At 30.6% G+C, this 66,130-nt stretch overlaps 2 protein-coding genes and 1 long non-coding RNA gene across 7 annotated transcripts; 1 reads left to right on the top strand and 2 right to left on the bottom strand.

Annotated features, from left to right (window-relative positions):
* Nucleotides 1-31,367: 31,367 nt before the first annotated feature.
* On the bottom strand, nucleotides 31,368-33,503 carry LOC112294852 (vesicle-associated membrane protein 722). Its single transcript, XM_024545776.3, has one exon. It carries the CDS (start codon nucleotides 32,709-32,711, stop codon nucleotides 31,995-31,997), a length of 717 nt encoding a protein of 238 aa, XP_024401544.1. The 5' UTR covers nucleotides 32,712-33,503; the 3' UTR covers nucleotides 31,368-31,994.
* A 23,605-nt stretch (nucleotides 33,504-57,108) lies between these two features.
* On the top strand, nucleotides 57,109-60,396 carry LOC112294903 (uncharacterized). Of its 3 annotated transcripts, none has more exons than XM_073540374.2 (7): nucleotides 57,109-57,295; nucleotides 57,748-57,878; nucleotides 58,208-58,398; nucleotides 58,733-58,993; nucleotides 59,282-59,470; nucleotides 59,721-59,780; nucleotides 59,970-60,396. In XM_073540374.2, the coding sequence occupies exons 2-7, from the start codon at nucleotides 57,794-57,796 to the stop codon at nucleotides 60,183-60,185; spliced, it is 1,002 nt and encodes a 333-aa protein (XP_073396475.1). In that variant the 5' UTR covers nucleotides 57,109-57,295; nucleotides 57,748-57,793; the 3' UTR covers nucleotides 60,186-60,396. The 3 variants fall into 3 exon arrangements, with proteins under 3 accessions (XP_073396475.1, XP_024401660.1, XP_024401661.1); XM_024545892.3 differs by lacking the exon at nucleotides 57,109-57,295 and adding an exon at nucleotides 57,312-57,477; XM_024545893.3 differs by lacking the exon at nucleotides 57,109-57,295 and adding an exon at nucleotides 57,512-57,580.
* Nucleotides 59,965-65,604, bottom strand: LOC149987576 (uncharacterized). 3 transcript variants are annotated; one of them, XR_016498041.1, is made up of 3 exons: nucleotides 62,969-65,604; nucleotides 61,843-62,081; nucleotides 59,965-61,483 (listed from the first exon to the last, which is right to left on the bottom strand). It is a non-coding gene; the product is annotated as an uncharacterized LOC149987576 (long non-coding RNA). The 3 variants fall into 3 exon arrangements; XR_016498042.1 differs by having other exon boundaries at nucleotides 59,965-62,081; nucleotides 62,969-63,048; nucleotides 63,431-65,604; XR_016498040.1 differs by having other exon boundaries at nucleotides 59,965-62,081.
* Between the last annotated feature and the right edge of the window lie 526 nt (nucleotides 65,605-66,130).

Raw genomic sequence — 66,130 nt, 5'->3', positions numbered from 1 at the left:
CATCAAGACATAAAAAGAGATGAATTAAAAAAAAATATGTTGTTTTAAGTAATAAATGTACTATCAAAGTTATAGGATTGTTTAGTCTAATCTCTAGGATTCAAAAAATATTACAAGTTCATTAAAGATGAAATGCAATTTATATTCTTCAAAAAAGATATACAAAGAGGAAATAGAAACAATTCTATGACCTCCATTCTATCTAAAAATAAAATTGAGAGGCAACTCAAGAAGAAGTTGTACCTCAAACAAGTACTAATGTACACATTTAAGACAATAAGAATCAGATCTTGAATTTTGATAGCATTTTGTCTATCTTATTACAAGGTTATATTAGAGATATTAGCCAATCTTGGGCATTAAACAAAAGATATTTTAAAGTTCTAGACGTCTGTAAAAAAAATATTAGTATGGTTATAAAAAATGTGCATTGGATTTTAAAAGCATGTAACAACATCTTATCAACAACAACTTTATGTAAGAGGAGTTGCAAGTTCAATCTATATAGAATTGATGTTGACTAAATTCTCTCATTTGGAAACAATTTAATTTGCAAAAAACTCAATAACATACATATTTTGATACAAAAAGCTTTGGCACATGAAATGACTAGCTCTATTGATCAACAAGCATTCCAAGTATATCAGTTTGACTTTCTTGTAAATAAAACATCAATTCAATGTAACATACAGAAAAAAACTAAAAGAAAATAAAAGAAAATAAAATAAAATAAAAAAACAAACAAAGAAGGTTAATACCTTCTTCACAAATTATTGTACAAAATTCCTTAATTAGAATTTTTGCACATATTTTAAAACTAAAGGCATTTAATATATGGTGACAATAACCTACATATACAAGATTGTCATAATGGTTGAGTACATGATATATGCCATCTTTAAAGAAATACAAATGCTTCTTAACAATACAAAATTAAAATGCCAATATTGAGCATTTACAATAAGATTTTTAATATGGATCTACAATTGATTGTAACTTGCAAGGCTTAATGATACAACATCATAAGAAGTATTTTTTTAATATAAAACTATTTCTTTTATATACTTGCCATTTTCAATGACTTATTTGATACCATGTACCAAAAAAAAGTATAAAAAGCTTCACACTAAAGTAAAAAAAGAGATTTTTATTGAATATTCAAAATTAGTAGAGGAATATAAATTTTTTAATTCTAAAACTAAAAAAATCATTCTTAGTAAAGACCTGATTCTCCTTGATAATAACAAAAAAAAAAATTTTAGAACCTCACCACAAAATGGAAAAATAACGAGCAAAAAAGTCATGATGTGGAGTTGTAGCTTCATTATCTAAAAATAAAATATCAACAATAAAACTTAGAATTTTACATTCATATAAAATTAAAATAATTTTTTTTGGTATAAATAGAAAATTAGGTATATTTAAAGAAATTAAATATGAAAACTACGTTCAACACAAAAAGAAAATAAATCTATTCAAAAAAAATATTTATAATGTTATAATCCAAAGAACATTAATTTTGTAAATATTGTGCAAAGAGACTAAAGACATTGAGCTCTATGGAATAAAAATAAAGAATTCATAATATGAAATTTTGATCTTTTAATTGAAATAGTAAAATATCTTAATATTGATCAATATATAGATGCAAACTCAAAAATAATTCAGTAGGTCATGACTTCATCTTATCATGGACATATATATTTATCTATATAAGTAGTATTAGGTAGGAATTAAATGTAGGTAGATTTGAAATTATCTTGTGACAAAGCTTCTTAGAAGCTTTATATATGCATATTTGATTTTAAACATGTTTGTCATTAATTGATATATTAGAAACTTAGCCAACAAATTAGCCATATGTTGCTCATGCTAGTAGTTTGTAAGACAAGCTGATTATATAGCGCATATATAAAAAAAATTAACTTGTAAGTTAGAAATATGTCTTATAAGTTGAATATGTATTGGAGGTCCTATAGAACATTTTCACATGGCTTCTAGTTAGATAGTATATATAAAGATAAGAATAAAGCCTTCTTCTCTCTTATCAATACTATTCTAGTTCTTAGTCTTGTCTTAAGACTTTGTAGTATTTTTAATTTTGACAATTTCCATTTTAATTTAATGTTATACCACTATTGAGAGATATCATATTCTTTTTATGTAACACAAGAGTGTATTAATCTTTTAATTCTTTAAAATTCATATCTTTGACATTTTAGCAAGAGTATTAACTCATTGTTCTTATTTTGTTTTTGGAAGTGAGTAGTTTATCTCATTTTTATTGTTTTATTTCAAAGGTTGCAGACTATCTACTTTTGAATTAATATTTAGTTTTCTAACACTAATATTTTTTTTAAAGAAAGTTGATTATTTTTCTTTAAAGAATTTTTCATTTGATATTAGAAGTTATAGATTACCGTCCTTTAATTTAAATTTTAGGTTTGTTTGAGTTATTTATAGAAGAAAAAATTAAAAATTTGCTCTTCTAAATAGAAGTGAAAATAGATTTGTAATCATTGCAGATCTTCATAAACTTATCTATATTCTTAAGATAGAAATTTTACATATCTATAAAATCAATCATGGAAGTTATATTCCTATGCCTATGAAAGAATTCAACAATAAAATTGAAAGTCTATGCCAAGAAGTTGTACAATTAAAAGAAGCAAGTAGATGAAGTTCACAATTGAATTCCATGAATCTTGCTACTACAAATATAAAAGAAATAAAGATAAGTATCCAAAAAAATTTGATTGAACAATATCAAAATTTTGAGGATTTTTATAACAAAAGCTCTATTTGAGATTGCATTTCTTTCAATACTTTCATGGATTTATTCAAGTAGGATTCATAGGTATTTTTTTATCTCACAGTTTTTTTTTTTTTTTTTTTTTTTTTTTTGATTTTCACCTTTGATGGAAAAAGATTCTTAACTATTGTATCATTTGATTTCATTCCTAGAAGTCTTTAAGGCCACATTTAGAAAAAATAATTGAAAAAGAGTAGCAGAGATGAAACTCATATTTTTATAACAACGGTCTCATTTAGCTACCATATATATTGCTAAATTCCAAAACCTTACTTACAACATGGATTGAAATGACAAAGCCTTTATCAATCAATTTTGATATGGATCAAAAGATAATATCAAATATTTATTATTGACAATGTTAAAAACTGACTTATTATAATAATTTATTGCTCTTGCCATTGTATACAATAGTTAACTTTTTGAAAGACATTAAGAGTAAAAATTTGATTTGGGAAGAAGAAGTCAAGTCATGGCAACAATTTTTAAGTTCACAAAAGCTTATTCATCTAGATCAAAATAAAGTTTTGATCTTCATGTCTTTCAAAACTTTGGTTTGATGCAAATTGATACATTACAATTCAAACTTCATATTAAAAAAAAAGAAGTCTCAACATCATGAAGAAGGTTTATACTTATATTTTAGAGAATCTAAACATACTATTCAATATTGTTCAAAAAAGCAACGCAACTACAAAATGAACAGTATTGTTGCCAAAAAGAACAATGTATTAAAAAGCTAATTTTTTTTAGCTACAATAGAGATCATGTGGCTAGAATCTTCTACAACACCTGATAAAGATTTTATTTTTTCTTCAAATCCTTCACCTTACTTTGTAGTTGAAATTTATTTAAGATCAAAAAATCAAAAAGTCTTTGCCTTGTTAGATTCAAGAGCCTTAATTTGTTCATAGAAAAAAAAAATTCAAAAAATAAGAAATATCTTTAGTTAAGAAAATCAAACCCATGCAAGTAGAAGTAATAGATGGTTGTTTATTATCTTTTGGAAATATTATCTATGAAACTATTTTCTTAGATGTAACAACTAATGGTTATAAAAGCTTAGTAATATTTAATGTAATTAGATCTTCCATCTATCTTATCATTTTAGAATTATCAAGGCTAAAAAAATATAATCCTCAAATAGCTTGGATTTCTTGTAACCTTGATTTTTCTTGTAGTTTAATTCAAGATTTTATTGGTCAAGTAAAAATTCTTAAGTCTAATATAATTAAAATTTTAATAGTAGGTACAAAAGCTTTCATGCATGTTATAAAACAATGGTCATCTTATCTTATATATACCACACCTATATTTGATGGTAAAAAGACTATAATCAAAATTCCAAGTCAATATGAAGATTATGAAGATACTTTTAAAAAGAAGAATGCAAATATTTTTCCAAAGAATTATTTGTATGATTCTTCAATTGATCTTTAAAAAGCAGCTTACATACCATTTTGACCAATGTATAGCTTATCATAATATAAATTGACTACACTCAAGAAATACATTAATAAAAACTTGGATAAGAACTTCATATGCTATTCTAAATCTTGAACAAATGCTTCTATTTTATTTGTAAAGAAGAAAAATAGATCATTGTAGACATATGTAGACTATCAAGGACTCAACAAGATTACTATTAAGAATAGATATCTTTTGGATTTGATTTCAAAACTTTTTGATCAGCTCAATTAAGCAAAAATATTTACAAAAATAGATTTTTAAGAAACAAATAACATGATACAAATCAAAGAATGAGATGAATAAAAGACTATATTTTGAACTAGGTATAAACACTTTGAATATAATGACATGTCTTTTAAACTCACAAATATACCAATTACCTTATAACATCTAATAAATGATGTTTTTTGAGAATTTTTGATGATTTTATCATCTATTATTTAGATGAAATTTTAATCTATTCTAAGAATATAAAAGAGCATGAACTTTATATTTGTCATGTATTACAAAAACATAAAGATGCGAGACTATATGCCAAGATAAAAAAGTGCGTATCTTATACTACTCAAGTTAATTTCTTAGGATATATCATTTCGAATAATGGCCTTATAATAAATCCTAAGAAAGTCTAAGCTATTAAGGATTAAAAGGCCTTATAAATAATAAAAGATGTCTAATATTATTTAAGTTTTGTCAACTATTAGTAGATCTTCATTTAGAATTTTTTTCAAGTGATAGCTCTCCTTACATATCTTACATATAAAGATAAACTTAAGTAGAATAAAAAAATTGAGAAATATTTTGAAGCTTTAGAGAAAACTTTTATTTCTATAATATTTTTGTATTATGTTGAATTTTTTAAGGCATTCTTTATAGAAACAAATGCATCAAATTTTTCTTTAAGAGTCGTATTGTCACAAATGGAAATAGATGATAAATTCCATCTTATAGCTTTTTATTCTAAAAACATTTCAGCAATCAAAATCAACTACAAGATCCACAATAAGAACTTCTTGCAATTGTGGATTTATTTTAGAAATGACATAATTATCTAAAAGGTACTTCAAGTCTAATAACTATAAATATAGATCACAAGAATCTTGAGTATTTTATGTCAATACATGTTTGATATCTTAACCTTAAAAGAGATGCTTAATACTTGGTGCTATTATTGGAGGTAGAAACCATCCGCAATAATATTTAAAATATTTTATTTAAAAGGAGTTACAAAGGCCCAGTAATGAATAAATAATAGAGTGATCTTTTTGCTCTAATTATCACAGACATACTCATGTAAGCTGATAATTGCATATATAAATAGGTAGAAGTAAGTAAAAGTAAGTAAAAGTAAGTTAATTCTATAGTATTTAATATAGAAGCTTCTTAGAAGCTTCATAGATGCTGCTTTAACTTTATAGGTGTCTTTAATTGACTTTTCGGATTATAAACGTGGTCAACAAGTTGGCCATGTGCCACACATGTTGTTAGCTTGAAGATCAAGCTAACAATATGGCCTACACATAGAAAAACTTGCCTTATAAGTCAAGGCATATGTCCTACAAAGTCAACACATATTGGAGGTCCTATAAAACGTCGCCACGTAGCCCCTAGCTAGATAGTATATATAGAGACAAGAGTAAAGCCTTCTTCACTCTTGTCAACTCCTTTCTTGCTTCTAGTCTAGTTTCAAGGGTCTCTAGTTTTCTTGTCTTTTGGCAATAGCCATTCTAGTTTCTCTTTCAATATACATACTTATTTATTTATATTTTGTTATCTTTCTTTGAGTGAAGGCTCACTTGTCTGGATTGTTTTTTCATCGAGTTCTTGTCCTTATCACTAACTTATAGAACTTCAAATATCACAGAAATCCTACAGAATCCCAAATTCTCAATTTCTGAAATCTTCTTGTGCTAAAAACGAGATATCTCTGAACTACACTGTTAGATTATTAAAAAAAATTGTATACACTTAACACACCTAATAATCCAAATAGTATCAAATTTTGAAGTGTAGATGTTATACCAATTGCACGAACTGGCCAAAATTGCTAGTCCCAATTATATCATATAAAATCCAAATCACCAATACAAACTTTGACTTTGAATAACAATTACCAAGTCTTTAAATTCCCTATTTAAACAATTCTTATTGCCTTATAAAAAGAGCTTCAAAATAACTCTCAAACCCTAATCTCTGATCTTTAAATAAATCCTTAATTTACCCTAAGTAGTCATTTTAGTGACGAGAGGTATGATTTCGACCCTGTCTCATAAACGGTTGACCTCTGAGTATTAATCTAATCTATCTTAAGGATTTTTTAACCCAATCCTATCTTCAACTTCATCCTAGTATCAACCATATCAACTATTTATGTCTTTTACCTTGATTTTAATAATTTATGGCCTTTTAAGGCAGTAAAAAAGTTTCTATATCCTAAAAGATAAAAATACTAACTAACTTTTATCTATTTACTATTAAGCCAAGAAAATAGGCTAAGAGGCTTTCATAAAAGCCTTATTAAAATATTTTGAGTTCTTTTTGAATTAATGTAATAGAGCATTAATTAAAAAATCATTTTTAGTCATATTTTTATCATATAATAGTATCATAATACAACAACGTAATTGTGCGTCACCTTTTAGAATGTATAATTGTCCCTCAAAATAGGATAGGTTGTTCTTGATTTTGAATTTAAAAATAATATGAGATTTGAAAGAATTATTCTTAATATTATAGATAAGAAGATCAAAGGATATACTTGATTGAATTTACTTAATAAAGATTGATTCAACAAGCAATGTTGATGTTATTGCTTAAAGGTGAAAATACTTTGCCTTCAAGAGAGTTGTTCTTTGTTGATCAAAACATGCATTTTCTTCATTTGGTGCAAAATAAGAACATTTTGAAAGAGCGTTTTATAAACCTTGTTATTTTTTGGATCAATAAGTGATCTTGATAAAAACATCCTTCAACAAATTTGGCAAAAATTCAAAATATATGTTGATATCAAGTACTTGAGATTCTTGTGATTTGTATATACAAAACTAGATTCAAGGCACTTTCTAAATAATGTCTCCATTCTTAAAATGAATATACAATTACAAGGAGTTCTTTATTGTGGATTTTATAATTAATCTTGGCTTCTAAAAACTTTATGGAGTAGAAAGATACTAAATAGAATTTGTCATTTGCTTCCATTTGTGACAATATTACATCTAAGGCAAAATATGATGCAAAAATTTCTATGAAAAATTCCTTAGAGAAGTCAACACAATATAATATTGGTGTAAAAGTAATTTTTTTTAAAGTATCAAATAATACTTTGGCTTCTTTATTATAATCAAATTTGTCTTTACAAATCAAATGTACAAATAAAGCTACAACTTGAAAAAAATTCTTGATGAAGATCCGATAGTAATTAGCAAAGTCCAAAAAATATTATACATTTCTTAATATTCTTAGAATCTTCTAATCTATAATAGTTTGGAACTTCATTAGATCCATCATTAGCCCTTTATTGAAAATAATATATCATGGAAAGTCAACTTGAGTAATATAGGAAACACAATTTTTTAACTTGGCATATAATCTCGCATCTCTAAATTTTTGTAATACATGACAATCATGAATTTTATGCTCTTTTATATTCATAGAGTAGATTAAGATGTCATCTAAATAACAGATAATAAAATCATCAAGAAACTCACAAAAGTCATCATTCATTAGGTGTTAAAAAGTAGCTAGTGCATTTTTGAGTCTAAAAGACATGATATTATATTCAAAATGTCCATAAGTAGTTCAAAATGTAGTTTTCTATTCATCTCCTTCATTAATGCATACTTACTTATTTGAGTGTAGCCAACTCATTTTGTAGTAGGCTATAGATTGATCTAAATGATGGTTAAGTTCTTTTAAAAATATTGATGGAATAATTATAAGGATGATGCTTTGGAAAAATATTTGCATTTCGTTTTTCAAAAATATCTTTAAAATCTTAATATTGGCTAAGAATACTACTTGACATCTTCCCACCATCAAAAATAGGCATGGCATATATAGCAAAAAATGACCTTTCTTTTGTAGCATGCATGAAAGCTCTCGCAACTACCTGTAAGGGTTTGGATGTACCAGACTTATATATTTCTACTTGAAAAATAGAATTCTAGATTAAACTACTAAAAAAAATTAAAATTACAAAAAATCCAATCTATTTGATGATTATACTTTTTTAACCAAGATAATTCAAAAAAATTGAATTAGATGGAGATCTTATTACATTAAATATTGCTATACTATTATGATCTTTAATTGATGTATCTAAAGGAATAATTTCATGCATAATATCTCTCAAAGATAGAAAATGACCATCTATGACTTCTATATGTATGGATTTAGTTTTCTTGACTAACAATATCTCTTATTTTTTGATAAAATCTTTGTTTATAAAATAAGTTGAAGCTCCTAAATCTAACAAAGCTAAGACTTTGTGATTTTTTGATCCTAAATGAATTTCTATTATAAAATAAAATGAGAGATTTGAGAAGAAAATATGACCTTTATTAGAAATTATGCAAGATTTCAGTCACATGGTTTGTATTATAATTAAAAAAACTCGTTTTTTGATACATTATCTTCTTTAGCAATCATACTTCTCATTTTATAGTTGTATTGTTTCTTTGGATAATATTGAGCAATATATTTAGCTTCTCTATAATATAAGCATAAGCCTTCTTAACGTTATTAAGTCTTTTCCTGTTTTGTGAAAGATTTAAAAAGTACCATATTAATTTGCAATGGTTTTGACTTTGATGAATAAGTTTTTTAAAAATTGGAAGCTATTGTCATTATTTGACTTGTTCCTCTCCAATCAAGTCTTTGTTCTTGATGTCTTTTAAATAATCAATTATTACATGCAATGGCTTGAGAAATAAATTGTTCCAAAGACTTTGTCTCGGACATTGTCAATAACCAATCTTTAACATTATCCTTCAACTCATATTAAAATTGATTGATAAAGGCTTTATCATTCCAATCCACATCACAAGTAAGGTTTTGGAATTAAATAGCATATATGGTGGCTCACCATGATCTTTGCCATAAAGATAAGAGCTTGGTTTATTCTACTCTTTTTTTATTACTTTCTTTGAATGTGGCCATAAACACTTCTAAGAATGAATTCAAATCATAAAAGAATTGCAAATCCTTTTCCATTGAAGGTATAAAGCAAGAAAAAAATTTACAACTGTAAGTATGTAATTATAGTTGCAAATCTATCTTCACTTTTGTTGTGAATAGCATCAAAAATATTTCTTTCCATAAATAATTCAAACAAATTCAAAAAATTAAATTAGAAGACGATAATTTACAACCTCTAATATCTAATGAAAATTTTCATAAAGAAAGATAATCTACTCTCTTTAAAAATAAAAATAAAAATTAGTATTAAAAAATAAGTTTATTTCTTTAAAAGTGGATGGTATGTAACGTTCAAAATATAACAATAGAAGTAGAATAATCTACTTACTTCTAAAACAAGACAAAAATAATAAGTTAATACTCTTGTCAAACTATCAAGGACATGTATCTTAAAGAAAGAAATCCTCAACACACTTTTGTACTATTGTAAAGAATTAAAAAGTCACCCAAAGATGATATAGTATTCAATTAAAATAGTTATTACTAAAGATAAGAAGACAAAAAGACAAGAAAGTCTTAAAATAAGACTAAAGATTAGTAAGCTTCGACAAGAATAAAAAAGGCTTTAGTATTACTTCCATATATACTCTTAAGTAAAAGCTATGTAGAGATGTCTTATAGGATCTCCAAAATGTGTAGACTTTGTAAGTATCACGGAAACAGAAATACAGACTCGAGATCTAACAAGAAGTTCAAGAAGAACTGGGAAGAACTAGATTAATTAGATGAATACAAGAACAATACCAGAGAGGTGAGCTATAGCTCCAAGAGATGTGTTCTCAAGACTAAAGAAGTCTTCAGCCTCGATTCCAATATATATTCTTATTTAGGAAGCTTCTCAAGCAACTTCTACCAACTAGGAAGCTTCTAGAAGGTTCCAGAGACTTGCTTCTAGAAGGTTCTAGAAACTTATCTCTAGAAGGTTCTAAGGACTATGTCCCTAACATCTTCTATCAACTAAGAAGCTTTTAGAAGGTTCTAGAGACTTGCTTCTAGAAGATTCTAGAAACTTGTCTCTAGAAAGTTCTAGAAACTTATTTCTAGAAGGTTCTAAAGATTATGTCCCTAACATCACCCCCTCCTTTAGCTTCGAGGTCTTTGAGAAGCAATGTTGTTCTTAATCAGTACCAACGCAAGAAAATGAAGATCTGTCGCATAATGTCTGCTATGAACTCCAACTGTTGTTCACAAGGCAAGTGGTTCATCAGTCCTTGAAGCCAACAGTAGTGGCCTACTCCTTCAACTTCTGACCAAGCATGAACTTCCATGTCCTCATTGTGAAATTGTCCTACAAACACGCCTTTTGGCTGACCATCGTAAGTAGGCTCGGACTCAAATACAATTACTAGTGATCGATGTCATATTACGTGCTTTCTTGCTCGAGAACACGTAGGGCATCTCGTTGTAGAAGGTAATATAGAAATTTGCTAATATTCAAGCAGTTTATCAGTTTTTGATTGTTAGAATATAAACAACTACAAGAATATATCGTAAATCTATAAGGATGTCCTTCGACTACTCGCCGAAGTTCTTTTTTGTCCCAGCCAGTAGGTCTCTAGACGTTACAGAGAACCCCGAACAATCCAAACTGCTACTCTTCGATACCGCTTTATACTCACGATCTTGTATCCACTGACTGTCTTGTTAGATTAACCCAAAAATTTTCATTCACTCCGCATACTCAATCCTATAGACACCCTTTTAATCCTTCAATTACAAACGTAACTTTGATTTCACAAAACAGTCAAGAGTAATCACACCCACTTCATTAAAATCCCGATTCACCAGTACAACACTGACTTCAGCAACGATTGCCTCAGTCTTCTCAAAAACCTATGAAGAAAAAATCCAATTCTTTGTCTTTTTTCCCCTTCCCGAAGCATGAAGCTAGCTCTCCGATCCTTCTTCCAAAACCTATTCTCTCCCCTCATTTCTTAACCTATCCTCCTCTTTAACCCTAATTCTCCCCTCTCTCAAATCCTACTCTCTAAATTTCCTCAATCTTCCATCTTGGATTCGAAATTGGCTCTGCTGTCGTGTTGTAACACGAGTATACCGTAAAAATATAAAGAAAGGGGACTTTTATTAATATTCAGTAACCTCGAATATTGGGAGCAATGACCAATTCCAGTACAAATACTGAGAGGCCAGGTTCAGTCACCCCGTTACAGTCAGTCGGGGTATACTAAAATGCTCCGTTCGATTCCAATAACGAGAGTCAGTATGGAGGGGAAGGACCAACTCAATGATGGCTGAGCTTAGTTCGAAGAGCCAATTGGATCCAATTTCAAGACATCCAATCCAGGTCTTATCCAATATGAGACCTGAATTGGTCGGGCAACCCAATGCGGTCCAATTACGGGAACATCCAGGTTACTACGGGCATCTTACCCAATATAAGACCTAAATTGGTCGGGCAATCCAATGCGGTCAAATTATGGGAACATCCAGGTCTTACTACGGGCCTCTTACCCAATATGAGACGTGAATTGGTCGGACGACTCAATGTGGTCCCGATTACGGGGGTTCCGATTTCATTTCAGGCTGTTCCGTCCTTTGTGCTGTTTCGAGAACGTCCTTTCGATAAAAAGATCTCTTAAAGGTAAAAATGGAGGAGAAAGCTCTGACGGCGGGAGCCAATTCCGGATCCAAGACGGAAGATTGAAGAAATTCAGAGGCTAGGGTTTGAAAAAGGGGAGAGAAGAAGGTTTTGAGAAGGGTCAGAGAGCGAGCTTTATGCTTCAGGGAAGAAAAGACAGAGAATTGGAGGTTTTTTTTCTTCATAGGATTTGGAAAGACTGAGGTAATCGTTGCTGAATAGTCAAAGTATTGTACTGGTGAATCGGGATTTTAATCAAGTGGGTGTGATTACTCTTGACTGTTTTGTAAAATCGAGTTACGTCTGTGATGAAGAATTAAAAGGGTATCTATGGGATTGAGTATGCGGAGTGAATGTAATTTATTGGATTAATCTAACGAGACAGTCAGTGGGTATAAGATCGTGAGTATAAAGCGGTATCGAAGATTAGCAGTTTGGGTTGTTCGGGGTTCTCTGTAACATCTGGAGACCTACCGGCTAGGGCAAAAAGGATTTCGGTGAGCAATCGAAGGACATCCATAAAGATTTACAGTATATTTTTGTGGTTGTTTATATTCCAACAGTCGAAAACCGATAGACTGCTTGAATTTTAGCAAATCTCCATACTACCTTCTACAACTAGACGCCCGACACGTTCTCGAGCAGGAAAGCACGTAATACGACACTGCCGTTAGAGCTTTTTCCTTCGTTTTTACTTTTAAGAGATCCTTTTACCGAAAGGATGATCTCAAAACAGCACAAAGAACAGGACAGCCTGAAACAGAATCGAAACCTCGTAATCAGGACCACATTGAGTCGCCCGACCAATTCAGGTCTCATATTGGCTAAGAGGCCCGTAGTAAGACCTGGATGTTCCCGTAATTGGTCCGCATTGGATTGCTCAACCAAGTCAGGTCTCATATTGGGTAAGAGGATCCGAATTGGATGTCTTGAAATTGGATCCAATTGGCTCTTCGAACCAGGCTCACCTGTCGTTGAATTGGTCCTTTCCCTTCCTGCTGACTCTCGTTATTGGAATCGAATGGAGCATTTCAGTATGCCCCTGCTGACTGTAACGGGGTGACTGAACCTGGCCTCTCAGTATTTGCACTGGAATTGGTCGTTGCTCCTAATATTCGAGGTAACTGAATATTAATAAAGGTCCCCTTTCTTTATATTTTCACGGTATACTCGTGTTACAACACGACATCGATTACTCGGTATCCTCCATCGTCGTTGTGGTGTAGGCGGTTCTTCATCTCAGGGTTGCTTTCGTGAGCTAGTTGGTTGAGATAATCTGACTGGCATAGTATCTATCTCTTGGCTATCCATATCAGAAGACCAAACTATGGCTACTGAAAAAATTCTATTTTATCTTGGAGAAAATAACTACATCAACTACGAATTTTGGTAGTGCTCTCTCTTTTTCTTATATTCTTGGGTGAGCAAGCTTCAGAAAGAAGCTATCGTCAAACCGGCTTAGGTTTATGAGGATGTTGTTGATGAAACTCCTGTACCTTTTACGGTGCATTGGCGAGATTTTCAACTAGCATCCACGTTCGCTTATTAATGTCGTAGCCGAACCAATGAACAAGATACTCCAACTTATCCCACCTTCGCCGTGAATCCAGTACCTTTTCAACCTCGTATTTCTGATGGTTCTCGATCTCAATACTAGGTGGTGGACATTGCACTCTTCTAGGAAAAGACGACTCTCAATAAGGCTCCAACAAAGAAACATGAAAGACTGGATGTACCTTCATTGAAGCCGGTAATTCCAAACGGTACGCCACTGGATTGATTTGCTTCTGGATGATAAATGGTCCCAATCTTCGTTAGTCCAACTTATCACATGGTTGCTTGGTCTTGATATTCCATCGAAGAAGCCATGCTTTATCTCCAATTTTGAAAGTAGGTGCTTAATTCCGAAATCTATTTGTAGATGCCTTGTAGGATTCTTGAGCGGATTGTAATTGGAGCTTCAATGTATTTTGAAGCTCTGATAGTTGTTTCACAAATCCTTCAGCTGCTGGATTGTTATTTGTTGATGGACTCAATAAATCAAGCTTCGGATGATACCCATAGTTGAAAAAGAATAGTGTGTATTGAGTCGACCCATAGAGGATGTTGTTATATGCAAACTCGGCTAGCGACAGATATGTGGTCCAATCATCTTGCTGATAGTTGATGCTGCATCATAAGTATTGTTCCAAGACTTAGTTCACCCATTCCGTTTGGCCATTAGTTTGAGGATGAAAAGCGTAAGAAAGCTTGATATTCACCTTCAGTATCTCAAAAAGAGATCTCCAAAACTTTGATACAAATTGGATTCCTCGATTAGATATGATATCATCTGGTAGTCTATGATATCGATACACATAATCGAGAAAGAGCCTTGCTGTGACTTCACTAGACGATGTCTTCTTGCAAAGGACAAAGTGCGCCATCTCTATAAGCCGATCTACCACGACAAAGATGCTGTCAAATGAGTTCAATGATGGCAGGTCCGTGATGAAGTCCATGGAAATTGAAGACCATGGTCGACGTGAAATCGGCAATGGCTGTAAGAGTCCACAAGGGCGATGCCGAGGATTCTTGGATCTTGAACAGATGTTGCAGGAGAGGACAAAATCTTTCACATCCTTCCACATTTGGGACCACCAAAAATCTCGAGAAATAAGCTCCAAGGTCTTGTTGAATCCAAAATATCCTGCAGCTGGAAAATCGTGGCGAGATTGAAGAACTTGAAGTCGTGCTAATCCTTTTGGGATATATAACCGCTCCTCAAAGTATAAAAGATCTTCCTCCACCTTGAACTTGTCGTCATTGGCATGCTTCTTAATATCAATGGCTACTGAATCTTCAATGGTCATGGCATGTACCTGATTCAGGAAGTCAACATCAATTGGCACAATAGTAGCGTAAAGTTGAAATTGCTCTGGCTTCAACAATGTCGTATATTGTTGATCAAACGCTGTCTCTCCAGCCTTTGGTATAAGATACGATCTCCTCAATAAGGCATTAGATAGTCCTTATTGCTTTCCAAGTCGATAAGTGATAACAAAATCGAACCTAGATAGCAACATATTCCATCAAGCTTGACGTCGATTTAGAACTCGAGCCGACATGAAATACCCCAAATTCTTGTGATCTGTGTATACGGTCACTGGATGTACAGCTCCTTAAAGAAAGTGACGCCATTCTTGGAAAGAATCCACTATAGCAAGAAGTGTCAAGGACAAAGACTCGATGAGAGAAAATATACACAAAAAGGCTATCTCGATATAATAAGTCAAAATATAAATAAGTAGGTATATTAAAAGGAAACTGGAATGGCTATTGCCACAAGACAAGAAACTAAAGACTCTTGAACCTGGACTAGAAGCAAGAAAGGAGTTGACAAGAGTGAAGAAGCCTTCACTCTTGTCTCTATATATACTATCTAACTAGGGGCTACGTGGCGACGTTCTATAGGACCTCCAATATGTGTTGACTTTGTAGGACACATGCCTTGACTTACAAGGCAAGTTTTTCTACGTGTGGGCCACATAGTTAGCTTGATCTTCAAGCTAACAACATGTGTGGCACATGGCCAACTTGTTGACCACGTTTCTAATCCAAAAAGTCAATTAAAGACACCTATGAAGTCAAATCAGCGTCTAGGAAGTTTCTAGGAAGCTTCTATATTAAATATTATAGAATTAACTTACTTTTATCTACTTTTACTTACTTCTACCTATTTCTATATGTAATTATTAGCTTACATGATTATGGCCGTGACATTACCCCCCCTTCTAGAGATGAGTTCCACGAGGAGCGGTCATCATATGTTGAGGAAATCTATGATGGGACCAATTGTATTCGCCACATACTCTGAACTCTGTTCTCTTCGAAGATGATTGATAGGGCCTCTCAACCATCGGTAGTGTCCCATACCAGGGCGGGAAGACCACCCAATTATTTGATCATTGTTGAGGCCTTCGTAACTTCCTTCGAATAGAATATTCGGAACACCATCAGGAGTTGTTCCTACCTCTAGCAAAATCACCAAACATCGAGAGTCCCTTCCCAAATCGTGATACCAAACGCGTTGTATCTCACCATCTATTCGAGGAAGAACATGTCGTTCTTGAAGTTCTTCATCTCGATTACGTCGTCTTGAAGGTTGAGACAATCGTAATGTCTTGTCCGACAGGTCAGCAAACAAAGGTTCTTGAGTTAAATCCGCTGGTTGTTGGCTCTCCATCTAATTAGCATCACAAATGCAAAGAAGTTACAAACAAGGATAGAAAATTGAATGTTATCTTGCCTCAATCTTGTCTCTTTTATAAGAGAGATTTTCATCTTGGTTTTGATGGATGTCGTTGATGAAAAACTTTGACTTTAGCTGATGCATTTCCTAGATTCCTGGATGGCTCCCATGTGCATTCACTAATATCATATCCGTGCCAATAAACAAGATATTCCAGCTTATTTCGACGCCGCCTTGAGTCTAATATCTCTTCCACCTCAAATTCTTCATTATTATCTACTTCTATAGGAGGCGGTGGCATTTGTCTTCTTCCTTGTATATCCATTGTCTTATATGGTTCAAGAAGAGACACGTGGAATACAGGATGGATCTTCATTGACTCCGATAAATGTAACCGATATGCAACTGAATTGATCTGTTCAGAAACAGAAAAGGGGCCAAGCCTACGATAGTCCAACTTGTCACAAGGTCGAGTAGTCTTGATATTGCGACGAAGTAGCCATACCTTATCACCCACGTTGATTTGTGGTTGCTCTTTACGATATAGATCTACGTTTATCTTTTGTCGTTCATGAGCTTCCTTCAATTGCATCTTCATTATTGCATATAACTTTGACAACCGATTTGCCATATCTTCTGCTGCAGGATTATCAACTTTTGAAAAATCAAAAGTATCAAGTCGTAGATGATAGCCATAATTGCCAAAGAAAGGTGTTTGTTGCGTGGAAGAATGTACCGTATTATTATAAGCAAACTCTGCCAATGGCAGAAGGGTTGTCCAATCATCTTGTTGGTAGTTGATAGTACACCTTAAATATTGCTCCAAGACTTGGTTTACGCGCTCTGTTTGTCCATCAGTTTGAGGATGGAAAGCCAAAGATAGCTTTATGTCCACTTTTAAAATCTTGAAAAGGGTCCTCCAAAATCTTGATACAAATTGAGTTCCCCTATCTGATATGATATCTTTAGGTAATCCATGATAGCGATAGATATTATCAATGAAAAGCTTAGCTGTTTCTTCACCTGTGATAGATTTTGTACATGGCACAAAATGTGCCATCTTGGTGAAACGATCTACTATCACAAATATAGAATCATAAGATCTTGAGCTTGGAAGATCTGTGATGAAATCCATAGAAACAGAAGACCATGGTTGTTCTGATATAGGTAATGGCTGAAAAAGTCCGTAAGGTCGATGACGAGGAATTTTTGATCTTGAACAAATATCACATGATTGTACAAAGTCTTTGACTGACTTCCACATTTGTGGCCACCAAAAATCTCTTGATATGAGTTCCAAAGTCTTATTATATCCAAAGTGCCCTGCTACTGGAAAGTCATGACGTGCTTGAAGAACACGTAAACGTGCTTCTCCTTCTAGAACATATAGGTGTCCTTCAAAATATAATAGATTATTCTTGAATTCGAACTTAGAAGGATCATAAGACTTGGAAGAATTATTCTCGATATCATAAACAAGAGGGTCTAAGGACATACTAGACTGGATTTGCTTGAGAAAAAATGAATCAACAGTCAATGTTGATTTCATTGCTCGGAGATGAAATTGCTCCGGTTTCAAGAGGACCGTTCTTTGTTGCTCAAAAGCTGCATCTCCTTCTTTTGGTGCAAAATAAGAACGTCTACATAATGCATCAGACAAACCTTGTTGTTTTCCTAGCCGATAAGTGATAATGAACTCGAATCTTGACAAAGACATACTCCAACGAGCTTGACAACGATTCAATACGCGTGCTGACATGAAATATTCGAGGTTCTTGTGATCTGTATACACAGTGACTGGACTAGAAGCGCCTTGTAGATAATGACGCCATCCTTGAAAGGAATCCACGATCGCAAGAAGTTCTTTATCGTGGATCTCATAATTGATCTCAGCTGCTGAGAATTTTCTTGAATGAAAAGCTATCGGATGAAGTTTGTCATCTGTTCCCATTTGTGATAAAACTGCACCCAAGGCAAAATCTGATGCATCTGTTTCCATAAAAATGCCTTGGAAAAGTCAACACGATATAAGACTGGTGCAGAGACAAACGATGTCTTCAAGGCTTCAAATGCTGCTTCCGCTTCATGATTCCATTGGAATTTATCTTTACTAGTCAAGCGTGTAAGTGGAGCTGCAACTCGTGAAAAATCTTTGATGAAGATCCGATAGTAATTGGCAAATCCCAAGAAACATTGGACATCTCTTACTGTCCTTGGAATCTTCCAATCCATGATTGTTTGGACTTTCTTAGAATCCATCATGAGACCATCATTTGAAATGATGTATCCTAAAAAGTCAACTTGAGTAGTGTAAAATACACACTTTTCCATCTTGGCGTACAATCCTGCATCTCTAAGTTTTTGTAATACTTGACGAACATATATTTCATGTTCTTCGACGTTCTTAGAATAGATCAGGATATCGTCTAGATAGCAGACGACAAAATTGTCTAAGAATTCACGAAATACATCATTCATGAGATGTTGAAAAGCAGCTGGTGCATTCGTGAGTCCAAAGGACATGACATTATATTCGAAATGTCCATACCTGGTTCGAAACGCAGTCTTCCATTCATCTCCTTCTTTGATCTGTACTAGATTATATGCTCCTCTTAGATCTATTTTTGTATAGATCTTAGCTTGATTCAACTGGTCAAGGAGTCCTGATATCAAAGGTAATGGATACCTGTTCTTGATTGTGATCTTGTTGAGTCCTCGATAATCAACACACATTCGTAAAGATCCATCTTTTTTCTTTACGAATAGAATTGGAGCTCCTGCTGGAGATTTTGAATGGCGTATGAAATTCTTTGCTAAATTCTCGTCAATATATGTCTTGAGTTCAGCCGTCTCATCTTGCGATAAACTATAAATTGGTCCAAATGGTGGCTGAGTTCCTTCCTTGAGGTCGATTGAACAATCATATGGGCGATGCTCAGGAAGAATATCTGCATTCTTTTTCTCAAAAACGTCTTGATACTCGTGATATTGACTTGGAATGCCAATTGAAGTCTTTACGTTTTCAGAAATAGGTGCAGCATAAATAGCAAAAGTTGATCCTTCTTTTGCTGAGTGTATAAATGCTTTTACACCTATCAGTACGGGTTTTATTATACTAGACTTATAATTTTTTACTTGGTTGGTAGAACTATTAATAACGCTTTGGGAAAAGTCAAGTTTATGCGAATTCCAATCTATTCGAGGGTTATATTTTTCTAGCCAGGATAAACCTAAAATAATTGGATTGGACGGGGATTTAATTATGTTAAAAGCTATGTAGCTATCCTGACCGTCTATCGTTACTTTTATAGGATGAGTTTCATGAGTGACATCTCCAGAAGACAAGGGACGACCATCTATGACTTCTACATGTACTGGTTTAGGTTTCTGTACAAAAGGTATTTTACGACTTTTAACAAATTGTTCATCTAAAAAACATGCTGAGGCTCCCGAATCTAATAAAGCAGAGGCTTTGTAATTCTTAGGTCCTAAATATAAGTCTATTATAAAACAAGGAGAGGGTTCTGAGGAGAGGATAAGACCTTCATTAGGAATTGTACAAGGTTCCAGCTGCACGGTCCCAATTTAGCTGGACGAATCCGTTTTTCGACATGTTGTCTTCTTTGATCGTCGTACCCCTCATTTTATAGTTGCGTCGTTTCTTTGAACATTGTTGAGCAGTGTCCTTAGATTCTCCGCAATATAAACATAATCCTTCTTGACGACGACGAATCTTTTCTTGCTCAGTTACGGGTTTAAAATGTACCGCGTCAATTTGCATGTCTTCTACTTCTAAATATACGTTTGGCAAAGATGTTGATGTTGTCATTGAGTAATAACGTTGAGGTTCCCATGAATGATTTTTGGATCGAAATTCGAAAAGTCGATTATCACATTTTACCACAAAATCGATTGCTTGACTCAAAGTTTGAGGATCAGGTAAGATGAGCATCAATTTCTTTACTTCGTATTGCAATCCATAAAGAAATTGACTGATGAGTGCAGCATCATCCCACTTGATGTTAATTGCAAGTTGTCGAAATTGTGAAGCATATACTGTTACTGAGCGATTTTCTTGTCACAGAATTCGGATCTTATTTGTTGCAACACAAGTTGCATCGTGTTCACCATACATAGATCGAAACTCCACCAAAAAAGCTTCCAAATTGTCCAATATTGGATTTCGTTGTTCAAGAAAAGACGAAAACCACGATAATGCAAAACCAGAAAGTAGAGTGCCAATAAACCTGACTTGTGATCCTGGAGTTGGATAGCTTTGCGGTTGAAGTTCAATTGCCAATTGTACTTGATTGATGAACCCTCAAAACTTTGATCTCGTACCATCAAATTTCTCAGGTAAGGCAATTCTTGGTTCTCTAGTGCTTATAGGGTGTTGTACAATTGGAGAAGGAACGTGATTTGTTGTAGATATTGAAGCAACTCCGATCATCTCAATATCTCCACTTTCTACTATTCTTGTTCTTTCCTGTGTTTGTGAATTGAGTTGATGCATCGCAAGCATTAACTCCCTCATTTGCTCTTGCATTTGTGCCATTGCACTCTTCATTTCAACAAGCTCTGCCATAATGACACTAAGAAGAAAAATTTGTTTGATATTGCTCAAGACAAAAGAAAAGAAAGACTTGATAACAAAGAAGATACTAAGAACAATATCAGTTTAGAAGTGGGTAATCCGCAAACTTCTAATACGCTTATGTCTTGTCAAGAGAAAGAGGTAATCCACTCTTACTCAAGAAAAAATAAAGCTCTGATATTGTGAGTGTACTCTTGTCAATCTGTCAAAGACAAAGACTTGATGAGGGAAAATATACACAAAAATGCTATCTCGATATAATAAGTCAAAATATAAACAAGTAGGTATATTAAAAGGAAACTGGAATGGCTATTGCTACAAGACAAGAAACTAAAGACTCTTGAACCTGGACTAGAAGCAAGAAAGGAGTTGACAAGAGTGAAGAAGCCTTCACTCTTGTCTCTATATATACTATCTAATTAGGGGCTAGGTGGCGACGTTCTATAGGACCTCCAATATGTGTTGACTTTATAGGACACATGCCTTGACTTACAAGGCAAGTTTTTCTACGTGTGGGCCACATAGTTAGCTTGATCTTCAAGCTAACAACATGTGTGGCACATGGCCAACTTGTTGACCACGTTTCTAATCCAAAAAGCCAATTTAAGACACCTATGAAGTCAAAGCAGCGTCTAGGAAGTTTCTAGGAAGCTTCTATATTAAATATTATAGAATTAACTTACTTTTATCTACTTTTACTTACTTCTACCTATTTCTATATGTAATTATTAGCTTACATGATTATGGCCGTGACAAGAAGTTCGTTATCGTGGATCTCATAATTGATTTCAACAGCAGAGAACTTTCGAGAATAGAATGCAACCGGATGGAGCTTCTTGTCTTCTCCCATTTGTGAAAGTACAGCTCCCAAAGCAAAATCCGAAGCATCAGTTTCTAAATAAAAGGCCTTTGTAAAGTTTGGATATACCAAGATTGGAGCCATAGTAAATGCGATCTTCAGGTCTTGAAACGCCTTCTCCGCTAGAAGTCCCCATTTCAGCTTATCCTTGCATGTCAACCGAGTCAGAGGAGCAACAACTTGAGAATAATTCTTGATGAAGATCCGATAGAAGTTGGCAAAATCAAGAAAGCATTGTACGTCTCTAACTGTCTTCAAAAACTCCCAGGATACGATTGCTTCCACCTTCTTGGGGTCCATCTTTAGGCCTTCCGTAGTCGCAACGAATCCCAAAAACTCCATCTCTATTTGGTGAAATAAATACTTCTCGAACTTGACATATAGTCCTCGCTCGCGTATTTTCTTTAAGACCAAACGAACGTGCTTTTCATACTCTTCCTCATTTTTGGAGAAGATCAGAATATCATCCAAATAGATGACAACAAAATCGTCAAGGTGCTCTCGGAAAATATCATTGATCATATGTTGAAAGACCATTGGAGCATTGGTAAGACCAAATGGCATGACATTATACTCAAAATGGCCATACCTTGTATAGAACGCTGTCTTCCACTCATCTCCTTCCTTGATTCATACGAGGTTGTAAGCTCCCCTTAGATCAATTTTTATAAAGATCCTTGCACGTCCAAGTTGTTCTAAGAGACCAAAAATCAAAGGTAATGGATAACGATTCTTCTTTGATACCTTGTTGAGGCCTCGATAGTCCACACACATCCACAACGAGCCATCTTTCTTCTTCACAAATAAGATGGGTGCGCCAATTGACGATTTTGAATGACGGATGAAGTTCTTGGCTAGATTCTCGTGATGTACTTCTGCAACTCTGCCAACTCCGTCTGCAATAGATTGTAGATTGGGCCAAAAAGTAGTTCTACTTCTGCCTGTAAGTCTATGGCGCAATCATATGGTCGGTGTTTCGGTAGCATGTTGGCATTCTTCTTTTGAAACATGTCTTTAAAATCCTTATATTGCTCAGGTATACTTGTTATCAAGATCTTCTCCTCAGTAGTTGGAGGTGCATAAATGACAAATGGTGTACCTTCTTTGGATGATCTTATAAACGCTCTTGCTCCAACGAATAAAGATTTCTCTATTTGGAGTTTTCTACTAGGCTTGTTCTTGGATGGTTTTGTGCGAAAGGTCATCTTTTGCAACCTCCAATCTATGGATGGATTATGCTTTTCCAACCAGAAAAGACCAAGAATAACAGGATTTGATGGGATTCTAATAATATTGAAAATAATATGATTACTATGGCCCTTAAACGTCACTTTTATAGGTTTTGATTCATGGGTGACACTACCAGATAATAAAGGTTGTCCATCTATGACTTCAACGTGAACAGGTTTGGATTTTTGTACTAAAGGGATCTTATGACACTTCGCAAATTCTTTATCTAAGAAACAAGCAGATACTCTTGAATCTAATAATGCTAAGGTTCTCAATTTCTGAGGGCCAATAAGCAAAGAGATTGTAAAGCAAAGGGCAGGTTGAGCAGAAAGAAAGGAACCTGGTTGTTGTTGCGATATTTCACTATCCAGCTGCACGGTTCCTATTGTAGCTAGGCATCCTCGTTTTCCTGAACAAACGTGCCCCTAATCTTGACAATACGTCGATTTTGCTTCTTGGGGCAGTTTCCAACTTTGTGGCCTTCTTCATTGCAATACAAGCATAGACCTTCCTCCATACGTCGTTTTTTTTCTTCTAGAGTAAGAGATTTGATACATATCGCATCAATTTGCATGTCTTCTACCTCTGAATGTATATTCATGCTGCTTGCCATAGTTGGGACAAGGCAAACCATATGTTGTCTTGAACGTTGATCTTGGCGACGTTGAAATAGACGATTATCGCACTTCATAGCTTCGCTAATAGCTTCGTTGAGCGTTTGTGGATCAAGAAGAGTTAACAGCAAATCCTTCACATCATCCCTTAAATCCTAATAGAATTGACTCATCAACGCTTCTTCGTCCCAATTGATGTCGCATGTTAATTGCCTGAAGTCCGATGCATAGACTGATGTAGAGCGCATGCCTTGTTGTAGTGACCGGATCTTTGTTGTAGCCCATCGAACCTTGTCTTGTTTACCAAATGCTTCTGCAAACGCCTCCAAAAAGGTTTCAAAGTTGTTTAGTATGGATGATCGTTTCTCAAACAAAAGATCAAACTATGATAGAGCTTGTTCTGTAAGTAAGGTTCCAATAAGCCTAACACGTGACTCCTCCGTTGGATAGCGTTCAGGCTGTAAAACTGTTATCAACCTGATTTGATTCACGAATCCTCAAAACTTGGAACGCGTACTATCGAACTTGTCCGGAAGGCTAAGTCGGGGCTCCTTATGTTGTAGAACCAGTGGTTCTTGTCGAACCTGAGGCAAAGTTGCTTCTCCAAGTGCAGAAGTTTGAGGCTGGTGCAACCTACATTATGCCATCCCAAATGCTCTATCATTATGAAGCCTTGCCAGAACTCCTTTAATCTCTGCAGTTCTTTGTAATAACGTAGCGAGGGCATTCATGATAGCATCCAACTTGGACTCCAAACTTTCCGTCATATTAATGTCTTGGCCTCCGGCCATTCTAAGAGAAGGATAGAAATGACTCTACAAGAAGACAATATTGGTTTAGAGGAGGGTACTCTACAACCTCTAAAATGCCTTAAGAGCTTCAAGAAAAGGGATAATCCACTCTCTCTAAGAAGAATAAGACTCCAATATTGTAACAAAAGAAATATCAGTTTGGAGGAGGGTAATCCGCAACCTCTAAAATGCTAGTACGCTTCCAAGCAGAGGGATAATCCGCACTCTAACGAGGAAGAAACTAACTCTGATATCTGAAGTGAGTGAAGTCTCAACAAACTGTCACGGACACAGAAATACAGACTCGAGATCTAACAAGAAATTCAAGAAGAACTGGCAAGAACTAGATTAATCAGATGAATACAAGAACAACACCAGAGAGGTGAGCTATAGCTCCAAGAGATGTGTTGTCGAGACTGAAGAGCTCTTCAGCCTTGATTCTAATATATATTCCTATTTAGGAAGCTTCTCAAGCAACTTCTACCAACTAAGAAGCTTCTAGAAGGTTCCAGAGACTTATCTCTAGAAGGTTTTAAGGACTATGTCCCTAACATCTTCTATCAACTAAGAAGCTTTTAGAAGGTTCTAGAGACTTGCTTCTAGAAGGTTCTAGAAACTTGTCTCTAGAAGGTTCTAAGGATTATGTCCCTAACAGTAAGACATGTATCTTAACTTGCAAGGCAAGTTTTTTTATATATGCTGCACATAGTTATCTTGTTTTGCATGCTATCAATATGTGATTAACTTTTTGATCAAGTTTCTAATCTAATAATCAACTATAATTATATGTAAAGTCAAAGTAATATCTATAAAGCTTCTAAAAAGCTTTTCTAGAAGATATTATGAAATTAATCTATTTTTATTTACTTTTACTTACTTCTATGTAATCATATAGGTATTTATTAAACTATATATGTATATTTGTGACATATCCTTGAATAATCCATGAAAGTAATAGAAATTTTTTAGAAAAAACTTAGCTATTTTTTTCCTATAATAGATTTTATACATAGTACAAAATATGTTATTTTGATCAAATAATCTATTATTATAAATATAAAATCATATAAACTTGAGACTAGATGATCCATAATAAAATCTATAGAAATAAAATATCATAGTTTTTTGGATATAGACATTGATTACAAAAATCCATAAGGTTGATGATGAGGAATTTTTGACCTTGAAAAAATATTATATGATTTGACAAAGTCTTTTACTCTCTTTCATATTTATAGCCTCTAAAAATCTCTAGATATAAGCTATAAAGCCTTATTATATCTAAAATATCTCTCGATTAGAAAGTCATGATGTACTTAAGGAATATATGAATATACTTTTTCTTCTGGAATATATAAACATCCTTAAAAATAGAGTAGGTTGCTTTTGAACTTAAACTTAGAAGCATCATGAGATTTAATAGAAGAATTCTTGATATCTTGAACAAGAAGATTAGAAGACATACTTGATTGAATTTATTTGACAAAAGTTGAATTAATAGTCTATAGTGATTTTATTGCTTGAAGATAGAAATACTCTAGCTTCAAGAGAATTATTCTTTAATGATCAAAAGATATATCTCTTTTTTATATATAAAATAAAAATGTCTAAAAAAGACATTCTGATAAATCTTATTATTTTTCGAATTGATAAGTGATCTTGAAATCAAAACTTTATCAAAACATACTCTAATAGACTTTGCAATGATTCAAAATATGACTTGATATAAGATATTTAAGATTCTTGTGGTTTATATAAACAATGATTGGATTAAAAGCATATTCTAAATAGTGGCGCCATTCTTGAAATGAATCTATCATTGCAAAAAGTTCTTTATTATGAATCTTGTAGTTGATTTTGGCTACTTAAAATTTTCTCGAATGAAAAGCTATCAAGTATAATTTATCATCTATTTTCGTTTATGACATTATAACATCCAAAGCAAAGTTCGATGCATCTGTTTTCATAAAGAATGGCTTAAAAAAGTCAACTCAATACAAGATTGGTGTAAAAATAAAGGCCATCTTAAAAGCTTCAAATGTTACTTCTATTTCTTGATTTTATTAAAATTTGTCTTTATAAATCAAACACATAAGTGTAGCTACAATTTGAAAGAAATCTTTAATGAAGATTTTATAATAGTTGATAAATTACAAAAAATATTAGACATTTCTTATTATTTTTGAAATCTTTCAATCTATAATAGTTTGAATTTTCTTAGAATCCATCATAAGTCCATCATTTGAAATATTATATTTTAAGAAGTCAACTTAAATAGTGTAAAATACATACTTTTTTATCTTGGTATAGAATCTCACATCTCTTAGTTTTTGTAATATATAATGAATATAAAGTTTATATTCTTCTATATTCTTAAAATAGATTAAGATAACATCTAGATAACAAACAATAAAGTCATCTAAAAACTCTCAAAAGATATTATTTATTAGATGTTAAAAAGCTGCAAGTGCATTTATAAGTCCAAAAGTCATGACGTTGTATTTGAAATGTCCATACCTAATTCAAAATGCAATCATTCATTTATCTTTTTTTTTATACATACAAGATTATATGTTCCTCATAGATCTATTTTTATATAGATCTTAATTTGATTCAACTAATAAAGAAGTCTAGATATCAAAAGTAGTAGATACATGTTTTTGATAGTGATTTTATTGAGTCCTCAATAATCAATATACATCAAAAATGATTTATTTCTTTTCATCATAAATAAAATTACAGCTCTTGGTAGAAATTTTGAATAGCATATAAAGTTCTTGGCTACATTTTTTAATACACTCCTTGAGTTTAGCCAATTTTTTTTGTATTAAATTGTAGATTGGTCCAAATGATAGTTGACCTACTTCTTGAAGGTCAATTTAATAATCATAGGAATGATGTTTTAGAAGAGTATTTACATTTTTTTTTCAAATATAACTTTAAAATCTTAATATTGGCTTAAAATGTTATTTTAAGTCTTTCTACTATTAAAAATAAGTGCAACAAAAATGACATAAGATAATCCTATTTTTGTAGGTTGAAAGAAAGCTCTTGTACCTACAAATATAGATTTAGTTGTACTAGACTTATGACTTTTTATTTGATTAATTACACTTTTAGTAATATTTAAAAAAAATCAAGATTATAAGAAATTCAATCTATTTTAAGATTATATTTTTTTAACCATGATAAATATAAAATCATTGGATTAAAAGAAATTTTAATCATATTAAATACTACAAGGCTACTTTGACTATTATTTGTTACTTCTATAGGAAGTATTTTTATGAGTAATACTTCTTGAAGAGAATAGATGACTATCTATGGTTTTTATATGAACAAATTTAGTTTTCTTCATTAAAGATATATTATATATTTTAACAAATTTTTTATCTAAAAAACATACTGAGACTCATGAAACTAATAAAATAAAGGCTTTGTGATATTTAGGTCTTAAAATAATATTTATTTTAAAACATAAAGAGTGTTTTGAGAAGAGAATATGACCTTTATTAGGTGTTGTATAAGGTTCCAAATACTTGGTCTCTATTGTAGCTAGACAAACTTGTTTTTTGACATACTATCTTCTTTAATAGCCATACTCCTCATTTTATGGTTGCATCGCTTCTTTGGACAAAGTTGACTAATGTACTTAGGTTCTTAATAATATAAGTACAATCCTCCTTCACAATGACAAGTCTTTTCTTTCTCAATAAGAAGTTTAAAATATATTGCATGAATTTGCATATCTTCTACTTTCAAATGTATGTGTTGAAGAAACCTTGGTGTTGCCATTGAATTATAATAATGTTAAAGATGACTTGTGCAACTCTCAAATTGAAATTCAAAAATTTAATTGTTACACTTCATAACAAAATCAATTGTTTAATTCAATGTTTGAAGATCAAATAAATTGAGCATCAATTTTTTTACCTCATATTATAATCCATAGAAAAATTGGCTAATGAAAGCAACATTATTTCATTTGATATCAATTGCAAGTTATTAAAATTATGAAATATATAACATTATTAATTGATTATCTTGTTACAAAATATAGATCTTGTTGGTTGTAATATAAATTTTATTATTTTTTCTATACATGGATCAAAATTTTGCCACAAAAGCCTTCAAATTATCTAATATTGGATTTCATCATTCAAAAAAAGATAAAAACTATGATAATACTAAACTTCAAAGAAGTATATTAATGAATGTAATTTTTAATCTTGAAATTGTATAGATTTGGAATTAAAGTTCCATCTTAAGTTATATTTGATTAATAAATCTTCAAAACTTGGATCTTGTGCCAACAAACTTCTTAGGTATTACAATTTTTAGTTTTCTAATATTTGAAAGATATTCTACTATAGGAGAAGGAACATGATTTGGTGCAAATATCCAATCATCTCTATATTTTTGCTCCTTGCTATTTTTGTTATTCTTTATGGTAGAAAATTGAATTAATACATTCCAAGTATTAATTTTCTCCATTTCTTTTGGATTTGTGCCATTACACTTTTTATTTCAAGATATTTTATGATGATAATACTTTAAAAAAATAATATATCTAATATTTCTCAAGACAAATATAAGAGAGGACTTAAGAACAAAAAAAATACTAAGAATAATATCAGTTTAAAAGAGGGTAATCTGCAACTTCTAATACGCTTATGTCTTATCAAGAAAAATGAATAATCTACTTTTAATTAAGAAAAGACAAAACTTTGATATTGTAAGTATATTCTTATCAATCTATTAAGGATAAGAATTCAATGAAAGAAATAATTAAGTGAGAATTTTTTCAAAGTAGTATAACATAATTGAAGTAAAGAAACATGTATATTAAAAAAATCAAAAAAAAAAAAAAAAAAAAAAAAAAAAAAAAACTTTTGGCAAAAGATAAGAAAATTAAAGACTCTTGAATCTAGACTAGAATAAGAAAGGACTTGGAAAGAGTGAAGAAAGCTTTATTCTTGCTTCTATATATATATATATATATATATATATATATATATTATCGACCTAGGAACTACAAGGCGATGTTCTATAAAACTTGTAATATGTATTGATTTTACAAGCTACATAACTTAATTTGCAAGGCAAGTTTTCTATGCATAACTGACATAGTTAGCTTATTCTACAAGCTATCCATATATATGACACCTTGCTAACTTATTGACCAAGTTTCTAACCTAAAAGTCAACTATAAACACGTATAAAGTCAAAATCGTGTCTATGAAGCTTCTAGAAAGCTTTTTTAGAATATATTATGATATCAATCTATTTTTATCTATTTTTATCTACTTCTACTTAATCATATAGATAATTATTAGAATAAATATGTATATCCGTGATCGTGTGTCCGTAATACATATAAGCATCATATACAAAATTATATATGCATATAACAATTTTGGATGCACTTGTAGACTTAGCCTTTTTTGTAACATCTATGAGACTAAGAAATTATTCAATATCATCTATATAAAAAAGAGGTTCTTTACTTGTAAGATATAAGAAGGTAGAGACCTCATAACACACATCAAAAAAATGAAGGCACTTACAAACTAACTTGTAGTTGTATATAAATACTTAAATAATAGGAATGTTGTTATGATTTTGTTTATGAGTTTCTTAAAATCTTAAAATTATCTCATCATGATCTTGGAATCCATTAAGATAAAGGAATTTATGATAGATGTTTGTTATAATAAAACTTAATCATGAAGTAACTAAAAAGAAAAAGAAAAAATAATTTTTTTGCAAATGAAGAGTTTGCACTAGTTCAAGGTGACATGCAAAGTGTTCTATACAAGACAAGAATGAGCTTACTTATATATGCAATAGTAGCCACAAGAATAGATCTTATTTTTAATATAAGTGTTATAAGCCAATACATATTTAAGGTTAGACTTTTGCATTAGATAACAATTTTGATGATCATGAAGTACTTAAAAGACACAAAGGACTTTAAATTGTGCCTTGTTGGTAAGAACATTAGTTGCAAGATTACAATAATGCAGATTAGGCTATAGATGCAAATCATAAATAATCTATAATGAGATCTGTATTCATCATGGAATGGGAGTTATTTCATAGAATTGCAATAGTCAATCAACTATTGTAAGATCAATTACAAAAATTGAATATATAGTAGTAAGTTATTAAACAATAGAAGCAATTTGGATTAGACAATTTTTAGAAGACATCAAACTTGTAGAATTGTAATCAACTCTAATTATAAGTGTTAAATAAGAATGACTTATATTTGCCAAGAATTCAAAGTATTATTCAAAGACCAAGCACATTGATATTCAATATTATTTTATAAGAGAAAAGATTGAAGATGGTTTTATATGTATAAAATATTATATTATTAAAGAAATACTTCATGATGTGCTTATAAAAACAATAATAAAGAATAGACACTATAAGTTGATAATGGTATTAAGATTGAAAGCCTTTTGAGAAATAACATAATAGGAGTTTCAAAGATTAACAAATCCTTGATTAGGTACCACCACTTAGAATTTAATCTTAATAAGTTGCTTATTAAGGTGATAGCTAGTGTTTTGGTTGGTAGCTCAGTAAAGTATTCCATAATTTCTAAATAATACAGAATACAATGTACTGATGCACACAAAATTTTTGTAGTCTATTATATGAATTTTTGAAATTATGTTGGTGACCACATGTACCAAATAAATCGAAGTACTGATAAATCAGTAAGCACTCAATGAATGTTGAAATAGAAAAGGAAATATAAAATTTAGCATACCATATTTTCAAAAAGACAAAGAAAAGAAAGGAAAATAATGCAAATAGCATAACATCAATTGAACAATTCAACAATTTTTAGTGGTTTTTCTCTGATCAGTTCAACCTCCACAACTCTACAATCAAACATGCAATCCAAGTTGCACAACCAGCCATACAACACGAGATCCATCGTGGAAGAAAATACCCACTTTGTGCAGATAAAACAGACATGTATTCATTAAAAGGTCCAGATCCAGATCCAGTCCATTTGGCGTCGATGCCAGCATCTAGAATCCTCCGGCCGAGAACATCGGAAGTGTGAATTGCAGTTGAACTGTTTCAAAGATTCGAATCGCTCGATGCATCGACAGATTCAACGCCAGCCCTACTCTACACCGCCGGAGCATCTGTTTTAACCCTAAAACTGTTTCGCTCAATTTGTTTCTCCAAGGATTCAATGTCGAGGGCTGCTGCTGCTGCAACCAACTTCTGACCACGTCGCTGAAGAGAACTGACAACTGCCGACACCGGATTGTATCGTTCTGCCCCTAATCAGCTGATCTTGATCGGTCCTAGTTATTCCGAGGATTGGTTTTTTTCGCGAGAAGCTGAGGGGAATTTTCTATTAGCTACCATGGGCGTCTGATTGTAGAAGAGGCTATGAATTGGGGTGATCGAATACCAAACTAAGCTGCAAACTCTTAGAGAGTTCTACAGTTTCACACATCCTTGCAAGGTTAAGATCGGTATCATAAGCTTCTAGCAGAGCAAGTAACACTTCGTAAAATGTTGAGTGAAAGAACCAGTTCGGTAGAGTACTACCCCTAACTAAAAGTTTACAATGGACCAGGTGGAGTGCCGGGCGCAGGCGGAGTGCCGGGAACTGCTGGATTGTGGCATATGAAACCTCGGCAGATTGAGAGGTATATGATGAAGGCCACAACGACAATCAGGAGCAGGACAAGTAACTTGAGCCTAAAGTGTTGCCACCACAATCTACGCCGAATCCTGACCCCTGCACGTTGGTATTCGGCAGCGCTTGATTGAAGGTGGGTCGTCCTGTCCACCAGAAGGTCTATCTTGTCGCTGCGGTCCAGCACCTTGTCAATATTCTCCATCATAATCCCTTTCACCTCCGCAACCTGAGACTTGATTCGCGAGATCTTCTTAATCTCCTCCGGATTCTCCATGCAAAAATCCATGTGCTCCTTCAGCTTGGGCCCGAACTCAGCGTCGAGGCTGTGCGACACAGCGAGGTCGGCCCTCCCTCCTTGGTAATGATGCTTAAAGTCATCCTTAACGCGCTCCAAGAACGCGAACGGAATCAAGCGGCCGAGCGCCTCCTCGGCCACGACCAGAAACGTGAACCCGTTCTCAACGAAAAAGTTGAACGTGTGACGATCCATCACGTACGTCTGCTTGCTAGTCCCGGCCGGCAACTTCAGAAGGCACTGCACCGCAATCTGGCTGAAGTTCCCGGCGTAGATCGCATGCTCCGCCAGAACAGTGGTCCCCCTCGCCACAAAACTATAGATAAGTCTCGCGTCCCCCATGACGATGTAACCTCGCTCTCAATCCCACCAGCGACTCCCCCTCCCACCCCAACAACACTTTCTTCTCTCGCCCCACAATCCTCACCCACACTCTTGCCGATACAACGCAACGGAAACTTTTCCACCAGGAACGATCCAAACCTCTCTAGCTTCTCCGCTGCGAGCTACGTGCCCCGACCGAGCTAAATGTGCAGAAAGCAAGCGTCGCGACCACGAGCTCGCCACTAGCAGGAGAGTAAGAGCGAGAGTGAGAGCATGAAGGAAGTCATTGAACGCCAGACGCGGCGAAGTTGCCCGAGACTGGTCTCTCTCTCTCGCTGCGACTCCACCACCACCCACTTGCTCGTGCCGCTCGTTTCCGACCCGCGGTGGCCACGAGTAGCTATGCAACCCCACTAAACCCTAAAATTGGGTGATAATCTTATTGGTGCTTACTCACTATTCCTGCCATTTGTTTTCTAAACTATTTCCACTTCGCCCGAGTCAACTGGAGATAACTCGGGTGCTTCGAGGAAGCTTCGCATAACTTAGCTTTATCTTTTACTATAGATGAGATGAAGACAATAAAGGGGTGGCACTGAAAGTGAAAACACATGCTACTTAATCTTTTTTTTAGTGATGCCTATGTTAGACTCTTTTTGATTTTCTGAACTTTAGTATTTAATAGTGGTCACGAGTAGGCTACGGCAGTGGTTTTTATAGAGAAAAAAGTTTTAAAGACTTTTTAAGGGATGATTTCTTTCTTTCTTTCTTTGGAAAATGTTGCATTTTTTGGTTCTTCCAAACATGTCATGCTCACTTTACTTGTTACATCCTCTAATCATTTTTTTTTCCAAGGGTGATTTCCTCTTTTACAAACTTCTACTATTCTATTGGGTAGTATTTTTTTTTTAACAACTTTAATATAAAGATTAGGTAATATTGTAATTATGTTGTTTAGATTTCATTTGGATATTTATTTATCAATAAGAAAAATATTTTGTTCAGATTTGATTCTTGCACAACTTTCAACAACTTTAGAGTGTAAGCTTGTACATTTTATTTAATACAATTTCAATATTTTTTTGATTTATTAAGTAAATAATATATTACAAATATATATATATATATATATATACAAAACATTTACACTAACTTTAATTGTTTCAGATAATTCATAGATCATAAAAATTTCTTTAATAAATGTTTAAGAAAATAATATTATTATATTATATAAATTTTGTGTATGTGAATTTACCAAATTAATTTTTAACTAGAATATTACTATTGGCTCTTTGTAAATAATCTAAAATACTTTTGTAATATAATGTGATATTTGTAAATTATAATTTTTTTAAATTTATAATTATAAATATTTAATTTTTTTATAATGTTGAAATGTTCATATTCTAATATCTAACAATTATAACCATGTAAAATATATTAAGTTTAAAAATATAAAATTAATAAAATGTCAATAAAATATAATCTAATTTTAGTTGACTAAATTATTTAAGTACATAACAAAAAATTTATAAAAAATAATGAAATATCACTTGATGTAAGAGAGAAATAATATGTATGTATATATATATATATATATATATATATGAACTATAAGTCAATACATGACTATAAAAAGCTTAAAGTACTACAAGAAATCAAACCATGCAACTATAGATGTATACATACATACAACACATTTTTATATATATCATTTTTTTACACCTAATCAAAATTAATTAATTAGATGGAAAAAAAGAATACATAGTATTAACAAAAAAAATCAAAGATTATAAAAGAATTATATATATGAATAAAAGAAAGTGATTACCTATTATGGATACAAACATTTACTTCAATAATTACTTATATAATTAAGTACAAGTAGATAAATATAGATTAATTTCATAAAGTCTTATAATGAAGCTTCCTAGAAGTTTTATAGATGCGGTTTTGACTTTACATGTATTTGTAGGTCAAAAACTTGGCTAATAAGTTAACTACATGTTGGTAGCTTGTGGAACAAGCTAACCATGTGGCACATATATAGATAACTTGCCTTGCAAGTTAAGACATGTGGCCAGCAAAGTCAACATGTTTTGAAGGTCATATAGGACATCACCATCTAGTTCCTAGTTAAGAGTATATATGGAGGTAAGAATGAAGCCTTCTTCACTCTTGTCAACACCGTTCTAGTCCTTACTCTTGTTTCAAGACTTTCTAGTCTTCTTGTTTTTTGTAAAGCCATTATAGTTAATATTATATTACCTTTTAAGTGACTTTCTAGTTCTCTTCAGTGATACAAGAGTGTATCGAGGAGTCTCTTTCTTCAAGATTCATGTCCTTGATAGTTTGACAAGAGTGCTAGCAACTATTTTTTATCTTATTTTAGAAGTGAGTAGATTATTCCACTTCTATTGTTGTGTTTTGAAGATTTTGGACTACCTACCTTTTAAACAAAAAAAATCTTATTTTCTAACATTGATCTTTTCTTAAAAAAAGTGGATTATCTCTCTTTGTCAAAAATTTTATTAGAAATTGTGGATTACCCTCCTCTAATTTAACGTTTTGGATTTGTTTGAGTTCCCTATGGAAGGAAAGATTGTGGACGCTACATCTAGCAGAAGTGAGAATAGATTTGCAACTATTGTAGATCTTCATGAGCTTATCAATACTCTTAGAGTGAAAATTTCACGTATTTCTAAGGTGAATCATGGAGGTACTATACCTACACCTATGGAAGAAGTTGAGAGTCTGCAGCAAAAAGTTGTACAATTGAAAGAAGCAAGTAAATCAACCTCACAACCAAATCCACGGAATTTTGATTCTACAAATATGACAAGGATAAAGATTAGTATTATTTATAAGAATGATCAAACAAGATCAAAATTTTGAGGATTTTTGCAACAAGTCGCACTTTACCTATGATTGTACTTTTTCAATATCCTAATGGATTTACTTAAGTTGGATTCATAGGTGCACTTCTATCATGAAGTGTTTTTTCTTGGTTTGCACCTTTAATGGAAAAAGATTTGCGACTCCTTTATGATTTGAATTCATTTCTAAAAGTGTTGACGATAACATTCAAAGAAAGTAATCGAGAATGAGTAGCACAGACCAAACTTTTATCTTTACGACAAGGATCATGATCAGCTACCACATATATTGTTGAATTCTAAAACCTTACTTGCAATGTGGATTGGAATGACAAAGCACTCATCAATAAATTTTGATATAGATTAAAGGATAGTGTCAAATATTGGTTATTAATAATATCAAAAATAGTATTTTTGGAACAATTTATTGCTTGAGCCATTGCATGTAACAATCAATTATTTAAAAGGCATTAAGAATAAAGACTTGGCAGGAGATGAACAAGTCAATTAATGGCGGCATCGTAATACGTGAAGTCTTGCATGAGAATGCTCCGGGCACCTGGCTGTAGAAGGAAGAATGGAAATTGCAATAACAAAATCCTAATTCTAATAGAATACTAACAATGCTTTAATTAGATTATAATAATACTAAGCAAGTTTAATCAAATTTAAAAAAACCTCAAAGAAATTTCAAATAAACAATAGGAATTTTTAAAGAAACATTAGAAAGAGCACAAATGTCATTCAAATACATCTCAATTCAATCTTAATTTAATTCTAGTTAAAATCCTATTGAACTTCATTCAAACTTTAGGCCAAAACTAATTGAATCTTAAATCCTAATAAAATCCTAAATCCTAAATCAAACTCCAACCAAATCCTAAACCAAATCCAAATCAAACCCTAAACCAAATCCTAAACCCTAAATCAAACCCTAACCAAATCCTAATCCAAATCCTAAACCCTAAATCAAATCCTATCCAAATTCTAAACCCTAAACCAAATCCTAATCCAAACCATAAACCCTAAATAAAATCCTAATGAAACCCTAAATCCTAAATCAAACCCTAATCCAAATCCTAAATCCCAAATCAAATCCTAAACAAATCCTAAACCAAATCCTAATAATTCCTATAACAGATTTAAACTTCAATAACTAATGAATAAACCGTTGATCTTAACTCAAATTTTTCATACTTCTAAAACAAATAAGTTAAAAACAAGTACAAAAAAATTGATAAGGATCGGAGTTACCAAATTGACGATATCTTCAAAAATATGCTCGGATATTGGCCGGCCTCCTTCTCCAATCTTGATGCCAATCTTCTAGAGCCAATATCTCTCTTTTGTACTATTCGATTGATCTCAAAATCCTCATACACATAGAAAAACAAGTTTAATATCCTCTCACATAAGTTTCACTCCAATCCAACCAATAGATTGCAAGAAATCTCAAAAATTCCTATTGAACTTAAAATTCTACTTTCTGAGATCTTGACCCACTTAAACCTCAATATTCCTCAATTCAACCGTTAGATCAATCTCAAATTCATAATACATATTAAACACAACTATAACCATAAACCTACAAAATTTCACCGGTAGATCTATTACAAAACTCTTGAAATCATCCAAAATGTAAACCCTATTTTATTTTTTAAAACCCAAGTCTTCCGAAACAATCCTTGACTTTGCAAAGCTCTTACAAAGTCATATCAACTCCAAATCACCCAAAATCAATGCCTATAGAAATCCTATCTAATCTTCTATCAAATCCCACTCTCCAATCTGCCAAAGAGTCCTTGAGTCGCCGTCAGAGCATGGTTTTGTGCCTTGGGGTCTGATTTCGACCTAAGTTCATAACCGGTCCAATTCGGGTATCAACTTTCGTCTTCTTGAGGTAATTTTTACTACTTTGCACTCCTAAATCCTCCCTACATATGCCTACATCCTTTATTTTTCTAATCTACCTTGTTTTGTCTTATTTATGGCCTTACAAAGTAAATAGAAGCATAATTTGTAAAAAGGCAGTATTAGCACCTTTAATTTTTCTACCCTTTGACTAATATCTATTTTTCCAAGATAATTTGCTACAATATTTTTGAAGTGAGATCCTCAAAACATGATATTTTTTTTACCCTTTCACTTGTTATCCATGTCACATCATGACAGCGGAAGCTTCAAAGTTTTTTGAATAGTATTCATCAAGGTCGGAATCAATGCAAATTGATACGATATGTTTTAAAACTCTCATAGAACAAGAAAAGACTCGACGTTGCCAAGAGGGTTTGTGTTTATATTCTAGAGAAGCCAAGCACAGTACTCAACATTGTCTAAAGAAGCAACACAATTATAAATTGAGGAGCACAATTACCAAAGAAGATAATGTATCAAAAAACAAGTTTCTCCAACTACATTAGGAACCATGCGGCTAGAATCATGTAAAACATCTAGTAAAGGTCTTATTCTCTCCTCAGTCCCCTCATCTTGTTTTACATTAGATATGTATTTAGGACCTAAAAATCACAAAGTCCTTGTCTTAATAGATTTAGGAGCCTCAGCCTGTTTTATAGTAGGAGATTTTGTCAAAAATCAAAAAATCTCTTTAATCAAAAAAACTAAATCCGTACATATAGAAGTCATAAATAGTTGTTTGTTGTCTTCTGAAAATGTTACTCATAAGACTATTTCTTTAGATGTAACAATTAAAGATCATAAAAGAATAGTAGTATTTAATATAATAAGATCTTCCTCCACTCTAGTTATTTTAGGATTATCATGGCTAAAAAAATATAATCCTCATATAGATTGGATTTTTCATAATCTTAATTTTTTTAGTAGTATAATCCAAGATTGAATTAGCAAAGTAGAAATATAAAAGTCTAGTACTTCCAAACCTTTATTGAAAGGTGCAAGAGCTTTTGTGCATGCTGCATGATGAAAAAGATGATCTTTTTCTATATATGATATGCCAATTTCCAATGGTCAAAAAAAGTCAAGTAGTATTCTTAGTCAATATTAAGAATTCCAAGACATTTTTGAAATAAAGAATGTAGATATTCTTCTAGAGCATTGACCTTATGATTGTTCAATTGATTTATAAGAAGGACTTTAACCACTATTCGGACCAATCTACAGCTTATCGTAGAATGAGTTGGTTACATTAAAAGAATACATTGATAAAAACTTGGCAAAGAACTTCATACGCCATTCTAAATCCCCAGCCAAAACTTCCATCTTATTTGTGAAGAAGAAAGACAGATCTTTGTGGATGTGTGTGAATTATCAAGGATTCAATAAGATCACCATGAAGAATAGGTATCCTTTGCCTTTGATTTCAAGACTTCTTGACTAACTCAATTAAGCAAAGATCTATATCAAAATAAATCTACAAAGAGCATACAACTTAGTTTATATCAAAGAAGGAGATAAATAAAAGACTGCTTTTCAAACTGGGTATCGATATTTTGAATATAATGTCATGCCTTTTGGACTCATGAATGCATTGATCGCTTTTCAACATCTTATGAATGATATATTTTGTGAGTTTCTAGATGATTTTGTTGCTTGCTATTTAGATGATATTTTAATCTATTCTAAAAATATAGAAGAATATGTACTTTATATTTATCGTGTACTATAGAAACTTTAAGATACATGATTATATGCCAAGTTAGAAAAGTATGTATTCTACACTACTCAAGTTGACTTTTTAAGATACATCATTTCCAATGAAAGCCTTATGATGGATCCCAAGAAGGTCCAAATTATCATAAATTAGAAGATTTTAAGAACAGTTCGAAATATGCAATGCTTTTTAGGCTTTGCTAATTACTATCGAATCTTCATCAAGAATTTTTTTTCAAATTTTAGCTCCACTTATACGTTTAACTTGTAAAGACGAACTTAAGTAGAATAAAAAAATAAAAGTATCATTTGATGCTTTAAGAAAGAATTTACTTCTGCACCAATCTTGTATAGTATTGACTTTTTTAAGGAATTTTTTATAGAAACAAACGTGTTAGACTTTGCTATGAGTGCCGTGTTGTCACAAATGGAAATAAATGATAAACTCCACATAGTAGCTTTTCATTCCACGAAATTTTTAGCACCCAAAATTAATTATGAGATCCATGACAAAGTGCTCTTTGCTATTGTGGATTCATTTCAAGAATGGCGTCATTATGTAGAAGGCGTTTCAAGTCCTCTTATTGTATATACAGATCATAAGAACCTCAAGTACTTCATATCAACACATATTTTGAAGTGTCATCAAATCCATTGGAGCATGTCTTTATCAAGCTTCAATTTCAAGATTAGTTATCAATCCAAAAAAAAATAAAGTCTATCAAATGCCCTTTCTAGACATTCTTATCTTACACCAAAAGAAAGAGATGCATCTTTTGATCAACAAAGAAAAAATTTCCTGAAGACCGAGCATTTTCATCTTCAAGCAATAAAATTAATATTGATTGTTGATTCAATCCTTATCAAGCAAATTCAATTATATATGTCCTCTGATCCTCTTATTCATGATATCAAGAATTTTCTTTTAAGTCTTATGATATTTCAAAGTTCAAGTTCAAGAACAATCTTCTTTATTTCAATGGATGCCTATATGTTTTAGAAAGAGAAACACATTTACATGTTCTTCAAGTATGTCATGTCTTTTCAGTAGTAGAATATTTTGGATACAACAAGACTTTAGAGCTTATATCAAGAGATTTTTGGTGGCTCCAAACATGGAAGGTAATAAAAGACTTTATACAATCATGTAATACTTGTTTAAGATCCAAAACTCCTTGCCAAAGACCTTATGGATTTTTTCAATTGTTATCTATTCCTGAACAATCATGGTCTTTTATTTCTATGGATTTTATTATGGATCTCCTAATCTCAGATTCACATGATTCCATATTTGTAATTGTAGATCACTTCATCAAAATAGCACATTTTCTACCATATATAAAATCTATTTCAAGTGAAGAAACAATTAACCTTTTTATTGACAATATCTATTGCTATTATGGATTGCCAAAGCATATTATATTGGATAGGGAAACTCAATTTGTATCAAGATTCTAAAAGTAGATATAAAGCTTTTTTTGGATTTTCATCCTCAAATTGATGGCAAACTGAATGAATGAATCATATTTTGGAATAGTATTTGAGGTGTACTATTAACTATCATTGAGATGATTGAACAACTCTTTTGCCATTGGCAGAGTTTGCATATAATAATTTAATACATTTTTCTACTCAACACACACCTTTCTTTATTAATTATGGTTATCATCTACAACTTGATATTTTTGACTTTTCAAAAGCTGATAATCTTGCGATGGAAGATTTAGCAAATGATTTGTCAGAGCTACATGCAACAATAAAGATACAATTAAAAGAAGCTCAATGATGGCAAAAGACCAACGTAGATGCGTATCGCAAGGAACAACCATAATTCAACATAGGTGACAAGGTATGGTTACTTTGTCGCAATATCAAGATTACTTGTTCTTGTGATAAGTTGGACTATTGTAGGCTGAGACTTTTTTCTATTTGTGAATAAATCAATCCTATTGCTTATCAATTATATCTATCAAAATCTATGAAGATCCACTCTATATTTCACGTCTTTCTTCTTGAGCTGTTTAAAACAGTGAATATTTTGGGAAGAAGGCAAATGCCACCTCCTCCTATAGAAGTAGATAATAATCAAGAGTTTGAAAAGGAAGAAGACTTAGACTCAAGGTAGTGTCAAAATAGGTTAGAATATCTTATTCATTGGTGTAGATATGATATTAGTGAATGCATATGGGAGCCATCAAAGAATCTTACAAATGCAGCAAAAAAAGTTGGAGCTTCATAGATGCAATATTATGATTGTCACAACCTTCAAGATGATGGAATCAAGATGAAGATCTTAAAGAACAATATGTCTTTCCTCGAATAGATGGCAAGATATAATGTGTTTGGTATCACAACCTTGGAAGAGACTCCCCTTGTTTGATGATTTTATTAGAGGTAGGAACAACTCGAGATGATGTTCCAAATATTTTATTTGAAGGAAGTTACAAAGGCTTCAACAATGACCAAATAACAAGGTGGTCTTCTCGCCTTGATATGGGATACTATCGATGGCTAAGAGGGCCTATCAACCATCTTCAAAAAGAACAAAGATTAGAATATGTGGCAAATATAATTTGTTGCATCTTAGACTTCCTAAACATATAAAAACTACTCTTTGTAGAACTCATGCCAAGAAGGGGGTTTAATATCATGGATATATACATTTACTTCAATAATTATTTAAATGATTAGGTACAAGTATGTAAATATAGATTAATTTCATAAAGTCTTTTAATGTGGCTTCCTAGAAGCTTCATAGATGCAATTTTGACTTTAGATGTGTTTGTAGGTCAGAAACTTGGCTAACAAGTTAATCACATGTTGGTAGCTTGTAGACCAAGTTTATTCCATATAGTAGCTTGTGGAATAAGCTAACTATGTGGTACATACATAGATAACTTGCCTTGCAAGTTAAGACATGTAGCTAGCAAAGTCAACATGTTTTGGAGGACCTATAGGACATTGTCACATAGCCCCTAATTAAGAGTATATATGGAGACAAGAATAGAGCCTTCTTCAGTCTTGTTAACACCGTTCTAGTCCTTAGTCTTATTTCAAGTCTTTCTAGTTTTTTTATTTTTGGCAAAGCCATTCTAGTTAATATATCATTACCTTTTGAGTAACTTTCAAGTTCTCTTCAATGACACAAGAGTGTATCAAGGATTTTTTTATTTTGAGATTCATGTCTTTGATAAAAACCTTAATTCTAAATATTTAACAATAAATTTATTCAAATTTATTTTTTAAACTTAATGTATTATTTTAAGTAATAAAAATAAAGTTAATTTTTTAAAAATATATATTTTGATTACAATATATGTAGCATAGATATCCTAAATAACATTACTATTTTTTAAGATATTAGAATAGAAATATTTAAAAAATAAAATAAAAATAGAATTATAATTTTATTATTATTATTATTATTTAGAATAAAATATCAAATTATAACCAAAGATTATGTTAAAATATAATAATTTAAATAACTTTTTAATAGAATATATTTACGTATATATATATATATATATATATATGTATATATGTATATATATATGTATATATATATATATATATATATACAAAGAAGAAAGATCACATAAATTTGAATATAAATTTTTTTTTAAATAAATAATTTTTATTTTAATTTATAATATATATTTTTTATTAGATTATACTTCAAAATAACTTTATTTTACATTTAATATGTAGTTATGTTCTTATTATATTATTTTTTTTCAAGAAATACTTTCATAGTATTGATTGTGGGAATCATTTTTGTTATTGTATATTTTTAATAAGAAACACTAGGTTTTTTGTTTATATTTTATAATTAAAGATTACATATATAATATTATTTTTAGATAATTTAAAAAAAAATTATAAAAGAGATATGTAATATAGAAGTCATTGATCATCTTATTTGTCAAATTTAAATAATTTTCAAGGTAAAAAAATATTTTAAAACGATAGAAAAAATTTCAATATAAAATATGATTTTATTTATTTATTTTGATATAATTATAGAATTTAATTAGTTCATTGATTAAATAGAAGATTACAAAAGACATCATATCTTCTTATATTCAAGAGAATAGAAGTAAAGATATTATATAAAGTACTTTTTACTTTTCAAATTATACCACTAATATGTAGTGTCAAATCACATTGTGATATTTTATAGTTCTACTTAATAACTTCATGCTCTTTGAAACCTAACATATGTTTTGCCATCCATCCACAATTTATTCCATCTTTGAGAAGTATGGCCTTGAGTTCCAAATATTTATTTATTTTTTTCTTTTTCTTTTTATATAGTCTATAAGACCTTGATAGAATAGAATTCTAATATGGAGATTACTTCCTACTTCATTTTTAAATACAAGTTTGTTTCATTGAATTCAAATGGTCTTCAAGTAAAGACTTTTTAGGAATAATCAAATCTTACAAAACCATCTAAACTAATGAAAAATAATTGCCACAAAATTTTTTTTCTACATTTTGTGGGAATTATTTTTCATTAGTTTAGATGCCAAAAAATGTAGTTTTTTTCTACAAGAAAGTATTCCAAGGTCTCTATTTCTTAGGATGAAAAGTTAATTTATATAATATTAAGGCACATCAATACCAGATTCTAAGCTTGAGGGCACTCTTGTAGTCTATGAAAAATAAATTCATCCTTTTAAAGTGAGCACATTGCACAGTTAATGTCAATAAGAAGATTGACCATACCTTGCTATATATTAACTGCAATATAAAAAAATAATAATAATAATCATAAAAATTATAATTTTTTGTTTTGCAACACATATTATATTTAATATGGTCTATAGAATTTATTTTGTAGTTCTTATATATGTAATAAATGAATAAATATCTTTACAATATAATATAACATAATTTCTCAAGGTACTTTATATTTATAAATCTATTCATATATTATTAGATATAAAAATATTATTTATTTATGTAATAAGAGCTATCTTGATAGTTAGAGAAGACAACAAATATCACAAAATGTATACAACTACATGTATTTAATTTGACATTTATTATAGAATTCTGTCTTTGAAACTTAGAGATTTAAAAAATATATATGTTTTATATGAATATATGTGCTATAAAATAAATTGTATATGTCAAATCAGTCTTGAATCCAAATTAAATTCAAATTAGATTGTGCAATCAAGACAATTGTGAAGAAAAAATAACAAAGTCAAACACAATACATGTAATTGATATTTAGATAATTGCAGACAAAATAATTTCAAAAATAATCATGAAGCATCTAAGTCATGGCAAGCTGCCAATAGCCATAATCAAAAGATGTGTACTAAACAAAAGAATTCACAAGAAGAAAATTGTACTTTACAAAATTTTGATTTATATGAAGAGATTAAAAAATGAGCGTCAAGTAAAAAAAAGGCTGCCTGTAGATGGGATTAAAAACAATATACATTGAGTTTATAAACTCATAAGAGGCAAGTATGAATCTCAAAAAAAACATTTTATACATGAAAAGAATATTAAAATTAATAAAAAAAAAAAAAAAAAACAAACAAACAAAGTTGTAAACTTAAAAAATGGACATTGATGTCATTGTGTGCTACTCATAGATGGATTGAGAAGCATTATTAAGAATTAAATAGACTTTCTTTCTAGAAAAAAAATGATGGAAAAAAAATGATGGAATAATGAAATATATTTTATCTATGAAGAATATATTAAGTTGAAATTAGGAAGTGCTCAATATTGACACAAAAGTAGTACTAATGATTGGCTACAATTTAGAGAGCCACACATAAAATGAATAAGCACATTTTAATACATTATTTGGTAGCAATAGACTAAATTAGCTTAAAAAAATATAACAAATTATATTTTAGCATTATAGCTATCTACAAAATATTTTAGCTAAAACAAATAATCATAGACTACAAGTAATTCACCTATACTATTAAATAATTGAATGAAGAGTTAAGAAAATGTGGATTTATAACTTTGTAATGAAATTCCATAAAAGATGTGCCACCTCACTGCCAACATATGATATATCACCATATCACTAAAAAATAATAATTTTGTAGCGGTTATATTAAAAACATTAGCTACTAAATGCAAATGTCTAAGTGTGAAAGCATGGTTATTATATTGTGGCATTGAGCTAAACTTACATAATAGATAAATGAATAGAAGAATGTCCAGGAAAATATTAACAATAATATTATTGTTTTCAAAATAATGCAACTCTCTATTGATTCTTTATGTATATATATTTTTTTATAGGACGTCTATTTAAAAAAGTGCCATCTATATTGCAATATCATGGATATTTTGAGAATGCTTGGCAAGTTTCTTTAGAGATGATAAAAAGACAAAATTTACACAACATTTTCAAGAAAAATGTATCATAACAAAGGAAGGAACTTTGACCTTCACATAGAGGATCAAAGTTTAACATGGAATTTCTTATAAGGTATAACAAAGAAGTTTTTCTGTCCAAGGTGCTTGACAATATTGGAAAAAGAGGCATTATGAGAATTGGAAATAACTTTTGGATTTTCAAAATAAAGAAGCTTCTTTAGATAAAAGACTATATATTTTTTTATTAGGTGAAGTGGAATATACACGAATTAATAGTCGAACATTCTCTCTTAAACATAAAAATAATTAGATAAGATAAAAATATAAAATTATTCTTAAGTAAATGATAGAATCTATTAGAAAGGAGGATGTAATTTGAGGTTCTTGTTATTATGTTTAAAATCAATAGACGAAGAATAATAAAAAAAATTATTAAAATCAAATTATTTTTAAAAATTAATTATAATATTATTTGATCATGGTTCTAATATCAATAAAATTATCAAAGAAATTATAAAAAAAAATATGAATATATTGATTTTAAAAAGAATCTTTAAATTTCTTAATTAAGTACTAAGGTATATAAAGAATGCTTCTCTTATTCATTCTTTTGATGTTTATAATCTTGAGACTCAATTGATATAATAAATTTTAATATACAAGAATACATCATATTGTAATATTTGTTTTTTAAATAAAATACTATGCTAAATCTTCCTAGAATCATTCTAATATTCTATTAATTTTTGATATTGTGCAAACTTAGCACCAATAATTTTAAAGTAGAAAGTCCTAAAGAGATTCATTATCTAAGAATAGAGGCATAATTGATATATTTTTTTCTCTAAAGGATATAAATAGGTTTTATAATGATATGAAACTAAAATAATTCTACAACTCATTCCAACAACAAAAAAAGACAACAGTAGGACCAAATTAAGGTCTTGCAAACTTCATCACAAGTAGCAATATGAAATCAAACTAAATGTCACCATGTCTTTCTCCAATATCTTGTCCTAAGAATACTACAATAAATAAGTTTTAAATCTAAATAATTTTTTTTAAGATTACTAATGCTAAAAATATACATATTAATCTCCTTGAATACTTCACTTTTTATTCTTATAAAAGATGTGCAACTTTGTCTAGATCCAGGCAACACATCTATTTATATTTATCAATGCTATTAGACCATAGTTCTTCTATCTTTCCATCAAAGCCAACAAATCAAATAGGCTCGTTTTCTTGTGATATAAATAAAATCAATTAATAAGATTTGGTGTTGTATTATAATATTACTATTAAATGAAAGAGAAAAGTAAGTATTATAATATTAAAGAACTTATTTTAAATATATAACAATAGATTACCTTAAAAATATAAATAATAGTTAAAGAAGTATCAATAAGAAATAATATTATCTTTTATAAAAAGTAATAAGAATTTAAATATATAATAAAATAAAATAAAAGATATTAAAAAAAATTAATAATAAAATTAGAAAGATAAAATCTTAAAAGTTTAAAAATAGAATTTTTAAAAAAACAACTTCATTTCTAAAAAAAAATCTAATACATTAAAAGTCAAAAATCAAATTTTTTTAAAGACTTTGCTTTACAAAATCCTTATAAGAAGCACATGTTACGGGCATGTATATTTACTTCAATAATTACTTATATGATTAGGTAGAAGTAGGTAAATATAGATTAATTTCATAAATTCTTCTAAAGAGGCTTCTTAGAAGCTATATAGATACAGTTTTTACTTTAGATGTGTTTGAAGGTTAGAAACTTGGCTAACAAATTAACCACATGTTGATAGCTAGTAGAACAAGTTAACTTTGCATAATAGCTTGTAGAACAAGCTAACCATGTGGCGCATACATAGATAACTTGCCTTGCAAGTTAAGACATGTGGCTAGCATAGTCAACATGTTTTAGAGGTCCTATAGAACATTGTCACATAGCTCCTAGTTAAGAGTATATATGGAGGCAAGAATGAAGCCTTCTTTACTCTTATCAATACCATTTTAGTCCTTAGTCTTGTTTCAAGACTTTCTAGTCTTCTTGTTTTTGACAAAGCCATTCTAATTAATATTATATTATCTTTTAAGTAACTTTCTAGTTCTCTTTAGTGATACAAGAGTGTATCAAGGATTCTCTTTCTTCGAGTTTCATGTCCCTAAGAGTTTGATAAGAGTACTGATATAGTATTTTTTATCTTATTTTAGAAGTGAGTGAATTATTCCACTTCTATTATTGTATTTTGAAGGTTACGGACTATCCACCTTTTAAACAAAAAAAAATCTTATTTTCTAACATTGATCTTTTTTTAAAGAAAATGGATTATCTCTCTTTGTAGAAATTTTTATTAGAGATTGCAGATTACCCTCCTCTAAATTAATGTTTTAGATTTATTTAAGTTGCTTATGGAAGGAAAGATTATGGATACTATACCTAGCGGAAGTGAGAATAGATTTGCAACTATGGCAGATTTTCATGAGCTTGTCAATACTTTTAGAGTAGAAATCTCATACATTTCTAATGTGAATCATAGAAGTACTATGCCTATGCCTATGGAAAAAGTTAAGAGTCTATAGTAAGAAGTTGTAGAATTGAAGGAAGTAAGTAGATCAACCTCGCAACCAAATCCAGGGAGTTTTGCTTCCACAAGTATGATTGGGACAAGGATTAGTATGCTTGAGAAGTTTGATGGAACAAGATCAAAATTTCAAGGATTTTTCCAACAAATCAAGCTCTATCTAAGATTGCACCCTTTCCGATATTCTGATGGATTTACTCAAGTTGGATTCAAAGGCACACTTCTATTAGGAAGTGTTCTCTCTTGGTTTGCACATTTAATGGAAAAAGATTTGCGACTCTTTTATGATTTGAATTCATTTCTAGAAGAGTTTATGGCCACATTTGGAGAAAGTGATTGAGAACTTCCTTGATTCACATTGGAAATATGTGAGATTTTTCCTCTTATAATATTAACAACCTCATGAAGATCTGCAATAATTACAAATCTATTTTTACTTCCACTGAGAGTAGCATCTATAATCTTTTTTTCTATAGAAAATTCAAACAAATTCAAAAATTTAAATTAGAAGAGAGTAATCTGCAACCTCTAATATCAAATGAAAATTTCTACAAAGAGAGGTAATTCACTCTCTTTAGAAAAAAAGATTAGTATTACAAAATAAGATTTTTTATTTAAAGGTAGATAGTCTAGAACCTTCAAGAAACAATAATAAAAGTAGGATAATCCATTCACTTCTAAAACAAGATAAAAACAATAAGTTAGCACTTTTGTTAAATTGTCAAAGATATGAATCTCAAAAAAAGAAATCTTGAGTATATTCTTCTCATACTGAAAAATTCTTATTAAGAATTGATTATGAATATGGATTCAATTTAAAAATTAAATCAAAAGTTATTATGGTTGAAGTGAATTCTTGTCTTAAAAATTAGGTTTTGAAGGTTAATGTGGATTTCTTAGATTTTGAGTCATCTTAATATGGATTGAAAATTTTCTTCTACATACTAATAGTTGGCTAAATTTTTTATATTTATACAATATTTTTTTTAAAAAATTAATAATTTAAGAAAGAGATATTTAAGTTAGAAGATTTAGATTGAGATTTTGAATAGAAAGACAACCAATACTAAAGAGGATTATAAGTCATTTCTCTTAAATTGTAAGTTAAATTATCTTAAAATTTTAGATGTTTGATTTATCTAGTAAATTGAGATACGTACATAATTTGAGTCAAGATAAATTGTTAATATAAAATTTATTAAGGTTTAAAACTACTATAATATATATTTAAAAGTTGACTAGGATTTTTTGGAGGATTCTTTTGAATTTATTTAAGATTTTTGTTTATTTTATAGGATTTTTTAAGAGTTTTTTAGAATATTGTGTGGTTTAAAATTTTTATTTAAGATTTTTTTAGGATTTCTAATAAAATTTCTTTTGTATTTCTTGTCATTTTTTAAATATTTAATTAGGATTATTTTTTAAGTTTTTTTCTGGTTTTTCTAAGATTACCAAGATATTTTTAAACATCTTATGCATATTTTTTGGATTATAAATCCACCTTCAAGTTCAGATCAAATATTTCTACAATAAAATGCCATGTGCATTCTTAAGCTAAATTTCTCTTAATACAATATATTTGATAAATATGACAAGAAAAGCTTGAAATAAAAGTTGTTTGATTTTCTTTGTTTGTTTGAATTATGAAGAAAAAATACAAAAAAGCTAAATGTAGAGCTATAGGTGATACTTCAAGTAGAGTTACAAGTAGAGCTAAAAATAGATAAATTATAATGGAATAATATAAGTATTTTGATTCTAACTTTGTAAGCATGTTTAAGGCATTTGTTTTATTAATGTAACAGTACTAAAGTAAGGATTGTTAAAAAAACTTAACAAATAAAGCCTTATATATATTCCTTGATAAGATTGATTAATTTAAAATGAATGATAATGTAAAATATTTAAGGTCTTATATAAATGAAATAAAATTGAAGCATGCTTTTAAGTAGGAGATGGTTCAATTATTTAAACTTGCTACTTCCTTAGAGATAAAAAAACCACATCAAATCCATTATAGGACATTTTTGAGGTTTATGGAGGAAATTATCTTAAATATTAAAAGATGAATATTTTTTAAAAGATAGTGATTGAATTACAAAGAAGTTGTTTTTTTAGATAGATTAAAAGATCTAAAAAAGATATCTAAGCAACAAAATTATTAAGAGAGTTTAAAAGGAAATATTCTCATTTTAAAAAAAATTAAAAATTATTAGAAATAAACAAAGAGATTTTTGTTTTCAAGTTTTTGATAGAAAATTGTAAGAAAATTTAGAAATTATGCTTGAATGTAAAAAATAAATGAAAGACTAACAACAAATTGAAAAGAAGTAGAAGATGTAAGAGGATTTTTTTTATTAAAACAAAAAAATAAAATTGGTATTTAAAGACTAATGCAAGAATTTAAGATAAAAATACCTATTATACAACCTACATCTATGATTCAATCTTCAAGAGCTATATCAAAGAAAGAATAAATAGATATTGATAAAATCGTAGATAAAATGAGAGATCTTTAAATAAAATTTGCAAAACTTGAAGAAAAAGTTTAATCATTAAGAGTGTCAAAAAAATAAAAAATCTAAGTCTTTGTGGTCAAGTGCAATGAATTATTCTAAAAAAAATAATTTACTAAAAATTTATTAAAACTATTTTGGCAATAATATTTGATAAATTATTAGGTGGGATGATTCAATGGATGGATTATAATTCGTGCACATGTTTCAAGGAGTCATAATAAAGTATTAATAGAAGAAAAAAATAGATGAAAATAATAAAGAGCTATCAAAAATAATCATAAGAGCGAAGAAAGAAAAAAAAAATATATATTCTATGCATGAAGAGACAATAGAGAATTTTTCTACAAAATATATATATACATATGTGTGCGTGTAAAAAAAATAAAAATAAAAATAAAAAAACTCTTGCTTATGAATTATAATTAGATATTCATGCTGCTATAGATTTGCCAAAGATATTAAAAGAATACAATGTAGGTAGGAATATTGAATTCAAAATTAATAAAATTCTAAAGATTGTAAAGTATAAGTTTTTTGGAGATTTTTTACAAGTTAGATTTATAAAAAAGAAGATTTAGTTTAAGCTTCTAGTCATTATTTTCAAAGTTATTAAAGAATGGCTATTATAGGAACTATAATAAAATTTAAAAAATGAGAAGAATAAATTATTTTATTAATTTATCAATGTTTTGAAATCAATTTGATATTAATAGAATTATATAAAAAAAAAAGTATATTTTTACTTAACATGGATAGATGATAAGATCAAAAAATGATTTAAAGAGGGGCTTTTAAAGAGTTTATCCAAATATTATGATAGAAGATAAAATTTATTAATATTTTTTTATACAAGATATATCTACATATCCTATTATATTTGAATAATCATATATTACTACCATGAAAATAGAAAAAAAAATTATGAATGATGAAATTGCTTAGATAAGGATTGAAAGCCAAGATAAAAAGAGTGCAATTCAATTTTAAATTATTTGTGCAAATCATAAAAGAAATCAACAACTTCAAAAAAAATCTAATAACAACCAACATCCAATATTTATCAAGTCTTCTCTCAAAGTTGTTATTATTCTCTTATCACCTGAATTCCTAAATTTGATCTTTTAAAATAACTTTTAAAGTTTTTTTAGACTTTTTGATCTTTTTTTGAAGTAATTTTAATTCCAAATCTAAGATACACCTTTAAAATTTCCATCTCTTGTTTTTCCAATCTATTCTCTTAATTTTTTAGTGGTAGTTCTCTTGAATCAACTTTCAATATTTAGATGCATCTCAAGTTGATTCTAATTTCTTATTTTTATAATGACTATTCCAAAATTATTTTGGTCTTTGATTATTATTTGGTTGATACTAATTCATAAAAAATGACCAAATTTATATCTATTACTTCTTTTGATTGATACCATATATTGTACAATACAAATAGAACTCTAATAAACAAAAAAAAACTTAAGAAATGAATATGTAATAAATTTTATATTTAATAATTATTAATTAATATTAATTTTTTTTTTCTTGATATAAATTTGTTTATCAATTATTTTTGTTTCATTTTTTATCCACATTTGGCTTCTATTATTATTCCAAAACTTTGAATAAACCTAACCAAGCTTTTAAGATTATATTAAAGTTATGGCTATAGTCATTAGCCACATATTATCTTTAACTAGATAATGACCAATTTCAAAACCATCGTTGAATAATCACTTACCTAAGTTCTATCTATTCTATCTACCTTATAGAAATCCAATTTATAGTAACAATAGTATTTAGTATATATCTAAATTTACCTAAATTCAATCCAATAAAATTTTGGAGCAATTTTGGACCTAAGTCTTTATTCAAGAATAACTCAATTTTAAAGATCTAAATTGAATAAAGAAACTATGTAAAACACTAATATTATTTTGAATAACTAAAGACCAAAAAATATATATAAATTTTTAAGGGTGAAAAATAAAATAGTCCATCTTCTATATAACCTACTTAGGCAATATCTTAGCATAATTAGATACATAATAAAGAAAATAGTCTATATTATTAAATATAGATAGATGATAAAATTATAAAATAAATTCAAAGATAAATTTATATAGAACTTTTTCAAATATTAAAGTATCGATTTGAAGTATTATTTATAAAATAATTCTTTATATTAGATATATCTATATATCCAATTGTATTTAGAAAGTTATACACAAATAGATACAAAGGTTTTCGATGATAGTTTTGCCTATATAAGAATAAGAAGCAAAGACAGAAGTGGATTTGTCAATTTTTAATTATTTATTCAAATCATAAAATAAATTATAATAATTTGAAAAAAAGCCAAAAAAAAATTAAACAAAGATTTTTTTAGATTTTCAAGACTTCAAAGATTTTTGTTACATACGATTTTAAAGAAAGATTATAATGGTTTAAATTTTAATTTTTTATTTAATTAATATATCATCTATTATATTTATTAATTTGATACAAGATCACATATAATAAATTTAAAAACTTAATAAGATGAAAAGGATGCACAAGCATTATATTAAAAATATGAAACAAAACTTTAAAAATAATAAGAAATTAATAAATATTAAATATTTTAGAAGTATTTAAAAAAATAGAATTTATACATAATATGAATAGATTAGATTATCTATTAAATTTTATATTAGAGATAAGAGCTTGAATTATAAATATATTATAAAGAATATTATAATAAAATAAAATAAATATAGAAAATTAAAGTAATATAAGACAAAGATAAAAATTAAATATATATGAATAAGTAAAATCAATAAATATACCATTGTCAATAATTCTAATAAAAAGGTAATTTTAAATGTGTCAATTGTGAGATTAAAATTTCCAAAAGATGCATAAGTTTCTTTTCTTGTTGATTGATTTTGTAAAGTACAGAAAAAAAAATTAAAATTTGTGGTTCATTTTCTTCCTTGTCTCTAACTTGATTTGTTGATTTTTTTATTTTTAAATTGATTAAAAAAGATGCATCTATTATAACTATCCACCTTAGCTAAATTTTCTTCTCCAATTATATCTTTATTTTTACAATTTTTGTACCTAAAATATTTTAGGTATGCCAGTTTTTGAATTCCAATATCCACCTAAAGTCTATTAAAAAGACTAAAAAGAAGGTTTTTTACAATGCAAAGAAAAGACAAAGTAAAAGATAAAGTCAAACTGATGGTAGAAGTAGTAATAAAGGAGCAAATTTTTCATCACGATGATCTTAGGCCCAATTAAGATTAAAGGCAAGTTGAGTTTGCCTCTCTTTAAAAAAAAAGAAAAGGTAAAATTAAATATACTACTTTAAAATAGCTATTATGGTGATACTAAGTAATATAATATTTAGTACTACGACAACATTACAACTCATTGCCACCACAAGACTAGGTCATGATGTCCCTATTATAATACTATTCTAAGATCTAATCTCCAAGTTGTACTTAAAACCAATTTGGAACACTTAAATGAAGGCTCTCATTATAACACTTGCAATTCTTCACAATTGGCACTATAGCTATATGGCAATACTATACTAGCTCAACTTCTTAATCAATGAGATTTTTCACTCTTCCATGTCGTTCACTATTGATCCATATTCAAAAGCCACCAAAACTTTGACATTCATGTGTATTATGTAGCATGTCATGTACTAATTAGTAGATACAAGATAATGACTATGGCACTCAAATTACTTCTTATAAATAAGACATACTTTAAGGTATTGTGCTAAAAATTTAAAACATACTCTATTTATAAGATATACTTAAAAAATAGGCCACTCTAATCAAGAACAAAAAGAGACATGTCAATTATCAAAATATTTATTTTTATTTCTATTGCTAATAAAGCTTTTATATATTATTTATAACAAGATGGATTATAAAAAATCTACAATTCTACAAATATAATAGAATACAATCACAATGTCTAGACTTGGACAAATTATCATCTCAATGACAAATATGCTCATGCATAGATGTAGTACTAATGCCTAAGTTTACTATTCCATAATATTCTAGTTTGGAATTTAAATTTTACTACATTTATCTACTAAGTTCTAAGAGTTTTAGAAAAACCACTCATGAAAGGTTTAATATAATTTGTTATAATATCCCTACAAAAAAATTTCTTTAACACACTCTTCTATATGTGCAACTTCTATTCATACAACCTCTAGTACTAAGGTTCATTAGTTGCTTCTTAAAAGACTAGTTGTTTCTTGCTAAAATAGATATTATTTCAACTTGACAACTTTGCCAAAGATAATAATAATTTCTATATCATCGCTTTGTATTTGTTGCTATGAATTATAAAAACTTTAAAGAAGTGACAACTAAATTCTTAATAGTTTGCTACACTAACAATAATATAGACATGTACTTCAACTATCTATCTAAGCTATTGAAGTTGAAGATCACTTATGTTCACATGGATTTAATGAAGGCTTTTATAGACTCCAAAAAAATGACTTCATTTATTTTCAAGCTTATATAAGAGATTGCTGATTTTGAGAAGTTTCTTTTGAACTACCAATATGATGGTGCAAATAAGCTTAGTAGACTAGGAGATATGCATCTCTTTAAGTTTTATGTTAAGAAGGAAGACAAATATAAAGATTAACCAGTTATGTATTATAAGGTTTGTTTGATAATTTTAATTATGTAAATTACTTATTTTTATTAATTTTGTAATATTTTTTTTACTAAGATTTTTTTTAATGTTCTCTTTATTGGCACACCAATGTCATGGATGTCTATGTCTTTATTATTTTTTAAAAACAACCAATGGATTAATCATGGATATTACTTAATTTAGCAATTAAGATGTGGAGAAAAAATAACAATAATATTTCTAAGTCTCCTAACTGTGTACTTGTTCTTGTCTTTCTTTAATTAATATAAGGTAATGTCCTTATTAAATCTCCAAAAAATAATCAAGACAAAGAACTTATACAATAAGGCAAATATTTGACAAAACAAAGATTTATCTAATAAGGTATTGCAAAGTATATTGAACTTTAGAAGTCAATGATATAAAGAGATGCAATATATGCTAAAGGCATATTAGATTAAATTTGTTACCATGAGTGTATCTACTTTAAAATCACATGTCTAGTTCCAAGTACTCTATCAATGCTTTAGAAAGGATTTTAGTCAACAACTCATTAGCTAAGGAACCACATCCATAGTGTACCTTCCAACTTTAGAGCTCAAATTACTCCACACACAATTTTAAAGGATGACCCAAATACTTACACATATTATGGTCTTACAAAGAAATGACCAAAGCTATATTTCAATTCCTATACATATGTATTTTTTAAAATCTTTGTATTATGTTGGCCTTATGAGAGACATTGCTTTTCTATATTATTAAGATACACCTCATCCTCTATTAATCTGTAGGTTGATTGTAACTGTGAAACTTTTATGGTTGAATAATAGACAACAATGTATTTTAAAAATGACCAAATACACTTATAGCAAGAGAATATTGAATAAAGCAATGGACATTGGAGCTTATTCATTCATGGATAATTAGTCTTACTATTGTCTTGTAATTTCATAAAATACCTTGACATAAGACAAAAAGGTCCCAAAAAACTTATTTGAACTTAGAAGCATTAATAATAATTCTTTTGGCTAATTTAGGTATTTGAGACAAAGTAGTTACTAATTTGGAAGATTGTTAATTGGAGCTCATTAGACTTAAGAGTGAAGAAACTGTCAGTGATTCACCAATACTTTGATGAATTAATTTCAAATTTTTTAGAATTATTCACTCAATATGTAATATTTTGATAGAATATGATTAAGTTGATAGTTGAAAATTTAAACATGATATTTTAAAACCTATATACAAGCATAATATATTACTTTAATTTTTTGATTATATATATATATATATATATATATATATATATCCATTATAAATATAAGCTTTTACTCTGAAATAAGATCCTCCTTTCAATAAAATAATCATCATCTAAATCCAAATCCATCACTTTTGAATTGTCCAATATATTTGCTCTTCTAATCACAAGGACCTATACTTGAATGTGATTTATTTTTAGTTATAAGATAAGAAAACAACAACCATCTTCTTAATCTTTAGAAAAAAGATGCAGTAGAATAAAACGAATAACTGTATGTACACATGTATACCTACCTACAAACACCAAAATCTAATCTACTTTCTTATATTCCAATTTAAGATTTGCTTGCAAGTAAAACAATAATAAAAATAAAAATAAAAATCCAAAGCTTTCTCTAATTTTAAAAAAATCAAGAAAAACACCACAAAAAACTTAAGCTAGATCCTCTCCCCACCTCCATGTAGAGAAATGCCCATATAATCGACAATTAAGGAAGGAAAGAATATCAGACTAAACAAGAAATTAGGGTTTCCGAGCGCGGGGATGGCGGTGGCTGAGGCGGTGGGCGTGTCGTGACGCAGAGCGTGGCGAGGACGAGGACGTGGCCGTGCCGGTGGCACCCGCAGCGCTGGCGTCGCGATCAAGGGACGGACCCCGCAGGAATCGCAACAAAAATCGAGTACAATCCACCAGAGCAGAGTGGGATTTGTACGTATTCCCCACAAAACATCCTTGAATTGTTGCAGCGAATTAACACCAATCTCGTCGCGGTGCTTTCTTTCCTCTCTCAGCTACTCTTCCTGCCACCGCCGCTGTCGCACACCGATTTAATCTGCTTTTGTTTGCGAACTCGTCCCTTTCGTGCGAGTTTCCGTGCTCGAATTGCCAAGGTCTGCTTCCCCCCAGTTTTGTAGTTAGATTCTGAATTACCCCCGCCAAGGGTTTGCGTTGGGTTGCTCCGCGTTTTGAGTTTTCTAACGGACTTTAGGGCTGGTTCGTTTGTGCGTTTCCGTAGTTGCTGGAATTGTGTCGATCGTGGGGTTTTGTGTTTGAAGGATTCGAATTCTGGTTGGGTTTGGTCGGTGCTCGTGTTGTTCTTGCACCGGTGGCTTTTGCTTGGTGCGAAGAGGTGATTTTAAGGGTGTTGTGGATTGTTGCAGGTGAAGTTGGGGTCGGATTTGGAAAAATCGGGTGGATTCAGACGCCATGGCGGTCCGGAACTTGGTATGGGGAGTTGCGATGCTGGTGGTGTGTATGATTTGCGTCGCGGAGGGTTCGCGTGTGAATTTTGGTACGATGGATCGAATAGTTTACCCTTCTTCAATTATCGTTCATGATGCTGCTGCAATGCAATATGGTTTTCCTAGTTTTGTTTCTGGTACCTCATGCACTAGGGTTTCACCCCATTTCGGACGTTTAGCACAGAGTTTGAAGTGAAAGCATCTTTTCTTACCTTCACCATTGAATTAGCGGAGAGGTTGATTGTCTTCACTTATAGTATGGATTTGTCGTTCTTGTAATTTCAGTTTACAAGTTGATAGAATTCCGTCCGAGTAGTAATTTTGCAGTATAAGCTAGGTTTCTGACCAACCCCCCTTCTTTTTCTGCTCTGGTGTGAAGGTACTGTTGCAAGGAGAGGAAAGCTGATCAGACAGAACGCATTTGTGTCGAGGATTAATTTGTGCGACACATGCCTTCAGCTCTCGCAAGAAGCATTAACGGTGCTGGCTAACCCAGATACGCCCAAGCAGGTCATCGACAAGGCGGATGAGTTCGTTTGCCACTCTCTTCAACCTGGGCTAAAGAAGAAGGTTAGAAAATTTCTCCCTTGATAGCGATTGCGTGTTTTAAATATAGAGCAGGAATGCGGTCATTTTGTACTAGTCATGGTAAAAGTAACGAAGTGTAAATGTTCGATCATTAGAATTTTTCCATTTTATCGTGTGTTTTGTATTCCTTAATTATTCAGGATTGGTTCAAGTTCTGACAGCAGTTGACCTGACGTGGGGATTAATAAAGTGAGATTATGATGGAGAGTGAGTGTGTACCATTATAGTATTTTTCTTTTTCTTTTCATTTTTCTTTTACATCTTGGGATTATTGATGTTTTGACTGTATACTGTGTATGATGGCAATGTTTGGCAGTGTGAAAAGATGGTGGCTGAATATGTACCGCAAGCGATCTTGGAGCTGGAAACACTGCTCGGACCAGAAAAACTTTGCTACGAGTCGGGCGTCTGCATGCCCCCTGCTATCAAGGCTTTCCAAGATGAGAAGAAGAAGTGCACAGTTTGCCAAGATCTGGCCACTGACGCTTTGACCTACTTGGAAAATAACAAAACTCGTGAGGAAATCGTCATTGCTCTTCACCTTGGGTGTTCACAGCTGAGGGAGCTAAGCAAGTCGGTACGTGAACCAAGCTCATTCGTTCACTTGTCCCTTTACTGGTTATATATCACAATCAATGGTCCTGTTTCTACTCTTTCTACTGTAATTCTTTGTGGAGGCTCAGCTCGGAGGACCCCAATCCTTAACTTTCCAAGAACCATAGCCATTTTCACGGAAAATCTGGATTGGGTACTAAAAGACTATAATAGAGATTAGCAAAAGTAGCATAATGTTCGTAGCAATATTTTTTTTTTCGTAGAATAGCAACTGTCTTCCGGTGAGCTGATGGTTTTATTTTGTGTTCAGTGTGATCTATTGGTGGATTTGTACTCCGCACGAATGATGGAGCAGCTTGAGAACATCACACCTCAGGAATTCTGTCAGATGACCAAGATGTGCAAGCCATCAAGAATGGTCTCGGCTGGTAACGACTGTGCCACTTGCCAGTTTGCTATCTTGGAGATCAAGATAAAATTGGAGGACCCAAAGACCCAGGTATTCACTGGAAATAAAGAATTTTATGTTAATTGTGCTAATATTCTATAGCTTATTGACCCGCGTTTGTTGTTCCCATGCTTTGTGTTATATTTGTAAATAGTTTTACCTGCTTAATGTTTGCTTCATGTCAGAGTAGTCAGATGGATTATTATAAGTCAATTTTATTGAACTTCCCCTCACAAACTTGTATGAATGTACCGGTTGAAGCTCTGGAGTTAACCTAGTATTGAATGTTGTAATATTGTAGGAGAAGGTGCTGGAGGCGTTCATGAATAGTTGCAACCGTGTCGTCAACCACGTTGACGAGGTTTGTTTGTCTACTTCCTCTCTTATTTGTGTCTGTATCAGTGCTGGACCACGATTTTTAAGTGTTGAAGTCGTTCTACCTCTTGTTTTCATTTATCCCCGACTTCGTCTAACATTGAAGTGGGCGCTTTTGATATAACTAGCTTTTGTTAAATACATCCTCTGATTTTGCTGACCTTCTGGTGTGCAGTGCAAGTTGCTTGTGGCACAGTATGGCCCATTCGTTCTCGCCAATATCGACAAGATACTCGATTCTCAGGCACTGTGCTGCAAGACTGGTTTCTGCCAGAGTAGAATTTGTCCCCAGAAGGCTAAAGGGTGGACGGAAACGATGGCTATGCTTTTCCACGTGGATGAGGGTCCTCTTATTGCATTACCACACGAGCGCCTCACCAGAACTCATTGAAGACCTATGCAAATGTGCGAAGGGGTGCTTTGACGCATGAATAGTCAGATTTGTGTGGTATAGAATTTTCCAGTTATGCGCTTGTATTTATGTAGATAACACTCAAAATTGGTTTGGTTGCTTACTAGAATCACTTTCATTTATCTTTGTAACTTAGCTGGCGAGGCTACGTAAAATTAAAAATAATAATCATGCATGTCTCTTCAACAAAGACATTTGATGTGTTTCACTATGTTTTATTCTGTGCTCTAGAGCATTAATTCTTAGTTCTCACACGGAAGTTAGTCCTTTTCTTTGAATTTGTTATTGAGTGAGATGATAGTATTGCAGCAGCAAATAATGTGTGAAAGCAATTTGACCTGGGGAAGCTGCAAGTTCCTGTTTGGTGAGCTTCAAAGTTTTTGCTGATTCCGCTTGTCACTAGGAACACCGACATCAATTTACTTTGAGGCATCAAGCTCAGGCTGCCAATATGATTGGGTTCAGAACCAGAAGCAGTGATTTGGATTTATATTTCGCTATTCTTTGTCGATGTCTGACATGTTGCAGAGTGGTTTGAATTGTCATTGCAGGGATTAGGAAGCATATTGCTAGCGATTATTATTGTTAGTATTAGCATATTAGCAATTATGAGTTTCACTTAGTACAAACAAAACCGACGAAGCAGGTGTGAACGATTTTGAAATCGTATTTTTTTAGTATGACGATATTATTTAATATTCCTATTACTTTTTAGAAAAGTGACTAATTTTGAGTTATATAAATCCTGTTGTTGTATTCATACATGGTGTATTCTTTTTTCTTTATTGCTTTCTGTAAGGATTAGTACATGAAGTATAAAAGTTGATGCTAAATTTAATTTTCTAAATTTGAAATCAAATATTTTTATGTTGTCATGTGTACTAAATAGGTTTTTGAGTGTTATGTAGAAATTTTCTTAACTACTATTAATCACTTTTACCATTTTTAAATGACCACAACAATTATTACAATGTATTGTTAATTTTTCATTAGCATGTAGCAATCATATTTTGATCGAAATATAATATTTTTAATAGAATAAAGCTCTTTTTGTTTAAAAAAAACAATATGTATATGTATATATATATATATATATATATATATATGTATAAACCTATATACACATATCATCTAAATTTATTATGAATGTATTATAAATTTACATTGCCTTTAAACTATGAATGATGTGAACATAGTTTCATACCTGGTGTTCAATGTCTAACAAATTTTATTTACTTCTTTAATCAATTTGTATCATGTACAAAAAAATCAATGATCTATCAAATAAAAGTTTATAATATTTTGGTATCTCTTAAGAATTCGTATAGATTCAATACAGTAAGATACTATTGCAAAATATCTTCTGTACCAAATATTTAATTGAAACTTTGAAGCCAAAATGTAATTTATATGATCAAATACAATTTGTAACAAACAATTGTTTTACATGCTACAACAATTATGTCAAATTCTACTGGCATTTATGAAGCTCTTATATTGCATCAATCAAATATATATATATATTTACACACACACACACACAAGAATAGTACAATTATATATACAATAACTAGTACATTCAAATTTAAAGTCATAAAGATGATTCTATTTTGTACTATTTCCAACACAATCTTACCTAAGTGTTAATGTTACTTTTAAGGTACTTCTTCAAATTTGTATCCTATCTCCCAAGTTGCTTTCAAAGCAATTATGAAACATTCTTCAATGAAGACTTTAAAGTGCCTCATAAAATATTCATAGATATTTCGTAGAATTTTCAAGTGTTGTTATAAGGGACCTCCTTGGATTACATATGGCAAGACTTGAGGTGTTTGACAATGGTCTTGTGACAATGGTCTTGTACCAAAAAATCACCTTCAATAAGCAACTTTTGAATATATTTGAGATCTTGCAACCTCTCCTATAATACAAATGAAATTATAGGGGACTACAATATAGGAAAATTATTTTAAGAATCATAAAATTCACTTCCTTCTTGAACAACTTTGTAATTAAGAATATAATTTGGATTGTAGAATAATATAACAAGGAAGATTTTTAAGAATTCTATCTAAAAATATAGAATAATCAAAGATGATATTTAAATGGATTAATTAAATATTTTTAGAGATCTAAAATAATTGGACCCTATACAATATATAATTCCTATACGACATTTATTAGTTGTTGTTTATTATCAATAATGTTAAAGTTTAAATAGAATATTTCTTTATAATATTATAACAAGAAATCAAATATTTTAATGTAATTACATATCTTAGTTAGGATTCTTTTATCATAGTAATAATTTCGTACATTTTATTCTACACACATTAGAATTTTAGTTCTATGAAAAATGTGTAAATATATGTATATATATATATATATATATATATATCATTTAGTTATTTAGAACATGACCTCAATACAAATAAGACATTATAATTCAAAATTAATAAATGAATATACCTTAGCAAGCTATTTATATAATCAATCAATATTTATTAATAAAAATAATAACAGAAAATTTAATGATTTTTTTAAAAAAAATTATAAAGATTCTATATTTTAAAATATTAAATACCTCAAATGTATTGAGAATATTTTAAACACAAATTAGAATTGTTGAGGCCCATAAATATTAGAGTTCCCATTACACAGATTCACCCAAAATCATGTTATGCAGGAATCATGTGTGAAGAATGTTGGACCATTAATTAAAACTATATTTTAAATCAAGGTTAGTTAGTGAAAGTATTAACCTGGAGCATAAGTTGCGAGGGGACTCTAGAAGTGCTAGCTGAGAATAACTGAAGTGCCCACCAAAGAAACCAAACATGACCTGTAAAAGAGGTTGATCTTGCAATAATTTTTAAAAAATAAAATAAAATAAAATAATGTTACAATTCTGTTCTTTGAACAAAATATTTTTACATTTGTCAAACACCAAAGAAATCTCTAGGGTGAGAAAGATAACAAAACAAAAGCTGTCAAGCACTAGGAAAACTCTACAAAATGCATACAAATCTGCAAAACCTTCATCATCAAAATTATAACATTAGCAAATCATTCCACAAAGTGCCTTGCAAACTTCACCTAACCCTAAACTTGGTGTACCAATGGTTTTGAACTCATTATATAAACTAGCATAGAATGTTAATGTGCTTCCATAGAAAATTCTTACAAAAATACTTAGTTCTCAACCAGCCAGGGATACACCAAACCTTTGGATTAAGGATGCTTCTTATGGGTAAAATTATTGTGGGAGTCGCAAGGATTTATGGCCCATGTGTGAAAGAATAAATTCAAAGTTTAGAGCACATCCTGCAATTCAAGTCTTATAGAATAAGGTCCCAGTAGTCAAAAAAGCATTGTGCAAGATTCTGGATTTATACTACTTTTGACCCCTGAACCCTAATAGTTTTTTGATTAATATGCCATGGACATCTTCAAAAGTTCATCTATGATTGAATCTTTGATATCCCAAAGGTGTTGCTCACTGCAAAGTTCAGATTCTAACATTGTTGTGGAAAGAGAGTTTTTGTTTTTTAAAATTTGTTTGAATTGAATTTGTGGTGGTTGCTTGATAGTATCAATCACCATTGTGTCAACCTTGAGTTTGATGAGGAATAATTCTTAGGATATGCAACAGCAAAAGAAATTAAATTTTAATTATAAAAAAAATCACTTGATTTCTCATTTAAACTATAAAATCTTACTTTTTAATATTAATCTTGCAAATCTCATTTTATATATATTTTTAAATTGAACACCACTCAAAAAAATTGTTAGAAAAATGAAAACATTGATTTTATTTTACACTCGTTATTTAATTATTTTATAAAATATACACATAATTTTATGATGTCAGTGCTACATCGATGTAGCACTCTCTCATTCATATACATACATATACAATGTGTATATATACAGATCACTCAATTTAAACCACGATTATAATTTGTGCAAAGGTTTTTTTTTTTAAATAATAGTGAATATATGCAAAAACGTGTAATTGAAGCATAAACATCAAATATATCAATACTGATTCGAATGTCAAGGTTCAGACTGAAGAATCTCCAATTGAGTAGAAAGTATGTTGGCTCTACTTGTGAAAAACAGTACTCGAGTTGTGCCTATGGTTTACTATCCTAAAACATCATATTCTTTGTGTAAGAATCATGCCATACTGACAGCTTTTTGAAAAAAACAGTCTATATTTTATTTTTTAAGTAAATAAATAAAATGTCATTGAGCCGCTAAATATCTAAAGATTCATTTTTCTCTAAAACAGATCCGTGAAAGTATTATGCTATATAACGACAATAACACGGTACAAGGTCAGCATCAAAAGAAAATCGAAGATGATTGAAACACTGAAATTCAATAGTTTTAAAAACACATGAAGGGTCACAAAGTCTTGGCCAAGAATATGTAAGAATATCTAGCTAACAGAACTTCAGACAACTGAATGGAAAAACACTCATTACAACCAGAATGATCAAACCTTTAAAAAAATTAAAATTAAATTAAAAAATGAACCTAAAATAGTATACGTCGTAGAAGATAGTGTTATCCGTTCACATTGATATTACGAAAAAAAAACAGACAAAAAGAAGCTTTGGCAACTGTGGTATTCGAGTGAGCCACACGAACAGTAGCTATGAATCCAGCCTACGAAGTCAACACTGTTCCCACGTCTGTTCCGACGACGACAAAAACAGCCTGTGTTGGTGTTTGGGTGTGTTTTTTCCCGGGGAATAGGGGATCAGAGCCATCTGAGCTTGAGAGATGGAGCAGGGCTCTGAACCCGTTCAGACATCAGAGCTGTGAGCTCATGAGCACAATTAATCACGTCAACTTGCCAGTCAACCACTCACTCAACTCAGTCAATGCCCACGTTGTGATGCACTTTCATGGATTTTCCTGCTTTAAGGAACTCCCATGCGTTGCTTGCGCTGCGTGATGCCATCGCTGCTGCAGCAGCTTCACCACCTCCTCCAAGTTACTTCCCTGCAATCGGCTGGCTGCTGCTGCACCCCCCTCCTCTGCCCAGCTCTGAGCAAAACCACTTCTGAGCGCATTTGCAAACAATACCGAAAGTAGCCTCTCATGCAACAACACAGTCCAATTTCCCCCCCTTTCTTCCTGAGCCCTGGATCTGATCCGATCATCTCGTCGAGGGCGTCACGCTGCCGCCATTTTTCTACCGAACTGAGTTGTTGTTGGTGTGTAACTGATGATGATGATGCTGGTTTGTTGTTGTTGCAGTGGAGGGTCAGTGAGACTGGAATAATAATACGCGTGTTTATCTCTCATCCTTTTGTTTGCTTAAAATAGTAACGGCATTGTATTAATTTGGTTATTAGAAAATAACATGTATTATATATATATATGTATATATATATATATTTTTTATGCATAAAATTATAAATAGACTCAAGTTTTTACTAAATGGACCCACCTATTGTAACCATCATGAATAAAATTAAAAACAAAAATAACCTCAAGATTCATTTCTCCACAATTGGAATTGCAACCAATAAAAATCAACCACATTCATCATGATTATTATATCCTTCATCAAGAGTGGGTTGGTTTAGTAAAAGCATGTGTCTATTTAATATTCTCCTATAGATATATATATATATATATATATATATATATACATATAGCTAGATAAATAGATTGGTTTAGATATAATAATATATATATATATATATATAGATATATATACTTCTTTTTTCTTTTTTCTTTGTTCTTAAGTAAAAAAAAATTGAACGTTAAGTAGTCATTGTAACATGGATCTTTCAAAAGGATTAAAAATTTAAAAAATAAGAAAAATTTATAGATTTGAAGCACTTTCAATGATATTTATGTTTTTCTTTTCTTTTTTATATTAATAGAATATATTAAAGATTATC

The sequence above is a fragment of the Physcomitrium patens genome, chromosome 17, assembly GCF_059467195.1.
Source record: "Physcomitrium patens ecotype Gransden chromosome 17, ASM5946719v1, whole genome shotgun sequence".
Classification (NCBI taxonomy): Eukaryota; Viridiplantae; Streptophyta; class Bryopsida; order Funariales; family Funariaceae; genus Physcomitrium; species Physcomitrium patens.
The sequence above is the reverse complement of the archived record's forward strand: the minus strand, read 5'-3'. Positions and strand labels throughout refer to the sequence as shown.

Bases quoted from the DNA above. Each gene is read 5' to 3' on its own strand.
- LOC112294852 (XM_024545776.3), bottom strand. From the start codon at position 32,711: ATGGGGGACGCGAGACTTATCTATAGTTTTGTGGCGAGGGGGACCACT.
- LOC112294903 (XM_073540374.2), top strand. From the start codon at position 57,794: ATGGCGGTCCGGAACTTGGTATGGGGAGTTGCGATGCTGGTGGTGTGT. The intron at 57,879-58,207 runs GTACGATGGATC...TCTGGTGTGAAG, and splicing joins GGGTTCGCGTGTGAATTTTG to GTACTGTTGCAAGGAGAGGA. The intron at 58,399-58,732 runs GTTAGAAAATTT...AATGTTTGGCAG, and splicing joins AACCTGGGCTAAAGAAGAAG to TGTGAAAAGATGGTGGCTGA.